The sequence below is a fragment of the Squalius cephalus genome, assembly GCF_949319135.1.
Source record: "Squalius cephalus genome assembly, chromosome: 10".
Classification (NCBI taxonomy): domain Eukaryota; kingdom Metazoa; phylum Chordata; class Actinopteri; order Cypriniformes; family Leuciscidae; genus Squalius; species Squalius cephalus.
Window position 1 is genome coordinate 35,848,817 of NC_137131.1, and position 60,398 is coordinate 35,909,214.

General features: G+C 37.4%; 3 protein-coding genes across 12 annotated transcripts; 2 read left to right on the forward strand and 1 right to left on the reverse strand.

Annotated features, from left to right (window-relative positions):
• Positions 1–8,168: 8,168 nt before the first annotated feature.
• On the reverse strand, positions 8,169–12,813 carry LOC307165234 (cytohesin-interacting protein). Its single transcript, XM_079882662.1, has 8 exons — positions 12,567–12,813; positions 12,327–12,367; positions 12,138–12,192; positions 11,875–11,977; positions 11,696–11,786; positions 10,472–10,538; positions 10,185–10,251; positions 8,169–8,710 (listed from the first exon to the last, which is right to left on the reverse strand). Exons 1-8 carry the CDS (start codon positions 12,738–12,740, stop codon positions 8,649–8,651), a joined length of 660 nt encoding a protein of 219 aa, XP_079738788.1. The 5' UTR covers positions 12,741–12,813; the 3' UTR covers positions 8,169–8,648.
• A 1,670-nt stretch (positions 12,814–14,483) lies between these two features.
• On the forward strand, positions 14,484–21,811 carry cUnh7orf57 (chromosome Un C7orf57 homolog). Of its 5 annotated transcripts, none has more exons than XM_079882658.1 (8): positions 14,484–14,590; positions 15,083–15,156; positions 15,550–15,729; positions 15,993–16,086; positions 16,421–16,550; positions 17,320–17,396; positions 17,538–17,641; positions 21,300–21,811. In XM_079882658.1, exons 2-8 carry the CDS (start codon positions 15,099–15,101, stop codon positions 21,350–21,352), a joined length of 696 nt encoding a protein of 231 aa, XP_079738784.1. In that variant the 5' UTR covers positions 14,484–14,590; positions 15,083–15,098; the 3' UTR covers positions 21,353–21,811. The 5 variants fall into 5 exon arrangements, with proteins under 5 accessions (XP_079738784.1, XP_079738783.1, XP_079738786.1 ...); XM_079882657.1 differs by having other exon boundaries at positions 14,511–14,590; positions 15,083–15,168; XM_079882660.1 differs by having other exon boundaries at positions 14,511–14,590; positions 15,083–15,168; positions 15,550–15,615.
• Positions 21,812–23,892: 2,081 nt separating this feature from the next.
• On the forward strand, positions 23,893–59,238 carry pkp4 (plakophilin 4). Of its 6 annotated transcripts, none has more exons than XM_079882638.1 (22): positions 23,893–24,009; positions 28,766–28,896; positions 31,821–31,933; positions 36,046–36,080; positions 36,979–37,095; positions 40,308–40,504; positions 41,465–41,897; positions 45,845–46,003; positions 46,121–46,331; positions 46,837–46,969; positions 47,914–48,127; positions 50,005–50,188; positions 50,481–50,598; positions 51,245–51,436; positions 52,888–53,061; positions 53,519–53,669; positions 53,811–54,003; positions 54,211–54,295; positions 56,015–56,132; positions 56,306–56,434; positions 57,119–57,192; positions 58,465–59,238. In XM_079882638.1, exons 2-22 carry the CDS (start codon positions 28,771–28,773, stop codon positions 58,702–58,704), a joined length of 3,396 nt encoding a protein of 1,131 aa, XP_079738764.1. In that variant the 5' UTR covers positions 23,893–24,009; positions 28,766–28,770; the 3' UTR covers positions 58,705–59,238. The 6 variants fall into 6 exon arrangements, with proteins under 6 accessions (XP_079738764.1, XP_079738763.1, XP_079738765.1 ...); XM_079882637.1 differs by having other exon boundaries at positions 23,915–24,009; positions 36,979–37,101; XM_079882639.1 differs by lacking the exon at positions 36,979–37,095 and having other exon boundaries at positions 23,915–24,009.
• The last annotated feature ends 1,160 nt before the right edge of the window (positions 59,239–60,398 follow it).

The following is a 60,398-nucleotide window of genomic DNA, read 5'->3' on the forward strand; positions in this document are numbered from 1 at the left end:
TTTTTTTTTAAATGTAAGTAATTTTGTTGTGTGTTTTGCCATTTTATTAGTTGTTTTTAAAAAAATGTGTATATAGTTTTTATTAATATTTATGAGAAAATTTGCTTTGACAATTATCTGAAATAAAATAAGTTTCAGTTAATGTTTGTTTCAAGCAACAAAAATGTATTTTTTTTTGTTTTGTTTTAGTTTTCATTAATGATAACCCTGATCACAATATAAATGTGACCAGAAAGTCCATTCACGTGGCCAAAAAAAAAAAAAAAGTGTTTTACTTTCATTGGACAGTATTTTTAGCATCAAAACCTACTGTAAGCCATTTTTAAAATGTTTTGCTTGTAAAGAGTGTTTGTGCTGTGTGTTCCTAAACAAAATGGTCTGATGCTTTGTTATACTATAATCCAATAACATTTATACATTTTAGTGTGGCTTCACTGTCCAAGTATTAAATTGTTTCAGAGAGAATATGAAGAGTTCAAATGCAAAAGCCTCTAAGTGCCATCTGAAATTTTCTTCTAAAATTATCATTTTTATTAAGCTTGTATATTTAAGTTCAGTAATTTCACTTAAATGGCAATGAAAATGACCTATTAATTGTGATTTAAGTGAAATTACTGAACTTAAATCTACGAGCTTAATAAAAAATTATAATTTTAGAAGAAAATTTCAGATGGCACTTAGAGGCTTTTGCATATTAAGTCTTCATATGTTGTAACCCATACTTCAATGTAAAATAAAAGTTTAGTTTAGTTTAGTTTAGTTTAGTTTAGTTTAGTTTAGTTTAGTTTAGTTTAGTTTAGTTTAGTTTGCACATTTAATGAAGGCAAGGCCAACCAATGTGTTGCAAGCAAGTAAATAGAGTAATATCAATAAAAACAGATAACACAAAACAAGACAATCACAAATATACAACAGTAATAAAAATTAGACATAGCAACAAACAATACAAATAATCCCAATAATATGATCATACCGGATCTCATTACTGTAACCCATAAACCAATGTAAAAAGATGCGTCATTAGCGAAGATTTTAAAAACCTAGAAGTGGACAGAAACAGGTAAAGACCTATTGCTCTGATGAAAAGAAAGGAGATCAGATATATAATGTGGTGCCAATCCATTCAAGGACCTACATACAAATTATAAAGTCTTTAACTGGATTCGATACTCAACGGGGAGCCAATGCAAACTAGTTAATACATGTGTAATACTTTCCCTCTTTCTAGTACCCGTTAAAAGTCTAGCCGTATTTTGGACCAGATTGAGATACCTCTAAATAGAATGAATTGCAATAGTCCAGTCTTTATGAACAATTTTTAAGTCCTTGAATGGAAAGAAAGATTTCATTTTGGCAATCGCCCTAAGCTGAAAAAAAGCTGATTTAACAACTGAATTTATTTGTGTAAATTTGACTGTTGAGTCAAAAATGACTCCTACATTTCTTGCTTGAGAACATACAGTGCTGATTACGGGGCCATGACTTTCAGAAAGAATATTGGTACGTTCAGATGGACCAAAAACGAAAACTTTCGGAGTTTTTAAAAATCTCTTAAACAGTCGACCAACAACTGAGGGACATGTTCTGTGAAGAAATTAAAGCTTAATATATCATCTGCATAACAATGATATGAAATCTCATGCTTATGAAAAATATTGACTAATGGGAGAACAAAACAGGGCCTAAAATAGAACCCTGAGGCACACCACATGTACAAACTGGAGAAAAGGAGGAGAAGATGCTGAAAAATTCCTCTACTTAAGATAGGATGAAAACCTATTTAAAGCTGATCCTCTAATGCCAACATACTGCTCACAATGTTTCAAAAATAATTGAATGATCAATTGTGTCGAAGGCTGAACTAAGGTCCAAAAGAACCAGAACGACACATTTACCATGCATCAACATTTAGTAACAGATCATTCAACGCTTTCAAAAGAGCAGGTTCTGTATTGTGCTCTAAAACCAGACTGAAACGGGTCTAATATTTTATTTTCCTTCAAAAAGGAGGAGAGTTGATAAAAAAACAACCTTCTCCAGTACCTCTACCACAAAACTAGCAGACAAGCGCATGGTCGTTATTGCGTAAACATGCCTCAAACAGGCAAAGAGAGCCAGAGGAAGTCAGAAAGAGCTGCGTAAAAGCCCCGGGCCAAGAGTGGCATTTCAGCCCACCGTGATGCAACCTGCTTTCTGGGGGGACAGAAAGAGTGAGAGCGACAAAAACAGAAAGAAAGGAAGAAAGAGGAAACAGTAGAAAAGTGATGGAGCGAGGGAGAATGAAAAGCCGCACCGCTCTGTCAGGAAAGGTCAATTACGACCCTAAACCACAGGGGACGTGTGTTGCCCAGGAAGTGCCTTCCGACCCCCAGCCCAGGGACGGTGCACCACAACAGTCACAAACCTCCCGTTGCCATGGCAGCATGACATTTGTCACCATTCAAATGAGGCCCGGACCTGACTTAAACAAGCCAGGCCAAAAGCCCTGTCTCGTTTTGCCTAAATAAACCTACAGCAGAATTATGAAAACATTAAAGTAACCTGCAAATCATTACGATCAGGCAGCAGCAGGTAATGTGCTGGGAGGAATGGAGGTGATATTCATAAACTGCCTTCAAATAAAAAGCAATTACTGAGATTTGTATTGTAAAGTTCAAGCATTTATAGAGCTAACAGACAAAACAACACCAAACCCACACAGACTCCCAATGAGCAATTAGAGAGGGGCCAGAAACACACAGACATAAATAAAAGAGTCCGTCGGGTCATAAACACCCAAATGAAACTAATCACTGCAGTAAATATCTCATTACATTGATTATACTTACATTAGATGCCACATAAAAATGATTAGTTAAATAAAGGTAAACAATTTGTTGGTCTCCCTTCTTCGTGCTAATTGAGCTGGTCGAAGTTTGGTTTTATTAGGTTGTCATTTTATTGTGGTTGTATATTAGACTGGTTTATGAAGGGTTGTCGAGATTATTTGTTACAAGTAATCCATGACCGTGTATTTTCTTTAGTTGATGAATGTTTCAATTCTATACAAATATGCATAACAGGACCCAAAACAATCAGGATTTTACTTAGACTTCACATATAATGTTCCAAATTCCAATGAAGACCCATTAACAAATGTAGTTTGTAAAAGTAGACAGAGGCAGGTCATGCAAACCTCTGTCCTTACCTTTATAACAAGACAAAACAATGTTGCCATCTAGTGGATAAGAAATATTATATAATATGATATTATATTATATTATATTATATTATATTATATTATATTATATTATATTATATTATATTATATTATATTATATAAATACATTCAAATTTAATATCTCAATTCTCAAGCCAATTATTGCACAGATTTTTTAATTCAAACTCAAATTGGACAAAAAGAGAGAAAGAGAGACTTAACTTGAACAGATTACATGCAATGCAGTTTCGAGTATCACTGTAAAAAATGATATGATCGATAAGTTATGACAACATATGTTTTTACATTGCTTGTTATTACAAACAACTTTTTTGGGGGGGGGGGGGGGGGGGGACATTAAAAGTTATACAAGATTCAACTCATTTTTTAAAGTCAGTTTAATGTAATTTAAGTGGATATGACTTAAACATCCATATAAGTTGATTGTACTTACAATTGTTGATTGTAAGGTAGCAACTTTTTTTTTACAGTGATGGTAGATATCCAGTAACATCATAGAAAACAATGAAAACTATTTGTCCAAAAATATAATCACAGATTGCTTACATGCATGTATTACACATACAGATCTAAATAGGGAAATGATAAAATGCTGAAATGACTATTATGTGTTGTATTTTAAAAGGTGGGAGCACCATTTACAAAGCTATATCCATAATCACAACATTAGAAAGTTTACATTACAAAACCTTTTTTGACATTTTAAACAGAAATACAATAATGTCCTCCATACTGCTTTACCGTAACTATAAGCTCTTCCAGTAATTCATTCATGTTCACTGTAAAAAGTGAACAGTTGGATCAACTTTAAAAAAATTACTTCAACTGGTAACACCTAAATAAATTAAGTTTTCTCAACTTAAATTATCACGTTTTTCATGATAAAACATGATAATTTAAGTTGAGAAAACTTCATTTCTTTAGGTGTTACCAATTGAAGTAATTTTTTTAAGTTGATCCAACTATTCACTTTTTACAGTGTTGAGTTCACATACTTACACAATATATTTCAGGCCTGCATCAGTCAGAGAGACCACGTGTTATTTGGAGGAGCATTCATGAATGAAAAATCTAATTTGCAGACAAATAAATGTTTTTCCGGCTCACTGCCAGATGAGGGTTTACTTAAACTTGATCAGAGACGAGTCTGCTTTCTTGATGCTTTAAAGATAACTACTGATTTCTACAAAGAAACCGAAATAAACTGTCATAAAATACTGTTCATGTTATGTCTTTTAACTATGAAGAAGTTTAACAACCACATGAAAACATACGTGATGACGGCACTCAGTTCTTACGCATGTCTCTGACGACATTCACCACTGTTATACATTCAGAATGGACTCAAACTCATCTATTCTCTGCATTGTGTTTCCTTTCTTAATCTTCCTGTAGCAGACAGTGTTGTACCTGCAAACAGGCCGGTTGTTTTTATCCTTCTCGTACTCTTGGCCTGACATCTCAACCGAAGGCTGGACATCAGGCTCCTCTTCCTCGTTTTCTTCCTTCGTTTCCCCCCCTTCATTCTCATCTGCTTTATTCACACTTATTTCCTCTTCTTTCTTATTCTCTCTTATATTCGCCGTCTCTTCAGGTTTCGTCGTCTCTTGAGGCGCTTCTTCGGTTTGACCATTCATTTGCTCTTTCTCAGCTTCAAATGTGTCCTTGGCGTTCTGCTCCATTGATGTCACTTCCTGTCCTGTGATTGCAGCAGTTGATAAAGAAAAAGAGACACAACTCTTCTATTTGAATTCCAGTTCTCAGATAGATCAGTTTGTATGATAATTAACATTTTCTTGTGCTGTAATTTCACCAAATCACCCAAAGTTGGTATTCAACTGACAATCAGAGTCTTTTCATTTATCGCAATGGTTTGTCATGTCCAAATTAGGAAAGGACTTCTGGTAAAGAGACTTGGCAAAAGATGCAAAGTTGTTTTGAGGAATTTTAATTTGATTTGACTAAACAAAGCGACCAACTGCTGGAATGAGAACTGCGAGTACACAATTCTTCCAACAATGAGAGGCCTTACATAATATTCAAGAATTAGGAAATCGTGCCATGATGTTACATCAATACAGAAAAACATCTCAAGTAACCATGTCTAGACATCTTTCAAATTACATTTTGAAAGTATTATTGCCGTTCTCTTTATAGCTGTGAAATTTATCTTGGAAATACCTTATCAAAACTAGTTTTTCCTCAACATAAAACAACTTATGCACTTCGAACAAGTAAACCGAACCACCTGAATGTGAAAAGTGAACTTGTACCTTTCAAAACCAATGAACAGTCAATGGAAAAGATTTGCACTGTCAGTACAAACGCAGAAACCATTCACCACATAACTCTAAGACCTCACTGTACTCACTTAATAATGCGTCTTACCTTGTTCCCGTTGGCTCAGCAATTACTGCGTGAGGTTTGTTAGTGGGGTCTGACTCCAGTTCCTGGGATTTGGGAAGAAGAGTGGACCATGAAGGAGAAGGATGCTCAGAAGTAGTCTCTTGTGGCGAGCAGTCTGTGCATGGCTGTGTCAGTGTCCCTCCCTCAACGACTCAATGGAATCTGGCTGTCATTGGGTGACGCAGCCTCATTCTCATTCCCAGTGGCGGAGCTGATGAGATTCTCATCCCCATTGTTTAGAGAAAAAAAGTGTTGTTTGGCTTCTAATTCTGGGTGTGAGCATGGGATTGATGGGCTCGTTGGTTGAGACTGGACATTCAGTTTGAAAAGTGGAACCCTTTATTTTGAGCTTTTTTGAAATCGGGAGATTTCTTGGTGTTCTCTTACTGCAAAGTTGTGTTTACCACACTTAAATAAGGATAACACACTTTCTGACAGGTGGATATTAGTTTTCCACAGTCTAACATCTCACTGAGACGCCAAATAGTCGTCCTCCTCAGAATCTGTTTGTCATGTTGGTTTGGGTTTTGGTTCGTTCATGTTTCATGTCTTTTTTATTTTGTAATTTAGCTTAGTCATGGTTTCCTGGTTTGTCATGTGATTCCCTTGCCATCATGTGATCTTGTCATGTGCTTCCATAGTCTCATATGTCATGCTCTGATTGGTTCCTTGTTGATTATTCACAAGTGTGTCTTGTTAAGTCATTAGTCTTTGTGTATCAATAGCCCTCATGTTTCCATTGTCTCTTGTTGAGTATTGTTCCCCGTAACCGCTGTTGGAGAGTCTCATGCATCTAGTCAGATCAAGTTCGTGTTTTTACATTTATAGTCATGTTTATCGACTAGTTTAAGTTATCGTCTTGTTTTGTTTGTTCTAGATAATCTTTAATAAAACTGCACTTGGGTCCAACTGCAACTTGTTACACTGTTTTTGTCCATTCTGATTGTTTCCTTGTGAAAAAGTGTACTTAATTGAATTGAGTGGGAACTTGCATGTTTTATAAAACTGTACTTGGAAATAATATAATGTTAGAAATAAAAGGCCACTTAAAGGGATGGTTCACTCAAATTAAAACTGTAATGTACTCACCATCATGTTATTCCAAACCTATATTAGTTTCTTTCTTCTGCTGAACACAAAAGCTATTTTGAAGAATGTGAGTAACCAAACAGGTCATGGTAGCCCCTGACTTCCATAGTATCTTTTGTCTTTTCTTCTGGAAGTCAACTGGAATGGGTACCATAAACTGTATGGTTACCAACATTCTTCAAAATATCTTTTGTGTTCAGAAGAAACTCCTACAGGTTTGGAACAACATACGGGTGAGAAAATGAGGGTGAAACAACATGAGGGTGAGTAAATTAAGTAATTTTCATTTTTGGGTGAACTATCCCTTTAAGTGTACATCAAAGTACATTTTAAATTATTGTTTCAGTAATCTTTTGTCATGCTTTAAAAAAAGTGTAATTATTTTGATGTTGTCTAACACACTAAAGCACATGTAAAGTACATTTTAGTTTGAATAGAAGTTAAGTTAAAGTATTTTAGTTTACCACAATTGCTTGTCAGTAGCCTACATTCAGCAGTACATTTTAACCATGTTGTCAAGTAATTATGAAATTACATAATATACAGTTAAGTGGATTAAGAAATTCTCTGAAGTTAAGAACTTCAATCACTTTAAACTAATATGTTTTCATTTAATTGCAATTAACATTTAGTGTGTCTAAAACACTACATTCATTTAGCATTTAATCTATTCTTTTAGAGGTTTCCATAAGTATTATTTTTTTTTATTATTATTTTTTTTTTAAGTCAGCTAAAGTGTACTTTTTCACAAGGGTCTATAAATTCTCCATATGAAAGTACTCAATATCTTAAACCAGCACAGATAACAGGCTTCTGATGCAACCATAATGAGGTCCATCCTAACCAGCTTTTTATAGACTTTAGACCTGAAAACTAAACTAAATATTAAGGGACATTTTTAGTGTTCTAAATAAAAACCTAAAGGACAGAAAAAAAACCTCAAAACAATGACTACAATAACCTTTTCAGAGTTATCTTGTGATTAGATCAACATTCCCTGGATTATCCAATGAATCTGCAAAATCTTACATGGGCTTTTTGTACATCAGTTTGGTTGAGCTTTATATAATTGCCATCCAATATTGTAAAGATGTTGCAACAACTTCTACAAAGTATTTAAAGAAGCCAAAAATGGGGTCTCAGATAGGTCGAAAATAGAATGAGGCATCCGTCAGTCATTCTACTTTCAGTTAAGTCTTATAAAAGTGATGAGAATGCTATTTTTGTTTTCTTTGATAAAGAATGAACCATCACTGACGTGTCATTTCCTGCCAGGCATAAGATCTTTGTGGTGAGTAAGAATTGCATCTGGTATTTTACCACTGAGAGAGATGATATCTGGGAAACCTATGATCAGCAGAAGCAAACAGCAGACAAATCAACTTATGTAAACCACATTCAGCAAGATTAAGTGTACTGTGTGTGGGAAACAGCCTAAGAAGAACCAGCTTGTGCTACACCAAAACACCAGTTACAAAAGTTTATTAAAGAGGCGTTCTATAAATATAAAAATGAAAAAATATATTAAAACACTTTGTATATGAATACATAAAACATTTAGACAAAATATATTAGATAAAAAAAAAAACAGTACAGTAAATTAAATAAATTTACAATAAAAATTACTGCTGCTTAATAGTGCAAAATACACAAATACAGTATAGATAATACAGAAATGCACTATATTTAAAATAAATAGTTAAATAATTCCATCTTATACATCAATATTAAACATTTCATGCTAAATATCATGGTTTCGATCCTGTCTTAACAGGGTCTCTTTGACCTTATGGCCATAAGTCTTGTAACTTTAAAATGGTTTAGGAGTAGAAAGTGCCTGATCTACTTTACTTAAGTGTTTACTTTCAGCCCTACTCTAATGCACAGGCGTGTATTTTTCAAGTGAAGCCCACAACCTTGATTAGGGTTGCTGTCAGCAAAGGCAAGCAGAAGATTCTGTAAGGGCATATGGCTTCTGGATGTTCTCCATGGCACCTGAAAACAAAGGAAAACATTGTTTTAATCTACTGGCACACTAAAGCGTTTGTGTGAACATAAAAGATGATAACTCAAATGAGCAAAAATGGTTTAACTGAAAATATTTCATTTAGTATCATTTTCTAATGTGTTCCTACAAATGATTATTATTTATTATAAATCATGCTATTCTATGTAGTAATATTTTTTAATTTATGTAGCCTAATTCCTGTAAGTTCTGACCTGATCCTTAAAAAATTACAGTTGATGAAGGCATTCTGAATTACGAATGTTTTTACTAAAAATTTAAACTTTGTCAAAATGATCCCTGTTCACACGGATCCGCAAAACGACTGAAAACGCTGTATTCTCCTGCCAGGCCAGTAGTTGGCGCTGTCACTTTGTAAAGAAACGCTCTGTGCCTATAGACTGAACACATAATATGCATGCAAATGACGTCACAGTGTTCACAAATTTGCCTTTTTGTAGTTTACACAGAGACGATAATGGTATCGTTTTTAAAAAATGTGCACTTTGAAACACATTTTCAAAAGTTAGTTTTTTCAGGCCCCCAAAACGGTGAAAAAAGGGACATAAAATGTTTGCGTTTTTAGTTGAAAAAGGTGTTGTGTAAATGGCCCCTGTTTTCTTTGTCATCGTTTGCCTTAGCTCTAGTTACTCATCTGTTGTCATGGTTTCTAATTAGTACCTCACCTGTTCTCTGTTCCATTGATTATCTTCCCTCTGTGTATTTATCCCTCAGTTCATAGTCTCATGTTAATGTAAAATGGATTGTGTTTGTAAGATTTCTCTCTGTTTATTAAAGACTTGTTTTATTGTCCATTCTGTGTCACGCATTGTCTTTTAGATTACACTACAGCCAACCTGTGATAGGAAGCTTGTTTCCACCATGGAGTAAAAAAAAAATATAAAGGTCAATGTGACTTTTTATCTCAGAATTTATATCTTGCAATTCAAACTGTATAACTCGAAACTGCGAGTATATATCTCAAAATTCGGAGAAAATAAGTCAGAGATAAGATAAAAACTCACAGTTCAGATTTTATCTTGCAATTGCAAGTTTATATCTCACAATTTAGATTTTTTTCCCCAGAATTGAGAGACATGAACTCGCATGTCTGAGAAAAAAGTCGCAATTGCCTTTATTTTATTTTTCCGCAGTAGAAACAAGCTTCTATATATGCAGTTGTTACCACATGAAACGCATTTAAAATGACCTGACAAAACATTTTTTCACAGTGTAGACTAACTGAAGTTTCACTTTAGAACGGTGATAAGAGTCGTCAGCAAAGTATCTTCCTGTCAATTTCTATAAGCACACACACACACACTCCCCACATGGCATGAGCGCACACACACAGATGCTTTTGATGATATCTTGAGGGCAGACCGTGGCTTTATGGGGAAATGATGTGTTTCTCTTGTGGGTAGTGTATGCCCACATCTCTCACAAACAAACATATTAACACACCTCCAATTAGACGCACTTCCTCTGTGATGAGTGTCTGAAGCTCCTCGCGTTTCTCTGTAAACTGTCGCTGTTGTGTGGTGCAAATGTGAGGGGGAAACACAGAGAAAGAAAAAAAAGTGTTAAGCAAGAGGAAACCAACTTTGTTCACGATTCACACAGTTCCCCAATACAACATATTTACTGTAATTAACTATTGATACGCAAGTTCAGGACAAGAATGATTATGAAGTGTTATAAAAATGCACTTATGTTATTAAGAAATGTTCAATATTTTTGAAGAAAATCACCTGCAGAAGATGAAGCTTGCCAAGCAATTGTCTCTGCTTTTCTGTAGCACCTCTGATAATCTCCATCCTACAGTCCACAAAAGAAGACATAAAGATTATATTCAGATCAAGAGGCATTTACAATGAAAACTAGGGTTACTAGGTTTTAAATTGTTCACAGGGTATATTAAAGTCACCATGAAATCAAATTAGAAATTTTTTCATGGAATATTGCAATTTTTATTATTAATATGCATTATAAATATGTGCACATCATTTTTTTTTTATTCATGTGCCCTCGTAATCTTTCATCAAAATAACTTCCCCTCCTGACATCTCTTCTCTGATGAAGTGTTTACTGGTGCGAAGGCTACAGTTTTTCTTGTCTGATCTGACGTTTCGCTCTGATATGTCACAATATGAAAGAAAAAACTATCACAACTTCTGTTTCATTCCGACTTTAAGTAATAACAATACAACTTCTACTATTCATTTAATTACTACTGCTTTGGATTGTGCCATTATACACCCACTCACACACATTCTATCATAGTGGCAGCTTTTGTGACAGAACGAATACAAATATTGTGATATTGTAAAAACATTGTAATAAAATCCTGTTAAATTTAATGTACAAACACTAACACTAACAAAATATAAACTACAATAGCTAAATAAAAATTATACAAATAATTTTACATCAAAGGATAAATTAATTAATTAATTTATTATTTAGAAATTATTTATTTATTATTTATTTATAAATATTTATTATTTATTTATAAATATTTATTATTTATTTATAAATATATATTTTTTTTAATTACTGTAGAGGTATGTACATGTACTGATCTCTTAAACCTACATCAACTTTATTTAAATCAAATTTAAATCTATGTAGATTTTAACCATAAATTATGGTAATTCATACTTTTTTACACTGCACAGGTTAATTAAGTGAACCGATTAACAGGTTTTACTGTACATTACATTTAATCATTTAGCAGATGCTTTTATCCAAATGAGGAGAGCAACAGAAGCAATCAAACCAACCAACAATAGGGCAAAATTATTTATAATCAACATATCCCTGCTACATATGCAAGTGCTGTGACTAGTCCCAGTTAGTCTGGCACAGTATACAGCAGCATTTTTACAGTCTTTTTACATAAAAAAAGTGTATTTAACTTTTATTTAAGGTTTAACATATCAGATTGTACCAAAGTCAATAGTGTTTAGTCTTACATTAAGAAGGAGGACGTCTGAACCAGATCCTTGATCTGCTGCTGAGTGAATCCAGCAATACACACACTGTTGACTGTGATAATAACATCACCTGAGATGAGAGACAAAGAGATTTTAGCAGTGAGTAAGTATGAATGACACTGGTTCTAGACAAAACGTGGGCAGGTGTTTTGACTCACCTGTCATTAACCCACTACTCTCTGCGAGACTGTTCTCCTTCACCCAACACACACCTGAGCCCAAATCCTGCTCAGCGCTGATGCTTCTCTCAACACTGCCTGTCTATGGACAGGGAATAAAGATCCAATCAATTCATCATCCAAAATCCAATTATCCTCTGACAGATAATAAGCCCTCAGGCAGGCATGTAATGCTTGAATGAATGGAGAAAAAAGGATGAGAATAGAGAGAGGGATAGAAGGTGGGCGGGTAATAAGGTTACCTGGATGTCAAACCCAAAAGTTTCGTTTTCTTTTCTTCTTAAAACAACAGTTTTCCTGTTAACCAAGAGAGAGACATGAGTAAGAAAGAGACAGAGATAAACAGTCCAAATCTGAGTTGTGCATGTGGGTTGAATTTGTGTAGGCTACTTAAGATGTTAATATATATATATATATATATTTTTTTTTACCGTATGCACTGCTCCTTTGTCTTGTCTTGGGACTGTAGAACCTAAAAAAATACACCACAATAGGTCATTATTAAAATTCATATCTAAAGTCATTTAGATACTAGATTAAAATATTATTTATATAATAATAATATAATTAAATATCAATTATAAAATAATTTTTAGAATCGTAGAATCAACATTTTAAAAAATAAAGTCAATGATAAAAAAAAAAATAAAAAAAAATGAGTAGTCACTTACGTTTCTTTTATGACTTTTTTCATCTTTGCTCTTTGTTTGTTTATAATCACTAGTGTTCTTCTGTGTTTTGTGTCCAGTGTTCAACAGGTTGTTTGTCGCACAGCTGCTTTTCCCCAGCAGTTTTCTTATGTATTGAACAGACGCCGACATCTTCAGAGTGTGTGTTGCTGACATCTCTGCTTCTGAACGTCACTCCTCACTCCTCCGGCTTTTACACGCGCCTCTGAACGGATGTCACGTGACAACAGTAAAGTCCCCGGACGGGGCTTCACTACAAACTTTTGAATTTACTGTAAGTTTGTCAGCGCACAATTATGGAGAATCGTGTTTAAATTCACCTTCGCTACTGACTTGTTTAAAACAAACTAAACGGCTGCATTAACAAGGTCAATTTAAAATCCATTAATCAAGTGATAAATCTGAAACTGAAAACTAAACAATTGAATTCATTTATTTTAATTTTGGCACGTTTTACGTACACTTATTATTTAAATAATTTATTTAAAATTGACAGATAATGTCTTCCATACATTAAAACAGAAATAGAGAGTTAATAAACATGATAACAACAGATTTAAATTTTCAAATAGGCTAAATAGCTAAATGCGGCTTCATTTATTAATTAATGACTACAGTTTTAAACTGCCTCAACAAACAAACAAAAAAATTAGATTTTTTTAAATAATAAAGTAGCCTATGAAAAAAAAAAAAAACAACAACATTATATCAGCCAAATCTCTACTTCTCAATAATATTAGCCTACATGTTATGTCATGTGTTTTTACCATAGACTGTAAAAAAAAGATGGTGGTTTTCACTTGAAGATTGTTTCCCTGATAGCACTACAGGTACAAATGGGGGAAATGTCATTAGAAATGAGAAGGATACAGTTATCACTGAATTATTGGGCTAATTTACAAGGCCATAGTCAAGAGCATCCAACACAAGCCACTTAAAAGCCCTGTTGGGAAAAAGAGAGGAGGAAAACGAAAAGCTTCGGATGGACAGTAATACAGAAAGCAACAGAACTTAAAGTTAATTAGTTCAAAGTTAGTCCAACTATACCGCTACCAGTAATAAAACCTTGGTTACTTTCTGACGCCATGGTAGATTTGACATTGTTAGAAAAGAAAAACAAGGATAAGGAATGTAATTCATGTAATGTGCAGTCATATATTAATGAGTACCACAGCTATGTTCAGATCTACACACGCAAAGAGATGGGAGTTGCTTTTACTGTTCCAGAGTTGTTTGTTCAGACTCAAGTTCATCATTGGCTAGCTTACAATACAGTCATGCGGAAAGTAGACCAGACATTTTAATAGAAATACAGCAAACATTATACAGAATTCAAAAGAAGGGACTTACAGTGATTTTTATGGGTACCCGCAAATATTGGTATTCAAGTAAGTGAAATGGCAGATAAGGCAGCAAAAGAAGCCATAAAGAGCAACGACATTAACTTAAGTGAAAGTGTAGGCTAAGTAATGAAATCAAGAGTATTATTAAGGAAAGGTTGAAGGTAAGGTGGCAAAAACAATGGGATATGGAGAAAAAAGGTTGATGGTTTTACAGAATTCAAAGGAAAGTGGGTAAACATGATACGGGAAGGTGTGAATTTTGTGGGCAAGAAGAAACTGTGGAACATGTTATGCTATATCAGAAATACGAGCCTGAAAGAAGGATTCTAATGCAAAATCTAGAAAAAATAAAAGGTATTTTACTAAACAACTCGGAAAATGAACGTTATAGTTTTATTTTTCAGTATCTTCGAATAACTAATTTGTGGGAGAGGATATAAAAATGTCATTTTGATCCACACTCCATACCAGTCGGTGTTAGTAATACACCATTTTGTTGTTTGTCAACCGCCAAAAAAATCTCAAAGAAGAAGAAGAAGAAGATTGCTTCCCATCCAGTAGGTGGCAGGAGAGGCGCCTCAGTCCCGGTTCAGAGCCCAGTTCAGTCATATGAAGAAGAGAAATCTAGGCGTCCCCCTTCTGCGTGCTGCTAGTTAACACGACGTAAGCTTTGTCTTTTCCACGTCCTTTTAATTGCCTCAGCTAAATAATAACGATGTAATTTAATATTTAAATATTGCTCTACATTTAGTTTTTATCCGTGATGTCTGTAATTTCTGTTTTTAAAATCTGCGTATATAATTGGTGTCTTGTATAGATGATGCGTATGGTGGTCCTGATGCTGCTTTTGTTACTAGGCGACCAGGTTGACTCGAGAGCTAACTAATAAACAAGAATAGTCCTAAGGGAACTAACTAAAATAACCACAGTGTTTAAAAACGTAATCAGTAGTTGCCGCGTTTATTCGCTTTGGTAAGTTAGATTGCCGCCGATATACGGCTGTCTACGCAACGGAGCAATGGGCTGCGCTCAATATGTCGAGATGACTCTGACAGTATTTCGCAGTTTAATTGGATGATTTAAGAACGCATTAAATGAGAACCTTTTGTTTAGAATCAATGTTAAGCACTTAATTTACTCTTTCTGCAATTGCAGTGCTATCTAACAACCGATGACTACCAAGACACCAGACATGGATGCCGAACCCAACTATCGCCGGACAAAACCGGGTAATGGCCCTTGTGAGCAACAAATTATACCGTTGTTATTTTTTTTTATTTTTTTTCTACAGACCACTGTAGGCTTACATTACTGTCACATAATACTTATAAATATTGTATAAGATTGAAGGAAAACAATTGTAGAGGCTGCTCACTGCAGAGCCATGGGTGGAGCTCCCCCTCTCTGGATGTAATTTTGGCGTAAAATGGATGGTGCTAGAAGGTCCAGCCACACCCTAACCTTACCCATAACTCTATCTGTCCAGCCATTAGATCCACATAGGTGGAGCTGGACTAGGTCAAACTCAACCCATGACGTCCAGAGAGCTGGAGCCGGATGCCATTTGGCTCTGCAATGAGCACCACTTGAATAATTGAGCAAATGTTATAATTTCATTTTAGGTGTTCGATCAACTCAACATGAAGCTTCAAATGGAGCTTCTTCTGGACCCTCTTCACAGATTCCAGGTTTGTCTCAGACTGCCGACGTCACTCCTGAGGAAAAAACTAAAGGACGGCGTGTAGGAATTCAGGCCTCTGACTCGGATTATGTTAAACTTGCAAAACAAGGAGGACAGAAGGGTAAATGTGTCTCACCTGTATAGATTTTATTTTTATATTTGTCATTAACTATGCTGTGATTACAGAATAGCGTAGTAGTGTAGTATTTATGTACAGAACGACTACTGCTTTTACAAAAATGAACACAACGTGATGGTGACAAATTTGACTGAAACATACTAAGCAGTGTGTTACCGACTGATTTGATTCAATAGCAGTTGATTTGATTGGCTTTGAAAGATGCTTATAATTATGGCCCTGCTAATCTTTCAATTCTCCTGCAGGTTTGCTGTGGCACGATGATCCTGTGGAATCAAAACCTAACAGTACCTACAAACCTTCTAATTGGTTCTCTGGCTTACCCGATAATCAAGACAGGTGAGAATTTGCAAGCCCAATAAGGTGCTGTTTTGTACATAATTTTGGTTCGACGAAGGATCCAAGATTATAAGACACCATCTCAATTTATTACAACTCATTGGCCTGGAGAAAGAAGCTATGCATGTGTCAATTAGTTCTGGTATTTAAGGCATGGCATGTTCAAGCAATTCAAGAATATTCTAGTCCGTATTAATAGGGTGACATGGAGGACTTGCATTCTTCTCTCAGAAGAAATACAGGGGTTTGTAGACACATAAAAGGGTAAACCCCAATCCATCCAATCCATGGTGGTATAAAACTGGGGTTCAATCTTTTGATCTTATGCTTGCAGAGGAGATAATGCAACTACCCCTGACGGAATCAGCAAGAGTGAGTCTAAAGGGGCCTTACAGCAACTGGACCCCCCATTTGGAACTGATAACTGTTCAGCCTGGGACAGGGATTCTGGTAATGATGACAAGGTGAATGGATGAGCACAGACCGTAAAAGCCATCGTGTATTTGAACCTTCCATTCTTCCTCCAGCCGTCATATTATAAAAAAATTTCAATTGCCATCTTGCCATCTTTTTATTTGATTTTTTTGCCACGCAAAATAAGTTTCTGCAAAAACTGGGGTCCAATCATTTTTGTATTCCTTTGTTGTGATTATGTTTTTTACTTTCTTGACTGGTTGACAAATGCACAGACCATGTTCTCTCACAGGAAAACAGGAGTTTTGCAAATTACCTTTTGTGTTTTCATGGTGAATTTTTATACATACAATTTGATAAAATTGCATGCTGTTTGGCTACTCAGTTGGGAACACTAAATACTGTAAATATTTGAGAATCATTATTTAATCAGGATTAAGGTTACTAAACAAAAAGACTTTCCATGGCAAAAACCAGTTTGACATATTTAACTATACAGAACTGGTTCTTTCAGAATGCTGACTCAAATGACTGTTGAAATGGCTCTGTACCCTGTAACATTAGATCTGCGGTTCTCACTCCATGCCCAATCATGTTCATCATATATACAGGAAACTGAATCATCTTATTGCATTATTATTCTTCCTTCATGCTTCTTTCTTTTTATTAATGATGTTCTGTATCTGTGAGTTTCCTTTTTTATTGCTGGTTGGAATTATTAATTGTGAATTAATCACTTGTTATGATTTTCATCGGCAGTGTTTTATATCATTATGTTCAATTGCGAATTAATATTAAAAATCTAATGTCCTCACACAGAATGTCAACAATGCCACATCGGAGATGCAGAAACTCTCCCTACAAGATATTGACGAGGCCAACAAGTTCAAAAAGACGTATGTGTCTCTCTCTTTTTAAAAAACAAAAACAAAACATTTTTAGCCCCTACATTATTTTCCAAATGCACTTTAATAAATATAAACTCTTGAAATGTTTTCAGTCTATATTAATATTTGATAATTGTTTCTACACTGCAGTTCCCATGATAAGAAGAAAACCGCTCCAGTCAGCATGTCCAAACTTTTAAGCTTTGGTTATGCCCAGGATGAGGATAAATCTCCCAATGATGATGATGCTTCAAGTGAGTCTTCCTGTTTTTTATTATTATATCATGAGTAGTTTGAGTTTTGCATTGTGTGAACCACAATTACAGAAGGAGGCAGCTGCAGTGCTGCTTGGTATGAAATGCAGTAAGCATTTTTTTCAAACACTGTTGATATTTTAAATCGATACCCAAACAAACACACCCCTACCCAAAAGAAACACACCCCTCCCTTCATTGCTCCACCTCAAAATATCAAACATGCTATGTAACACAGGCAACGACTAACAGCCGGCACATCACACAGCTTGCGCAAGTATGGATAAATCAGTTGGGATTCAACAACAGCAGCAGCAAATCATGGTTTTGTGAAACCGCAAAACCAATGTTACTTATCGAGCAGAAACAAAGCAACCGCAGCTTCAGTTTCCTTTCGAGAGTGGTCACTTCAACATTGTGTTGCCCAGCTACGTTGTTGGAAACCTTATAGGATAGGGCTGTCACTTTTGTGAAAAATTCTGTTAGATTTTTGAGACATAAGTGTTCATTGATTCGATTGTAAAATCGATTTTCCATGTCTAAAGACGTTTCCATTTTAAACGCCAAATATAGGCAAATCCACGGACAACTAACAGGCATTAGGACGAATGAAAAAAAAGGGCGCGCAGCGCTTGAGACGCGCACAAGTCAGCAATATTTCTGATGATTTATTGGCGTGAAGTTTAGTGCACAATGACAAACAGGAGTGCAACATTCTCGAAAATCAAAAAGCAGAGTGGATTGCCATAACATCAATGAAAAACATTACTACAGGTTTCAACATGGCTGTGTTTACGATTAGAAATGTCAAACAAATTTCACCTACGTAGGCGATTGTAGACCGTAGCCCGAATCTGTATCTCTATATGCATGAGACTGTCTGAATACCGGCAGAATTCACATTTTTGTAGTAAAAAGAGACACATTATCCAGAAGGATAATTTGCTGTTATGTGTGTTTGTCAGAGCCTGCAGTTGCTGTTTTACGTGCGTTCGCTGCGGGCGTATCATGACGAGCTGGACGCGCTCCGAGAGAAGGCCGTTAAAATCGATTCCCTATTTTCGTTTTCGAAACTTATGTTGGTTGGTCCGATCGATTGTGCAATCGATTTTCGAACGTAAAGTGACAGCCCTATTATAGGATAACGCCAGTGAATTAACTGGCCAATTGTCGCAACTATGCAAATACCGACGAGCCTTCGGGCAGTATAAAATGCAGAGGGGGGAGAATGACATCAGAATCTTTTCCTTTAGGCTGCCATCGTTAAAGACGATGAAGAAATTTCTTGACTTCTTCACTGCATCCGATGGCTACTTTTTGCAGGATTTTGCATTGCCTTGCCTGGGCCTGGCCCAGGCCCACGCTGAGGCCGCTTTCTTGGAATCCAGCTGCATGCACTGCGCTGACCTGCTGGTGCATTTTTGAGATCCAGGAGGGATATTGCTTGTAGCATTACGGGGGCGAGACCCCTTCCGTCGTCCTCTGCTGTCGCTCCATTCCCCAGTCCATTTCTCCGACGAGAGCCCTCTGCACCTCCTGCCCTCCACCCATCGTCACGGACTTTGTCTTATTCGGCTCTGGCAGAGACTCCATGTCCCTCTCGGTGTTGAAGAAAGACTGGGCAGCGTAGGAGCTGGAGCGCTCCGAAACAGAAGGCCCCATAGACCTTCAGGAGACCAGAGGAGCTTGTCAGGGTTCTTGAGAAAGGCCGTTATGGAGCTGGATCTCGCCTAGAGCGCTCCCCAGTCATCGCGCGTCCATGCCTCTTCACAGGCCTCCTTTTCCCACTTGGACGGGGTGGAAGCCCACGGCTACATGTGCATGCCCCCAGTCGGGGAGACCATCGCCGTGCATCTGTGCACTTCCCCGACCACGCTGGGCGTGGATCTCAGCCTGCCGTGCAGACTAACAGCTCACCTTGCTGATAAGGCCTACGCATCTGCTGGCGAAGCAGCGTCCGCGCTGCACTCTATGGCTGTGCTGCAGGTCTTCCAGGCCAAGCTCCTGCAGTCCCTGGACAGCGGAAATGTGGACGCAGACGCCATGAAAGATCTGCGCACGGACTTTGTGCTCATGGCAACAAAGTGCTCCGCCCAAGCCATTGGCCGTTCTATGCGCTTTATGATGTTCCTTCACCGGCACCTATGGTTAACCCTAGCTGCCCTTAAGGACTTGGACCGTAAAGCGCTCCTCAATGCTCCAATCACTCCCTCTAGCCTCTTCAGTGACGTGCAAAAGCTCCAGCCTCGTGGCTCGTTCCAGCCACCGTCGAGTTCCCGCTCTTCATTGGCACCCCTCTGCGCCCAGGACCTAGCGCTGGTTTTGAAGGTTCTCTCTCTACCCCATTCGAGCACTTGGATTCTATTGCTCTTAGGGAGCTCTCTCTCAAAAACTGCTCTGCTTCTTGCCCTTGCTTCGGCTAAGCGCATTGGAGATTTGCAGGCTCTCGGTGAATGCCGATTGTTTTGTACCCGGTGACTGTTGTGTCACTCTCTGGCCGAGACCGGGCTTCGTGCCTAAATCTCTTTCTACTCCCTTTAAGGCGCAAGTCATTTCTCTACCCGCTTTGTCTTCCGAGTCGTCAACCTCGCATGACTCTGACGCTCAGGGCACTGTTTGCCCTATAAGGGCTTTGCAGAGTTATTTACAGTTATTGCTTTGTTGCATGTTGTCTTTGGCATCTCAAGTGCTTTCGGTTAGTGAATAACCTCACTTATTTCAGGGCTAAATAACTGCTTCTGGGCACAGTCTGTTACCGCTTTAGCTGTTGATGCTGTGCATTTCTATGTGCATACTTATATGTGCTCACTGTTGTTGTGTCTGCCCTGTATTCAGGGCAGCCTGTTCACTATTCATCTGATATGCAAATTTTGGTAGTCCCTGAGCTGGCATTTCATTGGCTTAGCTCCACCTACCAGCTCTGAGCACTCCTAGCGGCGTCACCATTGGTTTAGCTATATGCTTTTGTACTCTGTGATTGGTGTAAACTTAGCCCTGTTCTTCACCCCTCTCACGGTGGGATTGAACAAGGTTCCCACAGCGTAGCTGGGCTACGCAAAGTAAAAGTGACCGCTCTCGAAAGGGAACGTATCCTATTACTGTTGTAACCTCGGTTCCCTGAGATACGGGAACGAGACATTGCGTAAGCCGGCGTGCTCGCCGGCTGTGCAAGCGTTCAGTCTTTGATTCTGACGTCATTGTCGCCTCTCTGCATTTTATACAACCCGAAGGCTCGTCAGTGTTTGCATAGTCGCGACAATTGGCCAGTTAATTCACTGGCGTTATCCCATAAGGTTTCAGGATTTCTATTAAGGGGAAGGGTTCCCACAGCATAGCTGTGCCAAGCAATGTCTCGTTCTCATCTCTCGGGGAACTGAGGTAACAACAGAAACCGGAGATGTTTTCAGGCCTTCCCGCTCTCTAACGTCTCTCCAGCGCTAGTCTCAGCTTCAGACGCCCACTGACCGTTGTCTTAACGTCTGATTATATATATATATATATTTCAGTACACACAAAGAAAATACTCACAAAATTGGTTGTTTGGGTGTTGATTAAAATTTTCAACTGCATTTTCCAAAAATTGCTTACTGCACCTTTAATGCATGTCAAATTATGTATGTAATTGAAAAATTAATTTGTGTGCATTTTGATATTTTAGGCATTACCTCTGAGCAGACAAGCACCATTGCACCAGAGGATGAATTGGAATAAAAGACAATGCCCCCCAAAACCCTTCTTCAAGAATTGTTGTTCTCTTGTATCCAATAGCTCCTTTGCATCAAACACCTGCTCTCTGCTTAAAGCAAAAACACTATTTTTCTTCATTGACTAGTTTGTGTCAGGCTCACATATATATGGTGCTTGTGATCTGTATAACTAACCCTAGAAGGAAGGAATATTTGTGAAGTCCCTAAATGAAAACTACAGGTTATGTGCACTACAAAATACATCTTAGATGCATTGAGCATTGATGCCAAGGTAGAGCTGATTTTCATATTCATTTTTCACTTATACATAAATGCTCATGTCATGGCGCAATAATGTGCCAAAACCTTAGTACACTGAAGATAACACACACATTTAAACAGATAGGATGTACTTATGCCACGTTAAACAGCTCTTTCTCACCTCACATTGTCAATGAATATGACAAAATGCGTAAGCTGCAAACATACACTATTACTTCAGCAAATCTCTGGTTTGAACACTTTAGAGTGTTCTTATGGTCTAATAGTTTACTAATTGAGTACATGATGAGCACACAAGAAGGCCATCTTACCATGAATTATTACATACAAGTAAGGAGATGCCCTTTGAGAACAGGAAGGGGGTTTAGGGAGTTTGTGATTGTGAATGTCTGTTATTAGTATTAATGTGTTGGTAAATAATAATCTCAGATTCAGTTGTTTTGGTGTTAAATGCTGTATAAGTTATGTTTACACTTGCTGTTCATGCCTATAAATGATAACTAAATAAAATTGCATGTGCATGAAATGCTTGCTGTTTGTGGTCATTGTTTTATAGGTCAGCCTCACAGGATGAATGCACTGTTATCCTTATAAGTTTTTACTTGTTTAATACATTTCTGATATTTATGTGTACTAAGTTTTCCAAAGAGGAAAACATTTTAATGCTAAAACTAAACGGAGAATAAAATTGGTAAAAACAACATTAATAAAATCATTTGTATTTCATATAATTTGACATGCACTAATAATTTAGTATTACTTATCAATGTTGAAAAAAAAGTTGTGCTGCTTAATATTTTTGTGTAAACCATGATGGAATTTTTTTTTCTGGATTCTTTGATAAATAGAAAGTTCAAAAGAACAGCATTTATTTACAATAATCTTTTCAATCTTTTAAACATCATAAATGTCTTTACTATCACTGAATAAAAGAATATAATCCAGAGGGGATGCGAAACGGGAGTTTCTGACTTCAAGATGTTAAATTTTAAAAATGAAAACAAGCAGGAGTAGTTAAATTAAGGAACGTTGCAGTAAAGGCTTCAGGTTAGTTTCCAGGTAGCGGTGACCCATACAGGATATGACAGGCCAACTTAATCATCATACCACCCTTGACTGGGGCATTTAACTTTCAGGATCTGCAATTAATCTATTCTGCAAGTCAAATAGATGTTAGACATCTGCTAAAAGCCACATGCAGACATTGTTAGAAGCTGAACAGGTTGTACTGCTCTTTTGAGCTGAAGAGCTGTGCCTTTTATACAGAAAAAAATTCACATAAACCCCTCTGTGGATGAATTTGTTAGCTAAGTATTTTATATTTTGACTGCATACTGGTATCCACTGGTATTCTTTTTGATTGGACCTGGAATGCAAGGTATGGTCAGTGGGCTGAGGTACCTGAGAATCACTAATAGTCCCACATGGTTCATAACAGCCCTGGTTGTTGAACATTGGCTGGCTTCTAACAGGTCCAAGACTCAATATGTGTGACTGGTTGGCAGAACATGAGAGGAGGCTAAAAGATGAGCCGAGGTCCAAAAACTTGATGGGTAAAGCAGAAGGTGAGGTGAACTGAGCTCAAAAAGGCTTTGGTACTCCATCTGGCAGAACGGGTATTTTGCTTACTCTGCACCTCTTAAACAGTTATGTAATGTGTGGAAATTTATTGTTGTTGTTTTTTTCTCAGTTGCCATTTGTGTTAATTATAATAAAACGAATTGCGAAACCTTTGTTTTCTTAATTATTTACAGATAACTCTTTATAATATACAATTTGATTGTGAACATTATCATCTGACAGAAGCAGTTAGATCACTCCCAATGGGAGATGCCCTTTTATCCACACGATGGCAATGTTGCCTAATGTTCATTTAGAAAAAGCCTTTAGAAAAACGTTTTTTTTTTTTTTTATCATCCTACAAAATATTTATGATGCGCTGGCTAGTCTTCGCCAAAGTTATGTGGACTTTGTTTAACCAGAATACTTTTGAAATCCGACCAACAGAAGACTAAATAAATATATCAAAGCTATTCAAAGTAACGAATTTGTGGGCGTTAATGCGCACCACGAGCAGATGGTCACTCATGTGACCGTTTAGGGATTGTTGTTTTCGCTCTGTAACCGTATTTTTCAGTTTACTTCGATGGGAACTCCATTTTTTTAATCAACTCCTGTTCGACTACATGGCAACACATTCAAATGCCCTGAAACAGCATCTCTCTATGTGGAGCGTCTACGTCACGCGCTCTGACCCTCTTGCCCAGCGCGCGAGACCCAGCCGGAGCCGCCCGTTCATCTATCGCGTGAAAACACCTTTGGAAAGAATGTCATCCTATGATTCTTTTACAAATGGATTTATCGGTGTCCGTGAATAATTTGCATTTCGGCGGTTTTGCGGTAAGTCCTGGCGATTTCGCGCAGCTCCAATGGAGCGTTGCTAACATCTGGCGCGCGCTGGCGGCGGGAATTCATCGTTGCTTTATCGCTATATCTCGTGAATCTCTCATTCAGTCAAATTCAAAACTGAGCTGTAATAGACGCTGTGGTTAGTGCACAAGCCGAGAAACTGTTCTCTTTTCTGTCGATGCCTGCTTTAAAGCTCATTCCATCTGTCTTTCTTCGTTGCAGTGATTAACTATGCAGAAAATATGCATTTGTACTATAGTTATGCGTACATAAATGGACTGATGGCCTTGTTCAATGCATAAAGCTGAATAACTTGATCAGGTGTAGTGTCGCGTCCACCTCTAATGGAGATACCTACACCTCCCATCATCATCACTGGTCCATCTTCTGACCCTGCATGGCGCATTTAGTCCATATGTTCATCACCTTCTTAACCTGGGCAATGCATTGCATGTTGCATTAGTTAGTTGCTTTAATTATAATCCTTGATGACATGTGTTATGGCACCCTACAGCCCAGTATCCCACAGCCTTCACTGTGAGGTAGGCTGGTCTCCATTATGACTGGTAGATGCTGTCACTGGGACTGAGGCTGGACCACCTTTTAGCCACTTTTCCTTATGCATAATTGAGCATCCCTCTCTGTCCTTGCTCTCAACTAACGTTACTGCTCTAATAATTGGAGCTCGACAGAATCCAGAAGAATTCTGTGGTTGTTTGGACTGTAATGACAGTGTGGAATGGATGCAGTTTCAGCTGCCTCATCATATTGACCAGAGTTTAGATTGAATGCAGGCTTGCTGCTGTGCACCATCATGTAATTGCTGCTGTGCGGTGATTTGCTTTGAGCAGTCCACAATTACAGTATGTAAAGATTGCAGGGACAATGCAACATGATGCAGTAAGACGTGGTTCCTCAGAGACTGAGCTGCATGTCTTTACACTGCATTGGCATGTTATGTGGTCTGAAGAAGCATCCCAGGGACTTGTGTGTGTGTGTGTGTGTGTGTGTGTGTGTGTGCATTTATAATGGCCAAGGCCAAGTTTTGCTATTCATTAGAAGTGATGGAATGACCTCTCTGACAGACCTATGTGGTGGTAGTGGTAACTACACAATGTCAGATGATTCCTATAAGTAACAGTTTATTACTGTTTCTCGGTCATCGCGGCTAATAGGATGGTTTGCTTGTTTGCTCTCTTCCCTTCTCCTCTGTATTTAAACCCTGTGCTCTGACTGACAGCAGCATCTTAGTAAATCCAGTGTGGAGGTGGGTGGGGATTTTAAGGACTTCTAAAGTGGATTTTGGATTTTATTTTTGTAAATGCCAGCACAGTGGGCTACTGCCATTTATGAAGTTTATCAGCTTTAAATGATTGGATTATGTATGTATGCGTGTGTTTTGCACATTAGTGATGGCAAGACCGATTCAATTCCGTGAACCGGTTCTTCTCCTGACGGTTCTTTTCAACGAACCAGTTAAAAAAGAACAATTCCATGGCTCTTTTACATCATTGTGCAATGACATCACTCTACATATTTAAAAACTTATAATACTAATATAAGTTGCATGCACTATAAACCAATGGTCCTCAACCAGGGGCCTCAACAACCTTCCAAGGGGGCCTCAAGATGACTTAAAATGATTTAAAATAAGACAAAACAAGCATTTAAATGAGCTAAATAAAACAACTAAAAACAAGATATGTTTTCATTATTTTATATATATATAAAAAAAATTATATATAGGATGTAAATCTTTCTAGTTATGCCAAGATGTTAAATATTTTATTGGGTAGAAATTGTGAGCTGGGCTAGGCAATATGGCAAAAAAAAAAAAAAAAACTATCACGATATATATTTTTTCGCTAATTATTACGATAAATATCTTTCAAAGTTTAAAGGCAGATTTTTGCCCCTGAGTGAAAGTTGAAGAAACCAAACAGTTAATTGTGGTTTTATCATCAAAACAAAAACGAGAAACACAATGAACATTTCACAAATTAACATTATATGTTTTGTCTCTTTAGAAATGCACATTTGACAGTATCTTGAGTTGGGGACGCAGATGTAAATTTATGTTCATTAACAAAAACAGAAGCATCTATAAAAATGTTAACAACCTCATTTTTATAGGTCCAAATTTGTATACTATAATTTTGCTCTAAGCTCACACAGTGTGTTTTGCTGATAAATGGACTTAATGTTCAAACGAGCAGCTCTGTTTCGTTCCGCTTTTGTTGCGTGCCATTTAATGTTTCATGGTAGCGCTTATCAGTGCCTGTAGGTTTAATTCGTTTGTTTTCAAGCCGTTCTTTGGTCCAACAACCGGTCTAGTAACAGCCACCTAGTGTATCCTGACTTTAAGGGTGTACTCACACTAGGTGATCTGAACCGTGCCCGAGCACATTTGACCCCCAAAGCCTATAGTGTGATCGCTCCATACCATGCCCGGGAATGGTTCGCTGAACCGTCCCTGGCCCGCTTAGAAGAGGTGGGCCAAAGCACTGTTCAGTTGGGCTCAGGCGAGGTACGCATATAGTGCGTACGGAACAGCTACTACTTTTGTGTGTGCTACTGTGATCATTACGACAGGAAACATCTTCTATTACTACTTGGACAATACACTTTTCAATTAATTAAATTAAATTGAGTATATAAACGTGTTTATAACGGGTCTGGTGGTTCTCACTGTATTGATGAACAGGAATTGTAATTTGTAGTTAAAGTCCCCCTGTAGTTAATAATTTTATTCCTTAAAACTCATCTTTGATCTCCAAAATGACATATTTAAAAGTTTTCCCCCCCCCAAAAAGTCTTCATGTCTTAAAATAGCTTGAATGTAACTCTACATCCTTGCCTCATTTAGTATACGAGGTTCTATGAATATGCAAATGAGCCCCGCCTCCACTCACTCACTCCAGCTCAAAGATCCACCCGTTGACGATCACACGTTGACCTGATTGGTTACAAGGTAGTTTGTGACGTCAGAAACACCAGAGATTTCATGAATATGTGAATTTGTGAATTCAAGACTTATGAATTTGCACATGATTTGTCTTAAAGCATATTAAAAACACCACATAGACACGTAAATTAAAAGCTTGATTTTCACCACAGGGGGACTTTAAGTCTAATGAAAAATATGACAGGCCTACATTGACAGTAGGATCATTGCGTAAAATGCGTACTTCTAATTCTAAATCTTGAGACCTTCACTTGCAGTTTTTAATAATTAAAAAATATCAGAAACAAATATCTGTAGTTTACGGTATATGTTTTATTCGATAATTGCCATTCACTTCACACCAGGAGATCCTCTGTATCCTTGGAAAACTTTGACAGTGGAAGACAATGCAAAAAAATGTTTTACTGTCAAGTTTTTACATACAAATATTTATTAATTTGAACTAATTAATTTTTGAATGAATCAGTTTATTAAATTATTCAAGTCAAATCTATTTCTATAACACATTTAAAAGCAACAGAGTTGCACCAAACTGCTGTACAATAAAACGTTGAGCATATAAAAGGGAAGCGGTAAAGAAAAACATGCAGCTTTCAAAATATAAACACATTAAACACAATACAATCTCATCAATGACTCATCTTGAACAAATTGGTTGAGTGAATGATTCAATGACATTCACTTGTCGCCTTGCATTGCGTTGCGATGTACACTGTGTGCATCTTTTCCACGATTATTACGTTTTCAAGACAACGTCTCAAGTTGAAAAATTATTTTGAAACTTTTGAAAACCCAAGAGAACACCAGAACGCAACGCATCCCAACACAAGAATGCATCCCAAGAATGCCCACAATAAACACATAAAGAATGATTGGGCTCAGGTGAACTCTTAATACGGGTTAGACGACTAGTCAATTTTGAAATGTGGAGTTTTTACGCTTCTAATCTTATGTTAGATCTAATCTCATTCCGTCTAATCTTAGTACTCCAGAACATCCTATCAATAGGCCACTCTTCAAAATATAATTTTATGTTATTTGCATGATCTGCTTTGACATAATAATGCAGGTAGACCAAGCTGAAAAATAGGATGTTCGTTTTATCTAGCATCCAGGAAGAAGAAAATAAGTGCATCTGCTGATCATACTATTTTTTTGCTGTTGGTTGGGGGAGGGTACTGGAAAGGGAACAGGTTGTCTTGTCATGCTGTTGCATGCTGGGATGCTGGAACACACGTTGGAATACATCTCTTGTTGCCCTGCCGTAATGCTGCCAAGAACTCCAGGCTTTCTTTGCCAGTCTAAAAAAAGTGCAATGGACAGAGATTTCCATGCAGTTTTCTTATACACCATAAACATGAAATTAAAAGTGTCCCTGGCCTGTTTGCTTGCTTTATGTATGTTCCTGGTCCTTGTGCGTGATTCATCAGTGCACATTATTCCAAAGAAATAAAGTTTGTCTGCATAATATTTCATCAAATTGTACATGATGATTCTTGAGGATGAACTTGACCTTCAGCTTCTACATCTCAGTCAAAAAGCCTCCTTAAAAGTGGATGCAGCTTGCAGCATGCATTTCATGATTAAATGAATTCCCAGTAGATAACATCAAGTCCTGCCAAATATTGTTGTAAATATCATGACACGTGCTTTTTTCAGGATACTTTGATAACAAGAATTTATTTACCTTTTGTAATTTTATACATCTCGTTACTGTCACTTTTAATTTGATAGTGTATCAGTGATGGTAAAAGCTGTGTGTTTGTGTGTTCATGTGTGTAGGGGGAATGCCTACTCCAAGGCAAAGCCCAGTGGAGGAAAGGGAGGTGCTGAGTGGTGAGGGAAGATCCAACAACAACAACATGGCGACTGATGCCACCACCACCAACCTGCTGGCTTCTGTTAAAGAGCAGGTATACCGCACCGTTTCCATCTGCTTGCGTCTAGCTGTAATCTGAATAGCAGCTCAAACATGAGTGGCTGCAGATTGTAGATGTATTAAGTCAACATTGTGCTCATTAGTCAAAAGTCATATTTGCATTATTAATTCTTAGGTGTGGAAAGCTCGCTTTGAGGACACACATATCTAGTCTACACTGAAGTTTAGAGCTGATAACCTTGTTTCCTCTTTGCACAGAGTGATTTTATTTTATTTTATTTTATTTTCAACAAAATTCCTATTTACCTGTTTCTTCACATCAGGTTTACACTGAATTTGAGAGCTTATAATATCTCATTTAACCAAGTAACTTTTTATTTTATTTTATTATTATACATTTTTCTTGCCAATTTATTTTACTGTGTTTTTTTATATATTTTACTTTATTTATCAGCCAATTTGGTTAAAGTCCCCTTGTAGTCAATAATTGTATCCCTTAAAACTGATCTTTGATCACCAAAATTACATATTTAAAAAAAAATGTTTCCTGTAAAAAAAATTCTTCATGCCTTAAAATAGCTTGAATGTAACTCTACACCCTTGCCTCATTTAGTATGCGCGAATCAATGAATATGCAAATTAGGCCCGCCTCCACTCGCTCACGGTAGCTCAGAGATTAACATGGTCAATTTACTGAGGTAAATGCTGCACAATGGTGTCTCTCTTTACAACGTCGATATATTGCTAACCCTACCCGATTTTTCATATCAACAAAAAAATATACCGGGATAACCTGGCATCTCTCGAGACTCCCCTACTAATTCACTGTTTATGAGATGCTAATGGTTTGTCTTAAAGCATATTAAAAACACAGCATAGACATATAAACAACATTAAAAACTTGATTTTCACCACAGGGGGACTTTAAGAACAAGATTCTTATTTAAAGGGGCTATATGTAGACTTCAGAAACCCTTGTAATTAGCGATCCCAGTGGCTGTTGAGTGAACTGCAGCCAACAACTTATTATTGCTCGTGCTCGCACTCGTGCACATGTACAAGAGACTGAATGTAATTCAAGGCCCAAATATACATATATTTTCGTTCTTAGTTAGAAGCTGGGAATACCTTAGCAGCGATATACTGTTAATGATCATCCCGACGGCGTCCACGCTTCCGAGAGCGACGTTTAGATGAATATGCAAATATGTTCTGCAAGCTTTCCTTCTAATAAGAAAATAAATACTCAACAAAAATGACAGTGGTGAGAGAACAGCAGTTAAGAAAGCATATGATCATAGAGATGTTTGTCGACATCATGTCGACAGATGAGGTCATTAAATTTACACTGATGTGATACCATTATTATTTTTTTAATTAACCTATTTTCTTTGCAGGACGCATTGTCATTACAGTACAGAATGGCTCATTCGGCATTATCCTGAACATTATAAGCGTTTGTTTCATGTGTCATAGAACAGAAGAGAGGCCCATATAAAAGAGTCATTCATATAAAAATAGGTCTACCAGCTTTCATAGACAACCTAGAAAGTTGGTAAAGGTCTTGTTTCGAACCAAGCGGTTCACACATTCATTGGCAATAAAAAAGTGAATAAAACATCAAAATTCCTACATATAGCTTTAACTGTTTCCTGTTTATTTAATTATTACTAATTTATTATTATTACCAATGTTTTTTATTATGTTTTATTTTATCAGACAATTTGGTTAAGAACATGTTTCTTTTTTGTTTCCTCACATCATGTTTACACTGAATTTGAGACCTGATTTTTACATATATATTTTTTTACCATGGTTTGATTATCAGTTTATTTTTATATAACTATTATTTATGCATATATATATATATACATCATACATCATACATCATATATATATATATATATATAACATCATATATATATAGTAAATTTAATGACATCAGGTCTAATGCTTCAGCCTTCAAATCTGTCTCAGTTCAGTGTCATGAAAATTACTAATTAAACTGTTAGTTTAATCATTACAAATCTTGTTAGTGCTGATAGCGTTCATTAACGCTGTGAATCTCTGTTAAAATCCAACTGATTGACCCATTGCCAGGCTTAACATGTTTCACTCAGACACCAGAAATTGCAGCATGGATTTTATTGCTTTGTGTGTGTGTGTGTGTGTGAGTGCAGTGATTTGTGTGGTCAAGTCTTGTCTTTTCTTTGTGCTCCTCTTGGACAGAATCAGGACATAGGCAAGTATTGTCACTCTGAACAATAGGTTGAATAGAAGAGACCTGGTACAGCTGGTAGCTCACAGCATGGCACAAGGCAGATAGCCATTGCCTGACTTATCTCTCCAGGAGAACAACACTCAATAATCTCTCCTATTCATTGGCTACATTAATTGCAACATCTTCTAGTGCTTGGCAGCGTGATACCTGAAATACTTTCTGAATTTAATATCAATTTCAGAGCAGATACAATGCTCCAGAATCGTTGCGTTGCAATGTAACAATGGCAGGCAATCATGAAAATATGCGGTGACACAACAGTTATATTTCTTCTCCTCACTATAGCCAATACAGCAGCAATGTGGGGCTGTTTATATGTGTGTGAAAGAGTGTGTGTCTCCTTTAAGGGCAGCTGCATCAACGAGTCTGTCTCTATCAGAGAGAGGCAGGCCAACAGTGCAGCCTTCTAGCCCTCCGCACACACACACACACAGAGAGACCGAGGTTTCAGAGACAGAACAAGAGGAGGGGAAGAGGCCACAAATTCAGAAGCAAAGAGCAGCGTGACAGGATGGAAGTTGAGAAGGAATGGGATTTAAAGATGATGCATTTTGAAGCTAAATTAACGTTGTAACTGGAAACGGGTATGAAGTGTGTGTTGCGTTCACATTATGGATTTCTTTTTGATGATAGAAGGCAGTGATGGTGAAACTTTTGTCCCTCCTGTCTTTCTGAAGGAGCTCCAGTTTGAACGGCTTACCAGAGAACTTGAAGAAGAGAGACAGATTGTGGCCAATCAGCTGGAACGATGCAGGTTGGGGGCGGAGTCTCCAGGTGCTGCGAGTGACAGGTAAGAGGCAGCTTTGAAAAACGCTATGATAAAGCCTAAATTCATTTGCTCTGTGAGTGGGATTTGAAGGAATATCTCATGATTTAATGGAATATCTCATTCATAAAAAAAAAAATCTGCCATTTATTCTCCCATATATTTCCAAATTTTTTTTGGTTTTGTTTTTTAAAGCAGGTGTTTTTTTTCTCTCGGAAGAAAACGCATGGAAATCGTTGATGCTCGTATGTTCGCGGCTCGCACTGTGTGAGATGACTTTCGAGCCGAGCCTAATACGTTACAAGCACCTCCCGACAATTTTCAAACATGTTTAAAAAATTCAGGGAGTCGGGCTGATTTTGACCAGTGTATAGGCTGTCCCCTATTGCCAAATCATACACAACCACGTCACATAGGCTAGATCTATGAATATCATTACAGCCCAGTGGCACACACACACATAAATACACTCTCTAGTTGTGGCTGTGTTGTTCTCTGCTTTCCACCCAATCATTTGTACCCTCGTCTTTTTATTTTATTTTTATTTTCTATCCAAAGCTATAGCAGCAACATTGAAAGCTCCAGTCCCCGTGTTTAGCGTGAAAGCTCATGTGATTGCCGCCGGCTCGCCGTGCAGTACAGTCGTGTACCACCTGCTTTGACATGATTATCAGGTTAACTGATTCGTAACGTGTGCAATGGCTCACAACCTCCTGAGTTTCCGAACTGCGCAATAGCTCTGTGTGAGGAACAGAATTAAATTTAGGATATAGGAGTCTTCCATTCTGCTGTTGTTCTTAAAGCTCGTTTGTATGTCTAGACATTCAAATATGGCGTCTTAATATGCATTAACCAGGTTTAACATCAGTGACGTCATACATCAGTGGTTCTCACTTGTCTTGTCAGACAAGTTCGGCGTAAATGATGGCAGAATTTATTTATGAAAAGAACATCTGTATTGCGTTCTCATTATTACCATGAGGCCTGCTCAGCTTGTTTTTCCATTCAAAACATGCATGGTTTTAAATATTTGATCACTGTTGCTGGTGCGGTTTTTTACAGCTTAATAGTTGGCAGTGATGGTACTGAAGGAAATGAAAACTGTCTTGTCAGTTACTCACTTTACATGTCATTTGACATTTCTTTCATGGAATACAAAAAAACCCAGATGTTTAAAGCAGAATGTCCAGGATTGGTTTGCAACACACTCAACACCACTGAAGGACAAAAAGGAGGATACTGAGCAAACCATTCTTTTGATGGTCCTTTTTGTCATTTTTTGAGCTTGACATGTTCAGCAGTGCTATTTTACTTTTAGTAATTTTGTTGTTTTTATTTAATGTCTATATAGTTCTTATTCTTTATTTCAGTTTTAGTTATTTTAGTACTTCAAGTTTTTTTTTAATTATGCCATTACCTTGACAACAAGCTGAAATAAAATAATGTTTCTTTATATCTTCCCTTTTATTTCAGTTTATTTTAGTTTTAGGTAACAAGAATAACCCTCTTTTGTTGTATGGAACAATGCAGCTTGAACATTTTTTTGTGTTCCATAGTAGACAAAAACCATTTAGGTTTGGAAAGACCTATGCAATTTTTCATTTTTAGATGCATTTTTCCATGAATATATCATATGTAATTATTATAATTATTTTATTTGGTGCAGGACGAAGGCAAAAAATTATATTATATATATATATATATATATATATATATATGTATAATACTGTATTTTATGGCTAGTGCTCACTGCTCACCTACCAGCATCCACCTTTATGCTAATCAGTCATGGTTAATTCCACTTAACAGAATTAATATTCATAGCACCAAAATATGCATTTTTACATAATCGTCACAAGGACGTTTTAGGCTTGATTATTATACTTTTATGATATTTAGCTTTCAAATGTATCTCATATGAGTGTATCCGTGGCAACCACGCATTTAACCCCCCCCCCACTCCACCCCCCACTTTATGGATCACTCCTACGCCCCTGCTGACACGTGAAAAACAAATTAAATTGTACAGTATGTGTAATCTGTGTGTACATACTGTACAGAAACGCAGAATTCACTGTTCTGTATTTCTCATGGTGTGTCACGGTATGAAGGACAAGTGTGCAGTGATGCATAAACTGTCATCTGTCTTTCCCCACTGAATAATTACTTTTATGGCAAGTGGGTGTTTGTCAATTTACCATAAACACATTCAAGCTTTAGGGCTATTGTGAAAGTTTCTCATTTAATGAATGTCATGGAAAGAGTGCTCCTGATAAATCAGAGACGTTTGCTTCAGCCATAACTTCAGGAAGATTTATTTACAATCTGGTTAACAGCAGTACAGTTCTTCCTCATCCCTTGCTTTGCCACATTGAACTCTTTGTGTCTGTATGTGTGTAAGCACATGTCAGCTGCCTTGTTTGTTCTCCTCGTGTTCGAAGGAGTGTCTGTTCTGTTTTTTCAGATGGCTTGTGCTGTTTTGCCGCAGTATACAGGTCATTTTTTTCCGTTTGCTTGAAGAGGGTCCATGAGTGCACTCTTGCTACTATGCAACCCTTTACCTTTAACCTTTCTCTACGTGGCATTCAGCTGTCACTGTACCCTGTTGACCGGTGTTCTTTGACCTCTCCTTTGCAGACAGCTACACATTTTGGCAGGCATTAGCAGACACTTGTCTGCTGTTTTAGGACAGTGGTGTCTACATTCTGATGTTTATTCAACCTGAACTCCAAATGTCCTAATTCTTGCCATTCTCCCTCAGTTCCTACAAATGCACAAGTGTGTTAATTTCTTGTGATTAACCGGACAGGATTTTAAAATTTGTGTCAGAGAGATGAATGCGACAGTCAGTAGACTAACAATGTGATTGATGTTCACTGGTAATGGTTTCCTAATGGCAAGCAAACGGAGCGTATCTTTTTGCTTTTCATTGACTTATTGGAAGATGAGATGGGTCATTCTACAAACGGATGCCATTTGTGCTTCTCATAAACATATGGGTGAAAAATAACTAGAAATATAAATAGCTAATGCCAACAGAATAACAGACCAACATTTAATATATAATTTTCTGTTTTTTTTGCCACGAGGATGCCTTATGCATGACAATAAAAGCTAGTTTTTTCGCTTTAGTATCTCTATATAATGTACATTTGTATATTTTAGTTGAATGTATTATTATTTAAAAGAGAGGCTGTGTCACCAGGTATGTGTCAACCCTGTCACCATCATGTTTCTTGTTTTTTAAAGTACCCCTATTATTTTATTTTAAAGGTTACTAATTTTGTTTTGGAGGTCTCCTGGAATAGGTTTACATGCATCCAAGGCCAAAAACACTTTCATTTTCTCATAATATACTGTACATTGCAGCATCACCTCTTTTCTCACAGTGTCTGATAGGGTTCTAAAGGATTGCCCCTCCTTTCCGAGAGCCTGCTCTGCTCTCATTAGCCCAGTCTGTTGTGATTGGTCTTACAGCAGATCGGAAACAAAACACCCATTACCATATATGAATTTCATCTACGAAGGCTTCCTCAGTACTTGAGTGGTACAGTGAAATGAACAGTAACGATGATGTCAGTTTTACTGTATCAGTAGAGTACAGTATCGAGCCCGAGTCCTCAGCCAAGTGCATGCAAAGTGGATTTGCTTTCACAGCGCAGAAAACAGCGTCTTCTTGATATGTCGACAACACGAACCAAACTCTTCCAGGCCTCAGCTACAACTACAGTAGAAGTTGATCACGGGCAGCCAATGAAGTCCATAGGTTGGCATTATGCAAATTTGTTACAAACCTACATAGGAGGTTTTAGGAATCATTTCTTTCTTTTAAGGGACAATAGCTCCATTGATCATGCTCTTTGGTGTACAATCACGAGATGAAGACTGTACTCATAATAGTTTTCTATAAAAAAAGTGTTTATTTATGTATGGCGCGGGTTGTCAACACTTACTTTTCTGAAGGCAAATCAATTAATTATGCTTGAGATTGCACAATTTATTAACACTTAAACACAATATCGGTCTGTTAGAAATTCTTTTTTCAATCAACTGAAAAGGCACTCAGATGCGTTGTGCACTGCGTATGTCTTTGTTCTCCTCTCATTTCATCATTTCTCATGTCTCATTTTTTTCAGCTCCTCTGAGAAGTCTCTTCTGTGGAGATCTGCAGGTATTTTTTGTCTATTTCTCTTCCTGCTTGCTATTTCCCTTTGTCACCTGTTGTAAATACGAGTAAGAATAATTCTGACATTTTAGACAGCACTGTGGTCACATACGTACAACACCCACTCCATAGTCTAGCTTGGAACACTGACCGTTAGATGGTTGAGCTGAATGATTTTTGTCCACTACATTTGGTGGATTGAATTCCTGCCTAAATATGCACATAGGTATTATGTTGTTGCTTTAGTTACAGTATTCTAAAGTTGCACTACAACTTATCAGTATAGCAAAGTCATGGTCCATTACCATAAATAATATAACTAAAGTCATGGATGATTTATTTATTACTTCAGTCACCAAAACATTTCATTTAAAAATGTAACATCATTCATTGCTCTGTATAACATTGCAATCCTTGGTATTTTTAATAACAGAAACTGTGGCAAGAGCTCTTTTAGTCTTACTGTGTAGTTGTCTCTGTTTTTTTTCTTTTTATTCTGCTCTGAAAAAGACAACAGACTCTGAGGTCTTGTGATCTGGTCACCCAATATAATGAGCCACATCCCATGAATTATTCCACTTGGAATCTCTTTCCGTCCCTAAATCCTCACTCACGCCTCTCATGGTGTATTATCACTAGCAGCTTAAACTTCCTACCTTTTCCTTAAGTTCTAATTCCTATTATCGTCCTTGACTGTGAGAATGATTTCAAGTAGGGAAACACAATAGATAAGACACCTTATTTTTAATCTGTCAAAATGACTGAAAGCATTTTAAATAATCTATCAGTTCTTTAAAATTGGGTAAATGATGGAACATTTGAGGTTAATGCTCCCTCTAATTATGTCTAGGTAACTGTATCTTGATAAAACCTGCTCACAGTGTGTTAACCCTTTGGTAACCAGAATCCTCAGGTGCAGGTGTGTCCAAGCCGTCGGATGGTTGCACCTCGCCCACGTTTGGGGTCAGAGGACAGGGGCCACTTTACTCCCCTGAATTGGAACAGATTTCTCTGCGTGAAAGTGAGGGTCTGTTCATTCACATTCCATATTGCTACCTCTTATGTGAACAATTTATACTTGTACTGATGCTTTAATGGAATATTCCAAGTTAAATACAACTAAAGATCTATGGGCAGCATCTGTGGCCTGCTTCTGTAGCATCTGTGGCCTGCTGTTGATTACCACAGAAAACAGTAGCTACGTCCGAAATCACATTCTGCCTGGAGTAGGTACTTATTTTGAATAAGTAATTACTTCACGACTGTTAAAAAAGTATGTTCTATACTCTACTTCCATTCACTAATCCCAGTGGCCTCATGGGATAGTAAAGAGTCCATCATATGCACACTTGAGAATCTTGCTGGAAGAAGCAGGTCATCCGGGTACTTTTTGCCTACTCTTTTATGAGTACCGTGAATTCAGACATACTTCATTTGTCACATACTGTTTTCGCCTACTATATGATGCAGCCAGTGTTGTCTCACAATTATTCACTACTGTTAGAAAGTTTAAAATTATGACGATTTTTTTTTATGTTTTTGAAATAAGTCTTGTATGCTCACCAATGCTGCATTTATTTGATAAAAAATACAGCAAAAAGCTGTAATATTGTAAAATATTTTAATTTTAAATAACTGATTTCTGTTTTAATACATTTTAGCTATTCCTGTGATGACAAAGCTGAATATTTAGCAGCTTCATTACTCCAGTCTTCAGTGTCACATCCTCCAGAAATCCTTCTAATATGCTGATTTGCTACTCGAGAAACACTTCATATTATTATTATGCTTACTGAAAGTAAAAAGTGTTTGGAAACCTAGCTGGGATGCACTTGCATTTCGTAAGCTAATTATCCTTTTGAGGTGGATTGCTCTGGATGAAAGTCTGGTTATGTGTTTCTGATGGAATACTGATGTTGATGTTTATAAAGTTATTGCTCCATGCAAAAAGTCGTATTATTACGGTTCATACAGTATGTGAAGCAAAGGTAACCAGGTTTACCTTTTTTTAGCTGGTTGAAAGGGGCATAGCATGGTAGTACCATGGCATTCTTTTTGATACTTTGGACTAGAGTACTGTGTAAATATTATTACATCCAGTAGCATTGTATCATTGCACCATGGTATGGCTGCTGTTTGGCCAGGAAACGCTTCTAGTGTTTAAGTGTTATGGTTATACTTAACATAATGTGATTTTTGGCACAGCCAGCTAACCTGGTAGGCTTCTACTTTAAGCGCATTACAGTACACATTAGAGCTTTCAAGTGAAACAAGTGAAAATGAACAACTCTCATTAATACTTCAAAAACTAATGTGTTCTTGTTTATTGAAATAATTAAATGTGAATATCAATATCAACAAACCAGATATCAACAAAAACCAATATCAACAAACCTTGTACACAACCAGAACGCGCGCGCACCCTCAGATCACTTGGATGTAGTTGTGTACAAGAGGTAAAAACGATATAAATACTGTTCGTTTTCTCACACAAACCGCTCGTTTCGTGTCTTAGGCCATCAATGTGTACTTACGATGGGGAATTGTTTAATTTGGACTTCTCTGTGCATGCTCTTTGAGACAGTGACCATAGACCTGCATTATATGACTGACAAACAAGAACGGTTTGACCTAAAAATATCAAAATTGAAACTACTGCGGAAACAAAGACACCTACATCTTGGATGCCCTTGAGGTACGCTAAAACATACCAAAATTTAATTTCAAAGTGAACTATCCCTTTAAGTAGTTTGGTGCTAATTTTAAATGTTTTACACATTAAAAAATGTGTTGTGTTTTTGTGAAAAGCCATCTAAATGATGTACACTCAACATGAAATGAAGACTACTCATAATAACTTTATAAAAAAGGTGTTTTATTCATACATGGTGCGGGTCGACCCTGTGTATTTCGCCATGTTGAAATGACGTGATTCGCGGTGTTTCAGTAAACGTCGGAGAGAATCCTCACGCTCATTGGCTGTCGCCTCTGTCTGTGGATACACTAGTAGAGTTGGAAAGAGAAAAATGTCCAGGGTGCTCAAGGAGTTCAAAAAAGTTTTTTGAAGGTGCTCTTTGGGGTCGGGAATTCAGTGAAATTTGGTAGAAGAAAATCCAAGGCACTCTTCTTTAGAAATTTATGAATATGAATTCATAAATTTCTAAAGAAGAGTGCCTTGGATTTTCTTCTACCATATTACACTAGTAGAGTTGTTTGGTGACACGAAAGCGAAAATTAAACAATGGAACGCGGTTATTACAGTGCATCAGGAGGAGAATTGGTAACTTACCTATAGACCTTATGTAGCCCCGCCCCTTTTCAGCGCTGCGCTCGTTGTCTTTTGACTTCCGGTTTTATTTTCACAGCGATTCTGCGTATTTATGAATAAGCGGCTCGTTTTAAAATCTTCCCGGTCTACTGACATTTGTTAAGACATCTGGTTTAAACATTACAATCCTCATGATAACTTTCGTTAACTTTTGTTAACTTTATATTAAGTAAATCCACTTCAAAAGCTAATTACTCCTGGACAGCAATGCCATAGAAATATACAGAGCGACTGGAAAAACGGAAGTTCAAAGACAATATTCTAAAGATGGCGGCGCCCTCGTTTCTCTGGTGCATAAGGTCTATACGACTGAAGAAGACTTGGAACAAAGGAAAGACAAAAAACGAGCGTTACATAATTAAAATAAAAATGACAGAATTTACATAAATATCAACATAAATAAACTTAGAGACCATGTCGATAGATGGCAGTGCAGCTTCTAACAACATTGTGGTATCTGTACACGAAGAACAGCAATGCTAAAGAAAGCCAAAGTACTTCTAATACCTTTAAGGCACGGCAAATCATCCTGATTTTGTTCCGTCTGTTTACATTAACATGAGACATAACTGTTTACATAATGCAACTGCTTAAGAACGATCAAGTGCACAAATAACCGATACTATAGTAAAACTGGTATCATAACATGTTTAATTATAGTATTGCCTTAGTACCAAAGTATATGTTTCTCATTCACTTTTACAAAGTGAGGGACGAGTCGTCATTATATCCTGTGGTAATCGACAACAAGCCACAGATTCTATTAATAGAACTTAAGTCGTATTTAACCTATTTAAGTTAGTTCAACTAAGTTACAAAGGTTTCACCATTTCTGAACAGAAAATCTTTTGTCTATTTCAGTATTTTTCTGGTTTGCTTTTTTTCTTGCTGTGTCCTTTGCTTAGGGTCTGCTGCAAACTCACGCAGCTCGACTCAAATGAATTCGTATTCGGATAGTGGATATCAGGAGGTGAGTGGTTACTATAGTAACACAGTGACGCCCAGGCGATCAGAAGGGAGGTCCCAGTCGACAAGCTCCGCCCCCAGTGGAAGCCCCACCTTTGCCATGAGCTCTAGGGCTGAAGGACAGGCCTCAGCACAGGTATAAACACGCAAATAACTTGCTTAATCTAACTTTGCATGCTATTTTCGCTTTTTCGAATGTCATTAGCTCTGAACGATATTTTAATCAGGGATGGAAGTTTTCCATATTTATACGGACTTCCGCGTTTTTCGACTTGAGAAGTATGACGCACGTGAATCGCGAAATAGCCTTAAACAAACTAAACGCTGCAAAACGCTGCGTTTTCAAATACCTTCCATTCACGGAATGTTTCCGACAACACTGTAAGAGCTAGCGACGCCATCTAGGGGCTGTGTGCGGGACAGGATGCATATCAGAAAGGACCCAAAATTAACTCTCGCCAAGCGGCAAATGCTCGTAAGTTCAAGTTGGCTAGTGTTTCTCGTCAGTCGAGGCGATTATGAAATGGCAAAGATTATGGTTTATCGAGATATATAATAGTTAGCATGTTTCAGAGTGAAGCGCGGTGCCCTGTGTGTCTGCATGTTTCCGGTGTTTCCGGAGAGAGAGGCTCGGGTCGCAGTAAATGCCGCTCCACACGAAGCCCATCTCTGCTGTGAGTTTGGCTCGATTATAACGTGCATTTGAAAACGCAACATACGCCAAACGTCTCAGATTTGTAATGAAAATCATTTATTATCAACCAAAGAGAAGCTTTAAGAACTTCCTGTTGTTTGTCGCCAAAATAAAAGCTCTGTGGTATAAACTTTTGAAAGCAAAGCATATAAGACAGCCATAAATATAGTATTGTAATCTTATTGTTGTTCTGTAAAATAAAATAACATTAATTTATATAAGCAAATATTATTTTTTATTAATATTGTGTTTTATAGTATAATACATATTATTAACTAGCTGATCACATGCCTGATTTATCATTCATCTTATAGTATTGTTAAGAATTGAATGTAACCGTATTAATAGAGTGTAGTGTGTATGTATGATAGTTATAGTGTCTGTCTGTAATATGTGTTTCAGGTGGGCGGCAGTGGGCGTGTCATGAGACGAGTCAGTTCCGTTCCCTCTCGTGCTCCATCCCCACTCTACACCCCGTCCCCGCCTGCGTCCCGCCAGCCTCTGCGTACTTCTCTTGGAAGCCCTTATGGCTCGCCCATAGTCTCAGAGCCTCGTCCTCTACCTAGCATATTTCCCGGCACCACCTTGCCTCCTACCTCCAGCCACGCCCCTGAACCAGTACACTCCAGCTACTTGGGACGCCATGGAAACGGGACGGGGTCAGAGTCTGGGTCTCCGACCCTCCTGCGGGCCGGTATGACAGCTCAGCCTCAGCAGTACGGGACCCTGGGGAAGCATGACACACGTGCATATGAAAGCACTCACTCTTCTTTTGGGTCTCGGGCCTATGACATCTTTGAGAGGATGGTTCTTTCGAGACCGGATAGCCTTACAGGTAGGTTGCACATTAAAACTGTCCTATTTTACAGTTATTATTGTTAAGGTTAGGAGTTGTTCTAAAGTACACTACCTCTTAAAGTTTTGGGGATCAGTTGTTTTGTAAATAAATGTATACTTTAATTCAGCAAGGGTGCATTAAATTGATCGAAAGTGACAGTAAAGACTTTTACATTGTTGCAAAAGAATTCTGTTTCAAATAATGCTGTTTCAATTCATCAAACAAAATGCATCATAAGGAGTACTTTTTTCAACTGTAATACTAATGAGAAATGTTTCTTGAGCAGCATATCAACTGGGATTCAATTACATCACAGGAATAAATTACATTTCACAATCTTACTGTATTTTTTAAATAAATGCAGAGTTGAGCATAAGAGACGTCTTTCAAAAATGGTAATGATCCCAAACTTTTAAACAGTAGTTTAACAGCAACCAGTGATTTTCTAAATCATAAAACTTTATTCTATAAAGTTTAAATCCATAAAACGATTTTCTCCTCCATCCTGACCAAGCCAGAACTCTATCAAACACAATTTCTACAGCACTCTTGAAAAGTTACGGATTTAAGGACACAGATTTGATATGTGTGAAACTTTCTTAGCGTTGTATATGCGTTATATTATACAAGGATTAGTAATGCTGTCACTTATCTGTGTTTGTATGCGTGTTTGGTTTGGATTATAAAATCTTCCGTGGCTTAAGAAGGTATTTCTTTCCTGAAAATCCCCTCATGAGGTGAATTTTCAAAACATGGAAAGAAATGTGAATAACTAAGCATTTTTATTGAAATGTGAATTATTAAGCATTTTTCGGTTTAATCTATGACTCATACTGTCTCTTAAAATTACAAGAGCCACAGGAAGAACACTATCTCTCGACATAAACGTGTCAGAAGATGACTCTGTACCGATGGTCTAGGTGGGCGCCATAGTGAGATTGACACAAATTGGTTCTCATAAAAGTGCAAAAAATTATTAAAGTAATTGCTGCTACCCGAATGATCATAACCCTCTGATTACAAGATGCTGTGTGTGCATATACGTTTGTGAATCAAAAGTGCTGAGATGCATTAATATAGGGCCTGTAATGTATATTGTTTCAAAATCGTATTACAGTCTCAATTCCATTTGCAATAAACATCCACATGAAACTGGAGCTGCATGGATATTGACGTGTGTGTGTGCGTGCATATGTCTTTATGCTTGTGCTTGTGTGCTCTAGTGTTTTGTAGGATTACTCTGATGATAATCTCACATTTCTGACTCCGGGATACTTCCTCAGATGAGCCCCACTGCCCCATTTAGGCCGTATTTCTCTGTAGATCATGCGTGATGTAAAACCTTTGAAAACTAAGCTTTTAACTCCAGGCCCTTCAGAATAAACATTTGGAGATGTATGAAGTGATTAGAAATTTATGAAAGACAAACTCACTGAATTCTGCATGGCTGTTCTAAGCCAGCGAGCTGTGCAGCTTTGTTCGCTTCACAGCTTATGATATTGCCAGTCTGATTGACATGTTAGAGCCCAATTGAGGCATTTCTATGTTAATGTTACATTGACTCAAAATTCAGTCACTGTATAAAGGCAGAATGGGGATATTTCCTAATTCTTTTGGACATGAAGCACAGTACCACCATGGTACTGTATTATTTTAAGCTCCTTGGAGTACTATGCACATTTTATAGTATTTGCATATGGTTATCATTCTTTACCATGGTATCAAGATTCTGATTCACAGGCTCTTCAGATTTAATTGGATTCTTATTAATTTAGTATATTGCCAAATTTGCTTACATATAAAATAAATTATCTCTCTCCAAGAGCTGTAAATAATACATCATTGCAGTTTGGTAACTTGTCTTTTAGAAATGCATGAAAAGAACTGGCTTAAAAGAGTGATTCGTTTCAGAAATCAGGCTACACTGGTCACGCTGTATGTTTTTGTTTCACTAAAAGAACTCAATCTTAATGTGTCATTTTTTACACTGGTTACATTATTTTTACATGCAGCTTGCAAAGACCTTTCTAGACATTGATTCACAATAGACTGTACTTTTATTGCATCGCATTCAATACAGACTGCAAACTCACTTTCACACTCATTCTTTGCCGTGGTGATGAAGATTCAGATTTGGCAGAACTAAAAACATTTTTACAGTGAAAGTAGGGAATAATAAAATTGAAGAATCAGTATCAGGATCGTTCAAATGAATATCACGATTAATCGGAAAAATCAAGATTTTTACCCAGCCATAGCAAATTATACATTTTGCTACTGACAGAAGGAGACACTAACACTGTAGACCAAGTGACCATGGTTGTTATCAGCTAATGTGATAAACTCGCAATGGCCAAATATGCCTATTGATACTGACTGGAATGTCTGTTCCAGCTGATAGTTTGAAGGCAGAGATCGAAGTTTGTCTGCTTAGGTTGTGGGTCAGATGTTTGCAATTGAAACCTCTGGCTTTGAATGTCAGTCTCACAAGGTTGCATGGGAATACATGCTCTACAGCTCTTAAAACACTTGTACACTAATGAGCCCACTCTGCAATGTCAGTTTAAGCATTTGGGTTTGTCAGTAGTTTCAGAAATTATTCTCCAAGAGTTGGGTAATTGGGTATGCAAGTTTGGGTAGGCGTTCATGAGCAAATCTATTGTATCCTTTTTGCCATGAAATTATGTGTGGGAGAGACCTTTGACTAATTAGTCTAAATTGCACAATTAATTGTATGCGTATCTCTGATTGTGTCAGGCAAACTGACATTCATGTCACCAACAGCAACACTGCGTAGTGCCTTCTTTCAGTATAAAAACTGTTTGCGGCTGAATACGCCTCGTACTTGATCAAGGTCATTATCTCTCACAGATACATCTGAAGGTGTGAAAGTCCAGTGGAGTGGTTAATTAAAGCAAACTGTTTTTATAGAATACAACTTGCATCCCCGGTCGAAGATTCATTTGCCTAGTGAAGCACAACTTAATTTTTTCCATATCTGGTTGTAAAGCCGATTGGTTGTAGAGACTGACTTTGCTGATGAACAACAATTTAATCAGTATCTAGCACCTAATCTGCACAAACCATCCTGGATGGAAATTCATGCTGCAAAAATAAAGGTTATTTATGGGCATGAACCCTTTAACATCCATGGAACCTTTCCACTGCACTAAAGGTTCTTTAGATTATTAAAATATGCTTCACACTAAGAAAAAAAAAATTCTTTTAAGAACTGTTCAATGAAAAGTATAAAGTTGGCACACCACAGCTCCATAAGTAGATAATAATTTGCATGTTGTTCTCACCAAAAGTGATGTTTTTAGCCATATGGCTCAACAGACAATCAAACCATTTACAAGTAGGCCCTATACATCAGGGTATTACATCACATGATTAAAAAAAAATTCTACAAGTCAAGCATACAGTATATACATGTTTAGATGCATTTTACAAAAAAGCAAAATAAAAACATGAAAACATCAACTAGAACAACCAACCAAATCTAAAATGAACATCATACTGCAACAAATTATGACCTGCACCCTAACAGAATATCACAAAAAAAATGAATAAAGCCATTATACATTATTAAAGAAAAGCTGAATATCACAAAAAAAAATGAATAAAGCCATTCTAAAATATTAAAGAAAAGGGTGAATGCCACAATTTTCATTAAGACCATTTGATGACTTAGAGGAACCATTATGGGGTCCCCAAAGAACCTTTTAGTGAACAGTTCTTACATGTCATCATTGCAAAAACTCCCTTTTGGAACCTTTATTTTTAAGAGTGTATTGTAAGCTGATCTTTTCAGTAGACTATAATCTTTTTGAGAAATATTGTATAGATTGGATGCACTAATCTAAAGAGTGGATTTGTCAGTTTTTTTATTAATGTATAAACTCATGACATTGACCGACTGTGATTCTCTAATCTTCATCTAGGCTTGCAAACCTCTTATAGTCAGAACAGCCAGTTAGGCCAGGAAGCCCGCTCTCCTGACTGCCACGTCACACCAATATACGAGGACAGAACCTTCCAGAACCCTCTGTACCAGAGCCCCACGCACGGCTCCCAGAGCGCTATGTCTAGAAACAATACAGGTATGTGCCGAATGTCCTTCACGCACCACTGCTGTCTTTACAAACTCAGTGAATGTGGTCTGACATTTCCACAGTGTTAATCTTAACAGTGTCTGTATTGCGAACTCTCTCACTCAGGGTTTGGTACTTTACAAAGGACCACTAGTCAGTGTAGCACTCTGAGGTACCAGCGAGGGTTATTCTCAATGGGCTCCATGGCAACGCACTCTGACACCTATCGCCCCGCCCATTACCGCCAAGCCGACTCGAACTACAACAGACACGCAGCTGCCGTCGACAACGCCGTCACACGCTCGCCTTCCATAGACAGTGCTCACAAAGATCCAAGGTGAAAAGCCGAATCGAGTCAACAAACGTTGCAGAGTGCTTCAAGAAAAGATTTAGGACCAACTTTGAAATCATTGACATTTAAAACATGAAGAATTTACTTGTAAATGAAACCCAGCATGTCTTCCGCATTATTCTAACTTGGATATTTGTTGATTCTCCACAACATTGTGCATGTTTCTTTGTAATCATATTTCTAGGCATGTTTAGTTTGCAGACAGAACGTAAATTTGACAGAAAATGTAAACCAGATCGCCTGAGCGTTCAATCACATTTGCAGTGCATATTTTAATGACAAATGTGATTGGGGGAAAAATAAAAGCTGGACCGATTTGATGTATTTAGTTGTTTGCCCTGATGCTAACATGCAAACACTAGTATTATGAGTGAAAAGATTGGAATATTTGATTTAAATCTGCAAACATTAATTTGTCAGTGTGGGATATTTTTTCATATTTGTGTGTGTGTTTGACATCTGTATTCTGTATGCCTGTGGGGGGTGTTAGGGAGTTTGCCTGGAGAGACCCCGAGCTGCCAGAGGTGATCCGGATGCTGCAGCATCATTTCCCTTCTGTCCAGGCCAATGCTGCAGCGTACATACAGCACCTCTGCTACGGAGACAACCGCATAAAGGCAGAGGTATGGACACACACACACACACACACACACACACACACACACACACACACACACACACACACACACACACACACACACACACACACACACACACACACACACACACTGCACTTAATAAAGCATTATTTAGTTGCTTTATGCACATTTATTTGGACATAAATCTGTTTAGTGCAGGATGAGGCATCATTATTTATAATAACTGCAGATTTGAAATGTTTACACTACTGTTCAAAAGTTTGGGGTCTTTTTGACAGAAATGTATACTTTTTTTTTAAGCACAATAATTTGATCACAGTGAAAGTAGAAACATTTATATTGATTTCAAATAGGCCTACATGTTGATCTTTGAACTTTCTATAGTTTTTTCTTTTAAATTCACTTTTGCCATCACAGGGAATAAATTACATTTTAAACTGTATAAATAGAATAGTTATTTTAAATTGTAGCAGTATTTCACAATATTACTGTTTACTGTATTTTTAATCAAATAAATGAAGCCTTGGTGAGGATAAGGGACTTCTTTCACAAACAAAACCGACCCCAAACGTTTAAACAGATAGTGTTTATCTGCTAAAGCAAGTGTTGTCAGTGTTTAGGAGGACAATAGGGCAAACGCATCCTATATAGAAGTAAAATGGCTCACAGGGACTATGCATGAACTCCAAACCAGTGAATTATTGGTTCATTTTAGTGAATCATTTCATTATGACTGTTCATTTAATGATTCACATGAATACATGTCTGCTTGGCTACAAAGCTGCTTGTGCAAACAATGTGATAAATGTAGGGTTTTAACATGTTGAATAAATTACTGGTCATTACTGGAAAAGCTGCAGTTTTTTTAAATAGCAGTTAAATGACTTGTATGCTATTGAAAAATGTGTCTACTTTTAGCTAGTTAGCAGAAATAGAAGCACTTGCACACTCTTACTGTATGCCTCCAGGTGTGTCGACTGGGGGGAATCCGGCACCTGGTGGATCTGCTTGACCACAAAACCCTGGAAGTTCAGCGGAACGCCTGCGGAGCTCTGCGGAACCTCGTGTACGGAAAAGCCACCGACGATAATAAAGTGTGTGTGAGGAATGCCGGTGGAATCCCAGCTTTGGTTCGTGTGTTGAGAAAAACTCCAGACTCTGAAGTGCGAGAGCTCGTAACCGGTGAGTGGGGTCACATGACTGACTGACATAAGAGAGGCTTTCTTTTGCTCTTTCACTCCCTCGCTCTTTCTTTCGCTCCTGTGGTGATATCAGTTTGAGCTGTGAAGCTCAGATCAGAGATTACAGTCAATGGAACTCGTGGCTGTGATTAATGTGGAGGGACAAAGTATTTGATTAAAAGCTGAGCTGACACAAACTTGCACACACACACATTCTATCCAAGCTGGATACCCTAAGTATCGCTAGATAGATTCTACACTCCCAAGCAGTTTTCTAGATGTATAGAGTTTATTTTCACTGTCATTTCTCAAACAGAGGCAGCAGGTTTGTTCAGCAAAAACAAATCTCTCTTCTGCACACATACTCGCAACCACAGAGACTATTTTGTGTTAATGATCTCTGTCTGCGGGATTTTTTGTTGCACTCCCACTGTCTCTTAACAGTTTTACTGCACTCCTCTGAATGTGTCTCTCATTGTTCTAATGAGCTGTTAAATGATCAAGTGTGTTTTTAATTTCTTATTATACATTAAGGAGTTTTCATAAAGGAGAAAATTCTCAATGCAAACCCTAAAATGAAAAATAACAAAAAAAATATCTGCTCCCGCGTCTACTGTAAACTGTCCAATGGCATGTTTTAACTTGATCGCTAAATGGATTTAAAGCATTTGGCTAAAGGATTAAGAAAAGTAATTGCCATTTTTTTTAATAGTTATTTAAGTCTGAGAAATCACACAAAAATCAGTTCATTACTGTATTGTTACATTTAACAGAATTTTTAAATATGAATGAATTAAATTAAACAATTACTTGTAATGTACTTTAAAAAAAAAAAAAATAACAATAATTACTGCGTTTAAATAATGTATGTCGTTATAATTTCTAAAGGATCATGTGACACTGAAGACTGGAGTAATGATGCTGAAAATTCAGCTTTGCCATCACAGGAATAAATTAATTTGAAAATATATTAAAAAAGAAAACCGTTGTTTTAAATTGTAATTATTATTTCATGATAGATAAATACAGACATTATTAGTGGCTTTCGCACCAGAGGAGCCATTGGCGGGAGTTCCAGGTTTTTGGCGCGTTTTACCGCAGGAACTAGGAACGATTTTTGTTCTAGGAACTCCTTTTGGAGGAACTAACTCTACGAACATGGAAAACAGTGATAGATGGACCTCTCAACCTTTACGCTGTGGAGAAAATCCAATGTGACTTTGAAGGGACCAAGCCTAACATGATTATGCATTTCTGCTCAGCTAGCAACACTGGACATCAACTACACGGCATAAGCTAATAACTTTTCATTACTGTCTACTTTCTATGTATAACAGTTCTATCTAATAACGTATTAGACAGGATTGTTAAACAGATCGTAAACTAATGAAGATGGAGAATGGGAGCGATGTGTGCTCAGGCGTTCTCAGCGCAGTCAAAAAAAAAAAGTCACAACAACAACACTTCACATCACTACAGAGTTGTGGTGCGAATGCAACCAGGAAAATGTTCCTATGGGAACCATTAGTTCTCGGGGAACCACCCTAGAGGCTAGGTCCTAGAACTAAGTTCCTAGAACTATCCGGTGCGAAAGCCCCTATTGTGAGCATTTCTTTAAAAAATAGAAATCTTAATTTGTGTTCTACATTTCTACAATCTACATTTGTGTTTTGTGTTTGTCTGACAAGAAAACGAAACAATTTACTAGCCAGTGGCAATTCTATGTGCCCACAGAGGGTTTAAATAAGTAATTTAGTAGTAGTAATATAATAGATTCCTTCATTTTATATTTAATTGGCACTCCTAGTCGTTCTCATTTAATACTATACCATTGCATTTGATGTTATTCTACTACATTTTGGGGTCTTGTCTTGACAGGTGTGTTGTGGAATCTTTCGTCATGTGATTCTGTGAAGATGACGATCGCTCGGGACGCTCTCGGCCCACTTACCAACACAGTGATTATCCCTCACTCCGGGTGGGGTGCGGCCCCTCAAAGAGAGGACCAGAAACTCAAACTGCACTCATCTTTGGTGCTGAGGAACACCACCGGATGCCTCAGGTAAGTCTCATGCAAATGTCCCCTTAGAAACGACCGGGCATGTGTACCAGCCTAATTATACAGGGCTTCCTGTTAAGATCAATTAATCAATAGTGTTTCAGATAACCTGCTGACTAGTTGATTTGGAAAATATAGAGTTTTACATATCCCTGATGGTAGCAGTATCACTCTTCAACCTCTGAGATGATCACTGTTTACATTTCTTTGTGACAATGACTGTATTCATCTGAATCAGATGAACATTGTATTGTTGACCACATGATGCTGATGTGTGTGTGCGTGTGTGTCTCAGGAACCTGAGCTCAGCTGGAGAAGAGGCCAGAAGGCAGATGCGTTGCTGTGAAGGGCTGATTGATTCCCTCCTCTATATAATCAAAACATGTGTAAACACTTCCGATTATGACAGCAAGGTTAGAGATATTTTTCTGATTGCATACAGAATATATCTAAAACCGTCCAGTTCTGATGTACAACATTGAATTGCATTGTTGCTAATATTTGGAACATGTTTGATATACTCTTGCCAGATATTTGACTAATTTTCAGACTGTATATGCGATGACAGCTGGGAACTGGCAGAGGCTCTTGTTGCTTATAAAAAGGTGTTACATGTTTTCCATGCCACTCCTCTAAGGGCCAAATAGTATTGAGTGCCCCTAGTGGTGGACCACAGCGATGTACGGCTTCGGGTCTTTCTTTACAAAATCTCAGTCATAGCATGCCATCTGCTGGAACAGCCTGGAAAAGAAAATGTTTTTTTAATTATAGTATTACATTAAATTTATTTTACTTCTTTTAACTTTTTTATTAATATTGATAATAATCATTATAAACATAACTGTTGTTATTATTTGTTTAATTTACTCATTTAATTGAACCATTTTCACTTTCTTTTAAACATGGAACACAAAAAGTGATTTTTAAAAACATTTTTTAAGAATATCCAGGACACTTTTTAATATATAAGGATTGGGACTGTCAAGCACCAAATTTACAAAATATTACCATAAAGTATCTTAAACACAGACCAACGACTTTCCTTCTATACTTTTTCAGATTGTGGAAAACTGTGTGTGCACTTTGAGGAACCTGTCTTACCGTCTTGAGTTGGAGATGCCTCCGTCTCGGCTGATGGGAACTCAGGACCTGGACACGCTCCTGGGCCCGGACAGCTCCGGTAAGCAGGCCGACTACAGCTGCTGGGGTCTCAGAAAGAAGAAGAAGAAGAGGTCCTGGCAGGATCAGCAGGTGAACTCTCACTACATGAACTAAGCTTGGATTCCATGTTCTTTAAAGCTTAACTGCTTCTGTGCTCTTTAGAAAAACTAAATGATAAGGGGTTGTTGGGGAGGGAAATTCACTTTGCAAATAGCTCTGCACAGTGTTTCATATGAGGCATCAAAAGCTGTACATTTACAGGAATTGTTTTTCAGCAGAGTCATTTAAAACCTGAGAACATTAGTACATTTTAAAATTGGGATTTCTAGCCCTGGAATTCATTGAAATTAATAAAATATTAAAAAGTGATGGAAAAGCCTAGGACATTTCTAGGACCTAATTATAAACATTTTATAGCTAATGAAAATGAGTTGTCCTAGGCTATATGTAGATAAATTATTTGTAGATTGTGAGTGCAATATTTATAAAATATAGGGATACACCGGAATGGCATTTTCGGTTTTTGGCCGAAACAGAAAAATGGTCAAAGATATATGCTGCCCCGCACCCCAGTGTTTAGCGCCCAGATTTCACTCTCGCTCTAGCCGTTATTACTGCATGGTGTGACACTCCGCTCAATATTACGCTCTGTGCACAGGCTCAGTTGCTCGTGGCCCATGCGAACGCTCCACTTATGTAAGGCTCTTGCTCATCGGAAAAACACAGTCCGCTCAAATAACTATATCAATTTCTATGTAGTAGTAGTATTATATTTGTTTCTGTTTGCAATAGCCCTACTGTGCTGTAACGCTGTGGTAAAATGACGCTACCCTCTCGTTCACTGATCCGCTCCCCGCTACGCTCTGCTCACATGCTCTGATAATAATAGCTTTGTAGGAATATACATTATTTGGATAATTGGTCAAAAAATAAATCCTGTTAAATCTGATTCTGTTGCATAGAACTGAATAAAGAATGATGTATATATTTAATATTATATATTTATTATTTTAGTGTGTTACTTTCAATAAAAGTGTGGTTATTTTATTTTATTGGCTTGTATTTTTTTTAATTCAATATCATTATTGAATTTCATTACAAAGTCTAATATTAATACAGTTATACAAAAAAAAAAAAGAAATAAGAATGAGAAAATTTGAAATAATTCATTTTTTTAAATTGTTTTTTTTTTCAGTGCATCCCTGATAAAATTCATTTCATTATTTAAAAATTATTTATTATTATTTTAAATAAATGTAATTATTTTAATTCAACTTAAATCTGGTAATAATGAACAGCTGGAAACAGGAAGTTCATATGTTAAAAAGTGAGAAAGTTATTGATTGTCATTATGATTAAGTTTGGTATCGTAATTAATAATTACAATAAAATCAATTAATAAATGAAAATACTGTAAATGGATAATAATTAATTTTATGTTTACAAATGTTTTTTTCCTTTTGTATTTAACACTTTATTTCCGTAAGTTCAAATCTGAAACTGACCTATCACTCTTTGTGTTCTATGATCCTATGATGCAGTGGGATGGTGTGGGGCCTATTCCAGGATTTTCTGGAAGTCCAAAGGGGGCAGAGATGCTGTGGCATCCATCTGTGGTAAAGCCGTACCTCACTCTGCTGGCAGAGAGCTCCAACCCAGCCACGCTGGAAGGGGCGGCTGGGTCTCTGCAGAATCTTTCCGCTGGAACCTGGAGGGTAGGCTGCTTGTGGTCACTATACCATAAACTGAATTATACAGACACGGCGCTCAAAATAGAGCTGAATTATATGAATGTCTATAATTGGTTGGTGGATGAAGAATATGTCCTGCACACACACACACACACACACACACACACACACACACACACACACACACACACACACACACACACACACACACACACACACACACACACAAACACTGTCTGTCTAGATGTAGCTTCAAGGTTCTAATACAGCAACAGTTGTATTTCATTTTCTTCATTTGCTTTCCCTTTTAGCATCCTTTTGCAGTTTTCAGTCAGAACTAAGAAAAACGTTTTGATTTCATTACTTTTTTTCAGTAAAAAATTCAGTAAATGTTAATGCAACTACTGGTCGCATTGATAGGTGATAACCTTCTCTGAAATGTTAACCTTCTTTTATGCTCTCTCTCTCTCTCACCATTCAGTTTGCGGCCTACATCCGTGCTGCCGTACGTAAAGAAAAGGGTTTGCCCATTCTGGTGGAGCTACTAAGAATGGATAATGACAGGGTGGTCTGCTCTGTGGCCACTGCTCTACGTAACATGGCTCTGGACGCCAGGAACAAGGAGCTCATTGGTCAGTCACTCAAACCTATTGCCATGAACTCAGTGCAATGCCTTACATTCCGTTTTTATTATACGTCGGTTTTATGTGGCCATTAAAAACTGCATTGCATCTTCTAAAATAAATATTTGCTGAATTCGGTTGCTTTGAAAGGAAAATACGCCATGCGGGACCTGGTGACCCGTCTCCCTGGCAATGGGCCCTCCCTGCTGTCGGATGAGACGGTGGCGGCGGTCTGCTGTGCCCTGCACGAGGTCACCAGCAGGAATATGGAGAACGCCCGTGCGCTCGCCCAGACGGGCGGCATCGACAAACTTGTTACAATAAGCCGAGGACGTGGGGAGAGGTACATGCCTCTTTTTATGGGCTGGTTGAAGTGGGCGGTTTTATGTGTTCATTGGCGTTGGTGCACCGTTTTATAACCTAAAAACCTCTTCTTTTTTTTTAAAGTACATTTAATATGATTAAAGTAAATATATAGAGAGAGCCTCTATGCTTTCTTTGGACCTCCTAGTCTGGGCAGGAGTGTTTGAGCTCTTGTTCTCTGTTGTAGGTACTCCATGAAGGTGGTCAAGGCATCGGCTCAGGTGTTAAACACTCTGTGGCAGTACAGAGATCTGCGCACCTTCTACAAAAAGGTACATGTTCTCAACCATTGCTGGGGTTAGGGGCCCTGATGTTCTCATGATTTTCTCATGATATCCATTTTGTAGGATCTGATCAAAAGTGCACAGCAATAAATTAGGGGTGTAAGGGTACATAAAAATTATGGTTCGCTACGTACCTCGGTTTTGAAGTGGTTTGGTATGTTTTTTAGCCTGGCAAGCCAGACCCACATTTAGATGTTGGGTCTGGGAACTCACCATTGGCAGGGCTCAATCTGAGGGGCGGGATAAATGGTTGTCTTTCAAATTCCCTCTGCACGCAATAGGATAGCGCTACAACCAACCAGTGCGTTTTCCCACCAGTGGAGTTAGTTGATAGATTAAACTTTTGCCGTATCTGGTCGGCAGAACTACGAACTTTTTCAGCTCGAAAGTCAACGGAGAGTTGCTAGACTACCTTGGCTGCAAAATAAAATTTGCTGCCGCTAGGGTGCGTCTAGATTTCTAGGCTAATGTTTTTTGATACAGCAGGGGGAAAAAACAGACCATTTTTGTTTAAAGTGGTTTACTGAATAAGATATGTCTGTCTTTAAATTACAAATATACAAAAAAAATCTGTCAGGATTTCAGCAACTGGCAACACTGCAGTTCATGGTGCTGTTGTGATTGGGGGAAGAGATTTGAAGTGCTTACACTTTTCAAACTATGTTAGAATAAGTTAGAATTATTGCGCCTCCATTCTAATGTCCTTTGTTTATTTGACACGCGTGCGCACGCTGACACTAGTTCATGTAGACTCGTAATCCTTTATGTGAAATGGAAATATTTGCGTGGTAAATATACAACTGTAAGATGCAAGTTGCGCTCTGAGGAAAACACGTCTCAACACACATCTGACAGTAGGGCAAGCCATGTAGGTTTACGATTTAGCTTGAAGCACTTAATATAAAGCACATCTCATGTTTAAGACGACTTGGATTGTGCACTTATCCGGCAGCAGCTCACTCTTTGTCCTTTGTTATTTTTCAATATAAGTATATTGGTATAAACAATATTGTTCCATCCTAGGGGAAACTCTGAGTTTGACTGTAGACTGTATTAGTTCAGTACACATGCGGTACACTCCTACAATAAATGCAAATGTACACAGCAAAAATTTTAATAATCAGTATTTCCGTCTTGCTTTTAACTAATTTTACTTAACAATTTGCTTCAGACAATGTCTTGAATTAAGTTTTTAATTTTTGTTACCCCATTTTGTTCGTTTTTAAACATAAACTTGACTCAATTTAGTTGAATTTATGCTTAAAACAAGACAAATATTACTTGAAACTTTTCAATGAAATGCATCTTGTTTTAAATGTTTAGATATTTAACTGGAAAACAAGACAAAAATACTGACTAGGAAAATGCAGCTACTGTTGTAGTTTCAACAGTGTCCTAAAAGCTCTGATCTGATGACTCAAACCACATTTGGAGGCAATGCAAGTTAAAAAGGCTTTATATAATTTATAGTGTATACTCTAATGCCTTGTGGAAAAAAGGCGAACAATTGCTTAACCATACTACTTGTAAATCAACCATTGCACTACAATAACAGTTTAAACCTAGAAGAGAACAACAATACAATCATCAAAATGACTTGAAGTAGTAAAAAATACTCTGTGTCTGCTTACCACTTGTGATTGGATCACCTGAGATGTATAATAATAGTAGGTGTAAACAGGGCCTGTGTGTTCTGTGATTCATCAGGATGGCTGGAACCAGAATCACTTCATAACTCCAGTGTCAACACTGGAACGAGACCGCTACCGTTCCCAACCTACTCTGCCAACCAGCAACGTACAGATGTCACCTGTTATCCAATCAGGTGGGTCTGATTGTAATTCTGTAGAAGCTACAGGGAAATGACTCACTGCTTCTATAGGCTGATATTAATATTATTATTATTTGGTCGTTTTATTTTTATTTTCTTATTTTTTCTTTGCACTCTGAAATGGTTAATTGACAATCGATATTTAATTTTGTCCTCCACACATTTAGGAGGCAGTGCCACCTCTTCCCCGGCCGTGTTGGGTATAAGAGGTCATCGTTTAAATCAGCGGCGGACCCAGTCATCTATGCAACTTCATAATTATTATGGAGACGCCAACAGAAACAGTCAATATACAGGTGAGCAAGTTCTCTGTTCAGTTCTTAACAGGCAAATACCCACATTCTTAGTATGTACACTTTATAGTATTTTAAAGAAAAAAGGCTTTTGTAATGTTCCATTAAAACGTGTTAGAATTTTCTGCCCCTGAAATGACTTTTCTACTAGTGTGGCCAAGAGTGTGCAGTCAGGGAAAAACAACATTAACCAAATAATCTTAAGTTTCTCCCCTCACCATCCTTGTCAAGTCCCAGTGGATGAATTTAAGTCTTTCTTCTGAAAATATACATTTATGGAACAGCACTCTTGAAAAACAACAGAAGGATCTGTCTGTGAATTAGATGCTGGACTGATGCACTAATAGATATTTCACCCATGCTCTCTTCAACTAATAGAGCAATCAGTTTTACTTCCCTGTCTGGTCGGAAGCCGTAATGGTCATTCATTTAAGAGCACTTGACCTCCGTAGTTACTCTTCATTGATTGGTGGTACTTCAACCTGGAGGGTCTGATTGTGTGTCTGCGGTGTGAGTGAGGTCTTCATTAGGTCTGTTGGGCTGTTGAACCGTTTCCGACTGTGCTCTTATATAAAATATAACACGTTTAAACGTCAAATTATTAGATAACATGGATGGTCATAACTATACCTGGTACATACGAGCATTTATTGAGGTGTTTTAATATTTGTGTTTATATGTGTTTAGGGTCTGGAAAACAGTCAGCCTATTTCATCAGTTCCTATCCCTCTCCTTCAGCGGAGGAGTCCCACAGGTCACAGGTGACTTTAACTCTTGCTCGCCTCACAGAACAAAAGAAGAAATGGCTAAATCTGAAGCCAGCTGAGCCCAGATGCCATATGTCCTCTGCAAAGGATATCCATTGATGTAGATTTAATGCGTCTAATCCCAGCAGATGAAGTTTACATAATCCATTGGCTTTTTTTCTTGACCACTAATGAAACAAGCATCTGAGTTTAATGTCTCACTCTATGGGGGTCCATTGTATGAAACTGGTACCGTATATAAAGCTTTTAAATATTTTATTATAAGGTAAAAATATTTTTTTTTTTGTAAGATTTCAAATATTTATCTCTTATTCTTCTAAATTCTCATAAATTGCATTGTGCCATCTCAAATTAAATGAATAAATATTAGTATATATCTGGATGTACAAAACATTAAAAAAGTAAGTTATACAGTTATTTATTTAATATTTTACAAGCTGCTACTAGCTTTAAATCATGACACTTCAAGATGTTTATTAGAGTCTAAAGATCTCATCAAGATGAATATTCGGTGTAAATTTTTTTTATTTGAACAAGCTGCCGTCAATGCTTCTGACCGATGCGAACATTCGGATGCCGTCAATGCAACTAGAGTTGTGTTCTAATCTTGTTTTCCATTGCGCTGTGAAACATTCTGGCAGCCAATAAGATTCGCTCTATTGGTCACATGCCCAGAGCTGTCACTGTTACATAAAACTACGACTTTGTCATAAACAGAAAGTTTCCATAACCAGGGTATTTCTGCTTTTCTATAAGTGCCTCCTAATGTCAGAGAGAGAACATGAATTTCCATTCAGCCTGTCTGAACTAACTTATTGTATGTGAAAATTGAACTTTTTATGTTAATGTGAAAAGGCCTTAATGCTGATATTTCTACAATAAGTTAGGTTTTTAGTTGTTTACTGTAAAAAAAAAAAAGTAATTGAAACAGGGTTACCAAATTAAGATTATCCTCTGACCAACCTAGCAAAATATAAGATAAAGTGATGTAAAAAGAGGAGATATTTTAGATTACTTTTTATATCATTGAATATTAGACGTTAGTGTGGGATAACTATGATGGTAAGTGTTGAAACATAACCCTGAAACCTAGAGACTTAATTATTTCCTTGTATTTATATATATATATATATATATATACAAAAATTTAACCTCACCTTGTGAGGAAAGAGCCACTAGATTATGTTTAGAGAAAGTTATTTGTTGTCACTGTTGATTCATGTAAATGATGAACACAAAAGGCACTCATTTTGTCTCTTCTCTCAGCATGGCCGGCTCTACTACCCAGATGACTCAAATCAAAGCACCTATGACACTTTTGGAATGTACCTGTCGTCTCCGATGGGCTACGAGGACGCCTACCTGGACGAGCCGGTCCGTTATCCCGTGGTGAGCGAGAGGCAGGTGCTCAAACCCAATACCAACTACGTGGACTTCTACTCCACCACACGCAGGCCTTCTTACAGAACTCAGCCCTACCCGGCCTCACCTGACTCATGGGTGTAGGCATGTACGTTTGTGCGTAATTGTTCATGTAACGTGTAGCCATAGATAGAATATAACAAGGACGTGTCACTCCTTAAGACATATCTGGATCAGTGGATTCCAAGACTGTTGTATGGACAAGCTGTTGCATTTGAAGTGACTGGTTCATTTTCATTCAACAAATTTCATTTGTTTTGTGTGTCCGGTGCAGCGACATTCATTTTCATTTGTGTGAGTGTGTGAGTGGGAAAGTGCGTGTGAGAATAGATGACATTAAACGCTCCATTAAATTAACTTGAATTTGACCCGGGATTGAGTGTGAGCCAAAGATTTACTTTTCAGTATCTGCTGTTTTTAAACAGCAACACGTGTTTAAGGTCTGATTTACTGAGAACTTGAACCATCTTTTTATGATTTGATTTGTCATGTTTTTTTTTAAAATGGCATGTATTATAGTCACCCCAGTTTTTGAGCAAAATGAAAAGGTGTAACTAAATTACATATTGGCTGAAAAGTCTAATAAAGAAATAATAGCAGTGTAAAAAAAAAAAAGAAGCTAAAAAACACTAATAATGTTCTGTGCAATTGAAACAAAAACGTCATTTTGTCTGATCTCATTGCTGTAGCCTACTTAATGTAAAGATTAATGTATGTTCCATGGAGTCTTGCACAACTACGTCAGTTTATTGTACAACCGTGATCTGTGCTACTAAGCACAAAAAACTGTGCCATGATAAAACGCTATGTAGAACTGTGTGTATATGTAAGAGACCTTATGGAGGCAAAAGTTATTACTATCAGAATATTTAGATGTAATAAAGATGACATTTGTTTTTTTAATATTTGATGTTGGATTATGTTGTTTATTTCTCTACCATAAGAAGCTACGATTCAATTTTATTTTCAGGTGTTTTTCACACTACAAATTGTGTTAAAGCATTCTAACAGCGATGTATTAAAGGGATAGTTCACCCAAAAATGAAGATTCTGTCATCATTTACTCACCCTCATGTCGTTCTAAACCTGAATGAATTTCTGTCTTCTGCTGAGCACAGAAGATATTTTGATGAATGTTGGTAACTAGACAGTTGACGGTAGCCATCGACTTCCATAGTATGAAAAAAAAAAAATACTATGGAAGTCAATGACTACCACTGTTTGGTTACCGACATTCCTCAAAATATCTTCTGTTGTGTTCAGCAGAAGAAAGAAATTCATACAGGTTTAGAACGACATGAGCGTGAGTAAATGATGACAGAATCTTCATTTTTGGGTGAACTATCCCTTTAATTACAAAGTTGTTCCATCGATAGCCACACGGGGACGCTAAAGAGTGGAAAAGACTGCACAGGAACGCAGTACTATATCACTAGATATGATAGGATGGGTATTATGGATGGACTAATGGTTTGAGGGAATGAAACCCCTGATCCTTATCAGTATATTTATTTCCTTGTTCCCTATTGAGCTTTTACTGTCGACACAGATTTATTAGTGGTCAATTCCTGCTTCACTGTATCATGAAAACAAAACGGTCAATCATGATAAATAACAAAAGTATTAAACTTTTGGCGTAATGTAGGGAAAGTATCTATAAAAGCGTAAACCGGACATTCAAAAATATGCTTTGGTCATGCTCATTAACTTTTTTTATTGATAACTTGATTTGATATTTAGACTAGAGTAAGACAATTAATAGTTTGGAAGCTAACAGG

Coding starts and splice junctions, on each gene's coding strand:
- LOC307165234 (XM_079882662.1), bottom strand. CDS start 12,740: ATGTCAGCAACACACACTCTGAAGATGTCGGCGTCTGTTCAATACATA. Junction 11,978..12,137: donor CTTTTGGGTTTGACATCCAG/GTAACCTTATTA, acceptor CCCTGTCCATAG/ACAGGCAGTGTTGAGAGAAG. Junction 8,711..10,184: donor GGAAGTGCGTCTAATTGGAG/GTGTGTTAATAT, acceptor CTTTGTTTTCAG/GTGCCATGGAGAACATCCAG.
- cUnh7orf57 (XM_079882657.1), top strand. CDS start 15,099: ATGACTACCAAGACACCAGACATGGATGCCGAACCCAACTATCGCCGG. Junction 15,730..15,992: donor AAAACAAGGAGGACAGAAGG/GTAAATGTGTCT, acceptor ATTCTCCTGCAG/GTTTGCTGTGGCACGATGAT. Junction 16,087..16,420: donor TTACCCGATAATCAAGACAG/GTGAGAATTTGC, acceptor TTATGCTTGCAG/AGGAGATAATGCAACTACCC.
- pkp4 (XM_079882637.1), top strand. CDS start 28,771: ATGCCTACTCCAAGGCAAAGCCCAGTGGAGGAAAGGGAGGTGCTGAGT. Junction 50,189..50,480: donor AACACCACCGGATGCCTCAG/GTAAGTCTCATG, acceptor TGTGTGTCTCAG/GAACCTGAGCTCAGCTGGAG. Junction 53,670..53,810: donor CAGGAACAAGGAGCTCATTG/GTCAGTCACTCA, acceptor TTGCTTTGAAAG/GAAAATACGCCATGCGGGAC.